General features: G+C 42.7%; 6 protein-coding genes and 1 long non-coding RNA gene across 17 annotated transcripts in view; 5 read left to right on the forward strand and 2 right to left on the reverse strand.

Moving 5' to 3' along the window:
• Positions 1 to 10,907, forward strand: part of st3gal5 (ST3 beta-galactoside alpha-2,3-sialyltransferase 5) — a 12,604-nt gene extending 1,697 nt beyond the window's left edge. The window contains exons 2-7 of one of the 2 annotated variants that reach the window (XM_070444704.1): positions 5,221 to 5,327; positions 5,689 to 5,812; positions 6,224 to 6,555; positions 7,166 to 7,422; positions 7,512 to 7,670; positions 8,116 to 10,907. In XM_070444704.1, the coding sequence (XP_070300805.1) occupies positions 5,296 to 5,327; positions 5,689 to 5,812; positions 6,224 to 6,555; positions 7,166 to 7,422; positions 7,512 to 7,670; positions 8,116 to 8,168 (957 nt within the window). In that variant the 5' untranslated portion in view covers positions 5,221 to 5,295 and the 3' untranslated portion in view covers positions 8,169 to 10,907. The remainder of the gene's footprint in view (positions 1 to 5,220; positions 5,328 to 5,688; positions 5,813 to 6,223; positions 6,556 to 7,165; positions 7,423 to 7,511; positions 7,671 to 8,115) is intronic. The other variant, XM_023992234.2, reaches the window with a different exon arrangement.
• A 2,883-nt stretch (positions 10,908 to 13,790) lies between these two features.
• atoh8 (atonal bHLH transcription factor 8) lies at positions 13,791 to 20,495 on the reverse strand. Of its 3 annotated transcripts, XM_023992238.2 has the most exons (4): positions 20,295 to 20,428; positions 19,456 to 20,138; positions 18,308 to 18,499; positions 13,791 to 13,878 (listed from the first exon to the last, which is right to left on the reverse strand). In XM_023992238.2, the coding sequence occupies exons 2-4, from the start codon at positions 20,134 to 20,136 to the stop codon at positions 13,873 to 13,875; spliced, it is 879 nt and encodes a 292-aa protein (XP_023848006.1). In that variant the 5' UTR covers positions 20,137 to 20,138; positions 20,295 to 20,428; the 3' UTR covers positions 13,791 to 13,872. The 3 variants fall into 3 exon arrangements, with proteins under 3 accessions (XP_023848006.1, XP_023848005.1, XP_070300806.1); XM_023992237.2 differs by having other exon boundaries at positions 19,456 to 20,495; XM_070444705.1 differs by lacking the exon at positions 13,791 to 13,878 and adding an exon at positions 14,629 to 14,901 and having other exon boundaries at positions 19,456 to 20,495.
• A 10,831-nt stretch (positions 20,496 to 31,326) lies between these two features.
• tmem129 (transmembrane protein 129, E3 ubiquitin protein ligase) lies at positions 31,327 to 35,169 on the forward strand. Of its 3 annotated transcripts, none has more exons than XM_023992240.2 (5): positions 31,327 to 31,422; positions 32,260 to 32,349; positions 32,604 to 33,078; positions 33,300 to 33,459; positions 34,017 to 35,169. In XM_023992240.2, the coding sequence occupies exons 3-5, from the start codon at positions 32,612 to 32,614 to the stop codon at positions 34,263 to 34,265; spliced, it is 876 nt and encodes a 291-aa protein (XP_023848008.1). In that variant the 5' UTR covers positions 31,327 to 31,422; positions 32,260 to 32,349; positions 32,604 to 32,611; the 3' UTR covers positions 34,266 to 35,169. The 3 variants fall into 3 exon arrangements, with proteins under 3 accessions (XP_023848008.1, XP_023848009.1, XP_023848007.1); XM_023992241.1 differs by lacking the exon at positions 31,327 to 31,422 and adding an exon at positions 31,460 to 31,478; XM_023992239.2 differs by lacking the exon at positions 31,327 to 31,422 and having other exon boundaries at positions 31,989 to 32,349.
• An 837-nt stretch (positions 35,170 to 36,006) lies between these two features.
• On the forward strand, positions 36,007 to 38,115 carry LOC139028123 (uncharacterized). Of its 2 annotated transcripts, none has more exons than XR_011480288.1 (9): positions 36,007 to 36,021; positions 36,109 to 36,282; positions 36,372 to 36,433; positions 36,515 to 36,601; positions 36,689 to 36,730; positions 36,800 to 36,974; positions 37,056 to 37,092; positions 37,190 to 37,739; positions 37,808 to 38,013. It is a non-coding gene; the product is annotated as an uncharacterized lncRNA (long non-coding RNA). The 2 variants fall into 2 exon arrangements; XR_011480289.1 differs by lacking the exon at positions 36,007 to 36,021 and adding an exon at positions 38,020 to 38,115 and having other exon boundaries at positions 36,188 to 36,282; positions 37,808 to 37,923.
• Positions 38,116 to 41,255: 3,140 nt separating this feature from the next.
• Positions 41,256 to 44,847, forward strand: slbp (stem-loop histone mRNA binding protein). 2 transcript variants are annotated; one of them, XM_023992248.2, is made up of 8 exons: positions 41,256 to 41,543; positions 42,374 to 42,502; positions 42,919 to 43,023; positions 43,113 to 43,169; positions 43,372 to 43,506; positions 43,596 to 43,745; positions 44,042 to 44,153; positions 44,317 to 44,847. In XM_023992248.2, exons 1-8 carry the CDS (start codon positions 41,485 to 41,487, stop codon positions 44,383 to 44,385), a joined length of 816 nt encoding a protein of 271 aa, XP_023848016.1. In that variant the 5' UTR covers positions 41,256 to 41,484; the 3' UTR covers positions 44,386 to 44,847. The 2 variants fall into 2 exon arrangements, with proteins under 2 accessions (XP_023848016.1, XP_023848015.1); XM_023992247.2 differs by having other exon boundaries at positions 41,257 to 41,543; positions 43,107 to 43,169.
• Positions 44,848 to 44,943: 96 nt separating this feature from the next.
• Positions 44,944 to 51,384, forward strand: ccdc142 (coiled-coil domain containing 142). Of its 2 annotated transcripts, none has more exons than XM_023992242.2 (13): positions 44,944 to 45,541; positions 46,023 to 46,160; positions 46,297 to 46,349; positions 46,453 to 46,507; positions 46,661 to 48,259; positions 48,326 to 48,427; positions 48,579 to 48,743; positions 48,916 to 49,079; positions 49,328 to 49,444; positions 49,573 to 49,687; positions 49,834 to 50,011; positions 50,282 to 50,493; positions 50,671 to 51,384. In XM_023992242.2, exons 2-13 carry the CDS (start codon positions 46,073 to 46,075, stop codon positions 50,919 to 50,921), a joined length of 3,099 nt encoding a protein of 1,032 aa, XP_023848010.1. In that variant the 5' UTR covers positions 44,944 to 45,541; positions 46,023 to 46,072; the 3' UTR covers positions 50,922 to 51,384. The 2 variants fall into 2 exon arrangements, with proteins under 2 accessions (XP_023848010.1, XP_023848011.1); XM_023992243.2 differs by having other exon boundaries at positions 48,341 to 48,427.
• Positions 51,194 to 58,260, reverse strand: LOC111967313 (aldehyde dehydrogenase, dimeric NADP-preferring-like). Of its 3 annotated transcripts, none has more exons than XM_023992244.2 (11): positions 58,098 to 58,260; positions 57,385 to 57,465; positions 56,959 to 57,150; positions 54,254 to 54,485; positions 53,825 to 53,910; positions 53,516 to 53,724; positions 53,292 to 53,409; positions 52,580 to 52,721; positions 52,203 to 52,369; positions 52,007 to 52,106; positions 51,194 to 51,883 (listed from the first exon to the last, which is right to left on the reverse strand). In XM_023992244.2, exons 3-11 carry the CDS (start codon positions 57,112 to 57,114, stop codon positions 51,609 to 51,611), a joined length of 1,485 nt encoding a protein of 494 aa, XP_023848012.1. In that variant the 5' UTR covers positions 57,115 to 57,150; positions 57,385 to 57,465; positions 58,098 to 58,260; the 3' UTR covers positions 51,194 to 51,608. The 3 variants fall into 3 exon arrangements, with proteins under 3 accessions (XP_023848012.1, XP_023848013.1, XP_023848014.1); XM_023992245.2 differs by lacking the exon at positions 58,098 to 58,260 and adding an exon at positions 57,978 to 58,069; XM_023992246.2 differs by lacking the exon at positions 58,098 to 58,260 and adding an exon at positions 57,674 to 57,958.
• Between the last annotated feature and the right edge of the window lie 9,895 nt (positions 58,261 to 68,155).

A 68,155-nucleotide genomic window follows, 5' to 3' on the forward strand; every position in this document is an offset into this window, starting at 1 on the left:
AGAGCAACACCTGAGGGAATGGCATCTAAAACAATTGCAAAATCCTTAGGTGTTACAGGGACCTTGTAAAGTGATAAGAATTCCTTATAACTGAGTAAAAGACCCTCTGCATTTACCAGTTGGCTCACCAATAAGATATTATTTCAGAACCAATATTCTAAAAACAAAGAAGTGTTTTTATACAATATATCCCTATTATTCCATATATAATATCTGTTTGGAGAAAAATTGTGTTTATAAATTAAGGACCATGACAAGAAAACCTGCCGATGAAAAGCAGAAAGTTTCACTGGAACTTTGTCAATATTATAATTGCAAAACAACATGAAGGTAAGGCCACCAAAAGTAGAGAAGACATGATGAGGAATAAAATTCCAGATAGAAATGAGTCTTCTTAGGAATTGTTTTATCCAATTGATCTTAAAAATATTATTTAAGTTAGTAAAGTCCAGTCCAAATTCATCCCACCATTCTCATAAGTGTTCATTACAACAGTTTTCCTAATGTAATGGATACGGTTTCTCCACAGAAAGTTGAAAAGCATCTGGTCTATCTCCTTGCTTATTTTACTGTCAAGATATAAAGATAGAGCGCCATATGTTAGCCTAGAGATACCTTCAGCCTTGGTTATGCGGACTCTACCTTTTAAAGATAAGTCCCTCTGTAGCCATTGATTTAGCTTCTTCTGTTTTTTTTTAATAAGAGGGTTAAAATGTAGTAAGCTTCTAGACTTCTGATCCTTTGTAATGGTTATGCCTAAATATGTAAATTCTTATTTTACTGGAATACCATAATATGAAGGTGTCACACAATCTTTGACAGCCATGAGTTCACATTTATTAATGTTAAGATATAGACCAGACGCTTTGGAAAAGGATTGTATCACATTGATCGATATGGGAATTTGGTTAGCGTCTTTCAGAAAAAGTGTAGTATCGTCAGCCAGCTGGCTTATAATAATTTCTTTACCAGCTATGTTCTTTCTAGATCTCCAATTGTCGGACCTGACTGTCACTGACGTCATGTTTTTTTTCTTCTTCCAAGTTCACAATTATTGAAAGCACTTGACCCTACTTTACATCGCTACAGTCCAAACGCGAAGAGCCCTCGGCCCTGAACCCTCATCCCCTGAATGACGTTTTATATCGTCACATCCGAGTGTACCTCAAATGTCGCTTACCCAAGCGAGGGAGAGTGATGATCGGAGAGGCAACGTCCTTGGTGGAAGTCTTGAAGTTGAGTTTAAAAATATACCTAGCAGCCTAACGTAGCTTGCACTCCTGTCAGGTAGCTAGCTACAGTTACCCATAGCTGGCTAGCTAGTTTTATAGCTTGGTCATTTATTCCAATACATTTCAGAATTCCCCCCCACATATGTTTATGAAGCTAGCAACGTTTTTATAGGCTCCTCACTACGAGACTACGCCAATTTCGCATTTACCAACGCTAAAATCAATGTAATCTATATTGACCCTTTTCCAGTACACGACACACTGACGTCATGCACAGATGTGCGCGACTCTTGGTGGCAGTAAGAAGGCCATCGCCATCTGCGCCCATTCAACATAACTTTAATCTAGACTTGTGTTACTTTTAAACACAACTTTTTTTCCTTAAGCTTACAATGATGTTGTTTTTCTTTCTTGAACAGTTGCTAAGGAATTTGGTTGTGCTCTTTGCAAAATAACTTTTGGATGCAGAAGTTGTTAGCCAGATGCTAACACTCATTGATATAGGCTGTAGCAAAAGCTATACCAAGAGCCATTTTGCTGGTTGATGTTGAAGTGTTTTTAAAAGTATAATGCAGTTGATTTGCGATGATGACACAAACATTATATTAAATAGGACATTCATACGAGCCTTAAAATGCAATTATAATCCAAAAGTGGTGTGAAATGCACGCATAAGCAACATGTAAATAGAGGCTTTTTTTTGCTGATGTTCTATAAGAACTCTTGTTCTGCCATCAACTTGCGCGCATCGCCCTCGTGCTGCAATGTTTGTAAACACAGAAATGGGTTTATATATATGTTTTAGCAAGCTTGAGTCATTTTGTTCTCACATGCCGAAAATGCAGCTATGTTGATTTAAATTGGACATGTTTGCATTGAATTTTGGGTCATATCAACCCCACAATTGATCAAAGTTCTTCACTCGCTTCCTCAAACTAAATCGAGGGCAGAGGGGGTAACGTTTGTGAATTGGGCCTCCACTTAAGATGGCAATCCAACAGCATCCATTTTCGATGGGGATTCCCCTGAGGAAAAGTGTGTAAAGGAAGTAAAATTAACGTGTTTGGACTGCATCTGAGGTTTTTTGTGTCGTTCCCACCATCAGTTGAGACAACATGCTATTGAATACAGGAGAACGAAGGTTACGTATGTGAGCTATTGGATCACTCCAATATGTAGATCAAGATCACTAAGGTAACCTGCCTAAATGACTACAGACCTGTAGCAGTCACGTCCGTAGCCATGAAGTGCTTTGAAAGGCTGGTAATGGCTCACAGTAACACCATTGTCCCATAAACCCTAGACCCACTCCAATTTGCATACCGCTCCAACAGATCCACAGATGATGCAATCTCTATTGCACTCCACACTGCCCTTTCCCACCTGGACAAAAGGAACACCTACGTGAGAATGCTATTCATTGACTATAGCTCAGCGTTCAACATCATAGTGCCCTCAAAGTTCATCACTAAGCTAAGGATCCTGGGACTAAACACCTCCCTCTGCAACTGGATCCTGGACTTCCTGACGGGCCGCCCCCAGGTGGTGAGGGTAGGTAGCAACACATCTGCCACGCTGATCCTCAACACTGGAGCCCCTCAGGGGTGCGTGCTCAGTCACCTCCTGTACTCCCTGTTCACCCACGACTGCATGGCCAAGCACAACTCCAACACCATCATTAAGTTTGCAGAGGAAACAACAGTGGTAGGCCTGAGACAGCCTATAGGGAGGTCAGAGACCTGGCCGGGTGGTGCCAGAATAACAACCTATCCCTCAACGTGATCAAGACAAAGGAGATTGTGGACTACAGGAAAAGGAGGACCGAGCACGCCCCCATTCTCATCGACGGGGCTGTAGTGGAGCAGGTTGAGAGCTTCAAGTTCCTTGGCGTCCACATCACCAACAAACTAACATGGTCCAAGCACACCAAGACAGTCGTGAAGAGGGCATGACAAAACCTATTCCCCCTCAGGAGACTGAAAAGATTTGGCATGGGTCCTCAGATTCTCAAATGTTTCTACAGCTGCAACATCGAGAGCACCCTGACTGGTTGCATTACTGCCTCCGACCGTGAGGCACTACAGGGGTGTGCGTGCCACCCAGAACCTCTACACCAGGTGGTGTCAGAGGAAGGCCCTAAAAATTGTCAAAGACCCCAGTCATAGACTGTTCTCTCTGCTACCGCATGGCAAGCGGTACCGGAGAGCCAAGTCTAGGACCAAAATGCTACTCAACAGAAGCCTTTTGGTCCCCAAGCCATAAGACTCATGAACAGGTAATCAAATGGCTACCCAGACTATTTGCATTGTGTCCCACCACCCAATTCGGCGCACGTGACAAATAAACTTTGATTTGATGAAAGCCTGCTCCAGAGAGCTCAGGACTTCAGACTGGGGCAAAGGTTTACCTTCTAACAGGACAACGACCCTAAGCACACAGCCAAGACAAAGTAGGAGTGGCTTAGGGACAAGTCTCTGAATGTCCTGAGTGCCCCAGCCAGAGCCCGGACTTGAACCCGATCGAACATCTCTGGAGAGACCTGACAATAGCTGTGCAGCGACGCTCCCCATCCAACCTGACAGAGCTTAGAGGATCTGCAGAGAAGAATGGGAGAAACTCCCCAAATACAGGTGTTCCAATTTTGTAGTGTCATACCCAAGAAGACTCGAGGTTCTAATCACTGCTTAAGGTGCTTCAACAAAGTACTGAGTAAAGGGTCAGAATAGTTATGTAAATATGATATTTCCGTTTTTTTTATACATTTGCAAAATTGTCTAAAAACCTGTTTTTGCTTTTACATTATCCGGTATTGTGTGTAGATAGATTGAAGAGGGGGAAAAAACAATTTAATCAATTTTAGAATCAGGCTGTAACATAACAAAATGTAGAAAAGGTCAAGGGGTCTGAATACTTTCCGAATGCACTGTACACTCTAACATAGAGCTCTTACCAAGTGAATCCTCTCTGTAATGAGCCGTGAAGAGGAAGAGGTGGAAGGAGTGTGGCGGCACTGAGCCGCAGCACTACCCGCTGCACAGGACTAATCTGACATTCTTACTCGGAATGTATCCTGCCGAATAGAAGGATACCATGTTGGAGTGATCCAATATAGTGTCATTTCAATCATATAAATGTAATTAATAGAATGGACTTATCCCTTCAGACCACTGCAATTTAGCTGGTACACCATTGAAATTGAATGGACCGTTTTACGTGTAATCTCTAGCATAAAGATGGCCGCTGGTCCACCCACTGTCGAATGTAAACTTAAATGGTCTATTCTATTATCTATATTTCAATATTTTTCCTATGGAGTATTGACAGTATAATTTAAACAGATGTTCCCATTCAAGTCAACATTCTGTTATGTGTGGACCTCCAACCATCTTTGTGGTACAATTTGAAAGTATAATTTTTTTTTCAATTGTATTCCCATTTTAGTACATTTTATCAGCCAAAACATGACACCCACCCTGTATTCAAGAGGATGTTGTCTCAACCGACGGCAGGCACAACACAAAAACCTCAGCTGATTTTTAAATTGGGTTTAAGCTACAGCATATGCGAATATGGAAAAGAAATCTACGTTTATGCATTTTTTGATATTAAAAAAACATTTTTATAAAAAAATATATATTTTAAAATATAATAAAATAGTTGGATAACGTTGTTTGTAAACTTTTAAATGATATAAATCTGAACCGTTTATTTTTTCCAGTGATGAAGACATGGATGTCAGATGGTATGGTGGGGTATGCAAAATAGGTCAACTTTGAGCACCTTTATCTCTTGAATGTTTTTGCATTGAGGTCCAAAGAGTCACTTTCTGAGCACTTCTACAATGGGCAAATGTGTATGGAAGCTTTCATTCAAATTCAAAGGGATGCTTTCAAAAAGTGATTGAATTCAAATGGATTTACCCCATACACATACTGTACTGTTTTGGCTTGGCTGTGCTGAATTACCTTTGACCTGCCACTGGGTGTAGGAACTGTCACATGAGGAACAGGCTAATCAGCGCTAAGGACAGAGGGAGGCACATTAACTTCCTGACAACAACAAGATGAGGATTTCAAAGCGCTGTGGCTCCAACAGGTACATATTATTAGTTAGTTCACCCTATTTATTAATAATCAGTAGCTAAATGAAGACACTATTGAAACCCTGTTTTACAGAGTTCCAACTGCCTGCTTGATGACTCATTCAGTTGTTACTCAGTTATTATTAGGCTACTCCAGGTGCTTGCATGTCCCTGTGTCAGGAATGAGCTCATGGGCATTTCACCATGCGGCCACAAATTTGTTTAGAAATACTAGCTTAATTTCCTTACCTGGCTCAGAAGCACACTGTACATAACTTGTCCTGGAGGCATTACGTCATGATCATGTATGATATTATATATAAAGAAGCATTGTTCTTGATGGATAGTGTAACAGTGAACATATTATTCTTGCAGACGTTTGTTGTTGCCCTTGATGGTCCTTGGGTTGATGATCTTACTGGCAGTTGTAACCCTTAATTGGTTTGATACTGAATCACAGATGCCTTTGGCATGGCACGTGGATCCCAACCACCGAAAGGTAAGGCTCTTCATCTATGTTTGTAAACGTTCAGCGATGACTTTCGTTTTTTTTTTTTTTTTTTTAACTAGGCAAGTCAGTTAAGAACAAATTCTTATTTACAATGACGCCAAACCCGGACGACGCTGGGCCAATTGTGTGCCGCCCTATGGGACTCCCAAGGGCGGCACACAATTACATTGTTTTATTACTTCATTGTTTATAAACAAAGCTTATATTTTGAGTTCTGATGGGGTGTATAGTACAGTTGAGCTAAGCTCATGAGGCATTTATAAGTTATATTCTTCAAGAATCAATGCGTCGTTATCATGAATTGGAAAGTCCAAAAAATGTATTTATCAATTGTAGATAGCTCCTTTTAATGTGTTTATTTATAGTGGTGAATTTGATACAATTATATGATCTTTCCAGCTTGTGCACTCTTTTGTACGGGGTGTTCTTTCGAACCAGTGCAGACCAGCCTTTGCCAGAAAGGGAGTAGAAGCAAGGCTCCAGATTTCTAGTCATGTGACTGATCCTTTCCTGTGGCGGGACACACTGCTGACTCCAGAGATGTTCAAGTACCCCCCACCATTCGGGTTCCGTGACATGCATGGCAAACTGAAGGATGTTCTCAACCTCCTCCCTGCTCAACCAGAGCAGCTGAAGAAAGAGTGCAGACGCTGTGTGGTCATGGGAAATGGAGGAATCCTCCGTGGCCTTGAGCTGGGCACCCTGCTTGACCAGTTTGATGTTGTCATTAGGTGAGACTACACCTGCTTTGTGTACCTGGATTTTCAAATGGCTCATCTCTAGACCAGGCAGTGAATTCACCTTTGACCAGCAATTTATTGTCACACATTAAGATTAAGGTCACTTTATTGGCATGCAAGGTCCAACCGAAATGACTTCTGCTTTTAACCCAACCCCTCCGTAAGACACACATACACGTACATATACAGGCTTTGGAGGTGTGGAGGGCTGCCACACTAGGCACCCGGGGAGCAGTTGTTGTGGGGGGTTAAGTGCTTTACTCAAGGGTACAATGGTAGGCAATGGCATCTAGCATTTGATACCAGTAACCCTCAGGTTGCCAGCTCACTTCCCGGTAGATTTTCCGCTTTGGACCCAGAATTCGAACTAGCAACCCTCTGGTTGCTGGCTCGCCTCTCTAACCGTCAGGTTACCTGCCGCCCCCTGCCGCTTATCAACAGGATGAGACTTTCTGTGGAACAGAGGTCATCACTATAATGATAACATTTCTAAGTAAGAAGGGTAGAACTGTTATAGTATATCATTGTTGATTCATCCAAAGAGCGAATGGTTACATGAGTGGACCTGTGTCACGTTGACATTCTGTTCACTGCGCCACAGGCTAAATAGTGGTCCTTTGAGGAACTACAGTAAAGACGTGGGGAACCGGACCTCCATCCGGATGAGCTACCCAGAGGGAAGCCCCAAGGTCTGGGAAGATGTGGACCCTGAGCTGCAGTTTGTGGCGGTGGTCTACAAGGCTGTAGACTTCAATTGGATCAGAGCAATGATCAACAGACAGAGAGTTGTGAGTTGTAAAGCCCACCACCAGAAACATGAACAAAATATTAATTTAAAGAAAAAGGGAATGAAATCAGGTAATGTACAGACATGGCTGAGCGATTTGAAATGCAAATTCAGACACTGCCTACTACTTTACCTAACATTAGATTTGTTTTTGTTTCAGTCCCTTTGGGACTGGCTGTTTTTCTGGCAGAAAGTGCCAGAGAAGATTCCAGTAGACCTATCAAAGTTCCGTTTGTTGAATCTGGAGATCATCAGGCAGATGGCGATGGACCTGTTAGCCTACCCCTCCCCACAGCAACGCCTCTGGGGCTGGGACCAGGTCAGACAACCTTTCACCAGTTAAACAGCGCACATTACACCATTACACTGAAGACTTGCAAAACATTTTCATACCCTAACTAAACTGAAATTAAAGGAACAATAATAAAAAAAGCTTTGATGTATAGACATAATGGGCCGTTTTGGAAGAGTTCTCTACTAGTCGGATATTCTATGCACATAATCATCCCAGTTGGTAGAATGTTTATCTTTGCCATCCCCTGGCAAGATAAAGGAGACTCAATATTGACTGTTCAAATTGTGGGTGTAAAAAATGTGTCAATGCCTTTTCTGTAAACTGATTGTTCTGCTAGCAACCAGCAGCAATCTTTACCTGGAGCACATGTTTCTTTGGCCCAGGAGAGGGCCGTGCCTGTTTTCAAATACATTTTGTATTCACTGTCCTCTATACCTTGCTGACATTGTTTGCTCTCCTCTTTGTGCAGAACGTGCCCACCATGGGCATCTCAGCCCTCAACCTGGCCACCTACCTGTGTGACGAGGTCAGCCTAGCAGGCTTTGGTTACAACCTCAGCCAGAAGGAGATGCCCCTGCATTACTATGACAATATACCCATGACGGCTATGCTGGAGCAGAACATGCACAACGTGGACCGTGAGAGGGCTCTCCTCCAGAGCCTGGTGAGGGAAGGGACTGTATCAGACCTCACAGGGGGCCTGCACTGCACCTTCTGCCCCAGCTGAAAGAGACTGATCTAGGCCTGCAGCGCAGCTAGCGACACACCAACGATCTACCTTCCACTGACTTATCATTCCAAAACGTTTCACCCTGAGAACAGCATTCCAATTTAATTCCATGGAATTCAAAAAGTTGATTGAGACTATGGATCTGGGGACTTGACTGAAAACTCTTCTATGTTCTAGTGCATGCCAGCATATTGATTCTGCATGGACTAGATGTGCCGACATGATGGGGAACAGTGAAGCTGTACACTTCTCCCCTGCGCAGTTGAAAACGACAAGCCTAAAGATGTACTAGTACAGCTTTTACAAATCCCTCTATAAGGGAAGTATTATCACTGCTAAACTTAAATGTTTTTTGTATTTTAAGAGCTAATGGATAATTACTTAATTAAATCTTAGCATAAAGTTGATGCTAAAAAGTGTACAAACATTACCATAATTATTGTGAAGAATGAACAGATTGACTAACAACAGATAATTAACATTAGCTTTTTTATGCTTTTGATTTTAAGTTGAATGTCCAGTTTGTTCACGAGATGTCTGAATTTGGTTGTGTTTTTACATTTTTCTAATGTAATTATTAGATTATTTTTATTATAATAATGTATGTTCTCAGTGCTTGACTTGGATACAGGAGCTCTACAATACTTTTCAAGATAATATTCTATAAGAGGAACAGGAGCTCAAGCAGTAATTTGAGGTGCTGGCACTTGGCTCCGGTGAGCTTGTGCCCAAATAATTTTATAAAAAATTATTGAATGTTTTGTTTTTTAATGTCGCCATAATTGGCCTGGTTGTCAGTAAAGAAAAAAGATTTGAACTTACAGTATGAATTACTGACATTTTATTTTTGTGTCAAATTGCCAGTTGGCAACCTATCCCTTACAGGATTAATTGAGACACAAACAAACATTACGATAATTCAGTAATAATTATTCTGGTGTTCTGTGCAGTGCGCACTGCATAAAGACTGAAAAATAAATCGATAGTAAATAAGATTTGCCAAGGAATAAACAAACAGGGCTCCCAGGTGGCGCAACGGTCTAAGGCACTGCATCTCAGTGCTAGAGGCGTCACTACAGACCCTGGTTCGATTCCAGGCTGTATCACAACCGGCTGTGATTGGGAGTCCCATAGGGTGGCACACAATTGGCCAAGTATCGTTAGGGTTTGGCAGGGGTAGGGTGCCATCGTAAATAAGAATTTGTTCTTAACTGACTTGCCTAGTTAAATAAAACATAATTATATCACTAAAGCAGGGAAAATAATACAAATACTGATAAATCCAGAAGAATTTAAAGAAAGGCCTTTGAACCCAGTCTGGCACAAAGAGAAGATTCAAATGGGAGGCAGGCCAGCACACAACCTATATATGCATGTGCCATTTGGAAAATATTTTTATAATTTAATTATCGGTCACTGTTTTTCTTTTATTCCAGGCTTTATCAAAAGATTCCACAAACGGAAATACACAATGGACAGTTTCTCCTCATGGCTCAGCCACATACTGCCAGGGTATATCTGGTGGGCTTTCTCCTCATGGCTGAGCCACATAATGCCAGGGTATATTTGGTGGGCTTTCTGGAATAAGGACACGTGCATATCGTGGTAGAAAGGGCCATAGAGGATCAAATTAATATAATTCTCTATTTCATTGAGGTCACAATGGTTACATAGTGTTTCCACTTCCATTTCACCACAATACTGACCTGTTTCAATACGCAGAGACAATATCCCTGATCTTAGCTGTTTCAATACGCAGAGACAATATCCCTGATTTTAGCTGTTTCAATACGCAGAGACAATATCCCTGATTTTAGCTGTTTCAATACGCAGAGACAATATCCCTGATCTTAGCTGTTTCAATACGCAGAGGCAATATCCCTGATCTTACATAGCGATCTCTTGCTTTTCAGAGGTTGTACATTATATTTCTCACACACAAATTCCCCCTTAATGAAAAGGTTTATGATTAATCTCCACTTATTTATTTTCATATTGCATCATCAGTTGTTTTTTAATAGCATCTATGTCTCACTTCATTTGGTTTTCGTACAACTGTTCACAGTCAGACTGTTGGAAAATGTCAGACATTTCAGCTGCCAAGGCTCCCCCTATGGAGAGATCTCATTGAAAAACGCTGCTGGCTATTCTGGCAATTGGCATGTCCAATAGTCTATTCCAATGTCTCACCATACAAGCCTTCCATCTCACCTCACAGGATTCCCAGCTCATGTCCCAGTTATTTCCAGTATAGGTGCAAACTTGTGGATACCTAAAAAAAATAACGTACTGCTCTGTTATGGACGTGTTAATTTTTGAGATACCTCTTAGCACCCTACACTCCTGCTGAATAGTCCAGAACAGGACACACGCATGTCTGATACAGTTTGGAATATGTAGTGTAACCAATATCTTTGAGTGTTTTTGTTTTGCCTATAACTCCAAGAGCTCTACTTGCTGAGTCGGCCAGGGCAGATGTGCCATATAGAAAGGTCATATGTTCATCAAAATAAAGACCCAAATATTTATAATTGCTAGTAACCTTGCATTTCTTCACCAAAACACACCTGAAAAACACTTCTCTTGGTACCCGGTTTTCTAAAATGCAATATCTGTTTGTTTTTCTGATTCTCATGCGTCTCCATCTTTTGCACCAATTGACTGTACATAATACCATTTTCTGCAGGTCTTGTTCAGTTTCTGCCATTAAAATAATATCATCAGCATATAAGAGGATACTTAAAATGTCATCATATTTTACTATTTAATTTATTTTGCCAAATCATTCATGAACATAGCAAACAGAGTCTGTGATAAGGCATCTCCTTGTTTTACACCCAAGGATGTGGGAAACCAATCTGTACCATGTTGATTAACACGCAGGCAGTTAGTGCTTTGTAGAGAGACTGGATTGCGTGATAAAATTTCCATCAACCCTGTCTTTATCAAACTATAGGCTTAAATAATGTATATTTGTCATGGAACATATCAGAACCCTTTTCGTTTGCCTTTGTAGTAGACCAAAGTGGTTCAATTCCCCCTGCAGTAATTCTATTCTTCCATTAGATGGAGTGGAAAGTACTGTAGTCTGCTACATGTATCATATATGGGCTCCCGAGTGGCTCAGCGGTCTAAGACACTGCATCTCAGTGCTAGAGGCGTCACTACAGACACCCTGGTTCTGTGGTGGTGTTTGTGGCTCAGCGGTCTAAGACACTGCATCTCAGTGCTAGAGGCGTCACTACAGACACCCTGATTTGATTCCAGGCTGTATCACAACTGGCCATGATTGGAAGTCCCATAGGGCGGCGCACAATTGGCCCAGCGTCGTCCGGGTTTGGCCGGTGAAGGCCGTCATTGTAGATGAGAATAAGTTCTTAACTGGTTAGTTAAATAAAGGTTCAATATATATTTTTTAAATATATTAGGGCTTCAAAAACTTGTTTTCATCATCCCAAGCTCCTGTTCCAGCACAGGATTAGTTCTATAGTCGATAATGATTAACATTAGACTTGATGTGTGTGTTTAGGATGTTCGCTCAGGTCAAGTTTTCCCTAGGGTCCCAAACTAGTAAACATGTCCCCTTTTATTTCATACATAATGTTCTCTTCATCACGATGGGAATATTCAGTGTAATTTATTTTTTAAGAGAGCACATTGTTAAACTATCTTTAAATTGGAACATTAATAAGTTAAATCTACACATTCAACAATGTGTTGGTTGTGTATATTTTCACTGTTTTCAGATGAGATTGATTCCTGGCCGCCACAGCTTGCTTTCCATTTGCTCTGCCTCTTTTTCCAGACAGACAGAAGTTGTATATACAGGATACTGGTGTTTCCTCTCCGGCTCCAGACCCAATTTTAAGGACTGTAAAAGCCTGAACGGTTTCCAGCTTCCAAAGCTTAGCAACGCTAGAAGAAAACAGATTGCTTTCACTGACAATGTGCTCGGGTAAATACCTTGAAAACCAGGTTTTCCTGTTTCTAATGTTGTTAGATATACTATTCAGTTATATAAAATATCTACTATTAATTAAAATTCTCCTCTGTATGAGAAGTGAAAGTAAAGTACTTATTTTCTTGATAATACAACACATGGGCCCTTTATTACAGGATAATTAAATTAATCTATTAGAATATATTTGCAATTACATCATGACTTTTGTTCCCTTTTAGAAAAGTAAGTTATTTTAATATTTGTAACTTGTTAATGTAAAGAAAGTTCTTTGTTGAAAAGGCACAAGGTAATGTAATGCAGAACAACATCATTCAATCCTCTCTGTTGACCTTTGGATCCAGTATCCTATGCAAATAGACTATACAAATTACCATTACACATTTTTGAGCTGTTGCCAAATTCTATTAAATGGACCGGAAAATACTAATCGATTATCTTGTAGGGCACCAACAGTGGTGATCTTGACAAGTCCTCTCTATGACGTGCCTCAAAAAGACGTATTGTAGTCTAGGATTAAGAGAACACAACACATGAACACATCAAGATTTAGACACACATACACGAGGTAGATTCAGATAGAAAATGAAATGACTTTCTTTCATGATCATCGTCATAATTACAACTTTGTTTTGAGGGAAGCTTGACAGCTGCTATAAGCTGTTTAAAGGTGTAGTGTGTGATTGTTGTGTGAGATTTAGGTTGGCAGTACTTGAGATAATGATTTAAAGATGTTAGAGGTGTTTAATGATCATGCATATCCATTCAAATAAATTAACAACAGTTCCTTTATTTTTGGTTAAAAAGTGCTTGATTAGCACACAACAGTCAGAGATTTGTCATTAGAAAAGGCCAGCTGAAAGGCAGGTCACTTTTAAATGTGTCAATCTGGGATATTTTAAAATACTGAGCTCAGGTAGCAGACAATAACCCATGTAACTTAATTCATATTTCAAAACATAAAAACAGTTGCTGAATAAAATACCATTACTATGTCATTTTAAGTTATCTTGTAATCAAATATATGTTACTAGCGCTTTCACTAGTTAGCTTCCATCAAGCAGAAATTACCAATCATACTATAAAGAAAAACAACAATCTGTATGTCATTGAAAAGGCATCGGGGTTCATAGTTGAATAAAACTGTCATAATCACTGTTATGAACGGTTATAATCACTGCTGTCTCTGCCTCCAATTGTCATATGATTGAACAATCTGATTTCATCCACCAGGCGTGTTTGCTTAAAGAACATCAATGCTGTCTCACACTTTTAACTCTTCAAACATCAACCGAATGAGATTCATTCCAACTCACGCCGGGCAGAAACATATCCATAACTGGAGATTCTTGATATTTCTGCTAGCTCAACAGGTAGGCCTATGAAATTAGGTCCATCATACTGTATGTCCAAGTGACTGGTTGTAGTCTCCTCCAGGAGTGACCTTGAATAACCTCAATAACAGAGCTGGAAAGAGTTTCTTTTGTTCAAGGGCCTTGTTATAAAGTCTGGCTCACGCCACCGATGCTGTGAGAATTTTACTCCTATAAAAGACATAAAAGAATGTATCAGGCATTGAAAACACAATCTCCTGTGGGTGCATATCAAGAGGTGGTGAGATGAATACAAATAGAACTGTAAAAATAAAGCATGCATATCCCATGACTTCATAGGTGCAGAGTTGTCTATGTAAATACAAGGGGTAGAAGAATATAACCCATACCAGTAAAGGAACTGCTTGGTCAGATCAGATGCAGCGTACAACTGAGTGGGACACAACAACATTCTTTCTCCCTCTCTTTAGCGTTGGATGCAAACCAACCAAAACATTTTCCTTAATGTGTCTACAAAAGAGACAGATCCTTCTTCCCCATCTTTAACACATGGTAGGGAATTGTAACATTTGTTTATGACTTGATGCTGTCAGTTTGTTTGTTGAAGACTTGACTTTTAAAACTCTCTGATTCCATTTCAATTCATTTGTTTTCCAAATACTTCTGAAAATAGGTCTTCCAGTTTGCATGTGATAAAATTTGAAATATAAAGTATTAAGTGCTAGATTTGAAATGTTATTGAAAAGAGTTCCAACAAGTAGACAATAAGTGCATTCAGAGCAGAGTGCAGGGCTTTAAGCAAGCGCAGGAATAACTTCTAAATGTCTTTAATAAGTATGCATTGGGAAAAAGTTTTTTTATCCCCTCGAAAGTTTCCCCTTAGACTCACTGGCTCTCTCTGACAAAGGGATTTCTTTCTTTCACAGAGCCCACCCCTCTCTCCCCCTCCCTCTCTCTCCCTCCCTCTTTTCCCCCGGCCTCTGTAACAGCTGCTGCTCAGTGCTGTATCCTGAGAGAGTGATGATCAGTGTATTTTTTTTTTCAAAGTGTTTTTTTGGAACAGATGGCCAGGGGAGAACTGGGGAATGTGCCAGTACCGCACTGGGGAATGTGCCAATTCCTGTAGCGAGTGAGTTCTCTGGGCCCCAGCTCGCGTGCCTTCACCCTGCCCTCTGCCCTGAGTGGCGCCAGCAGGACTTCCCAACTAGCGTTACGAACATCTGGTGTCTGGGACTGCCAGGAAAACAACCGCTCAGCTATTGAATGTGCTTTATGCTAGGGAAACACATTAGCTCCCAGTGAGGGAGAGAGACCTAGAGGGAGCAGAGAACTGGGAGTGCAGGGAAAAGTTGTATGTGTGTAATTATGTTGGATATGTAATCTATGAACAAACACCTAATTCATCATTATGTTATTTTAGACAAGTTTTTTTATCTTTAAGAAAAGTGTTTAAATGTTTGCATCAACTTTGATGTAATTTGCAATTTACAAAATGTATAGATTACAATAGTTATTTTAAGGGAAATACAACTTGTTTACAGTTTTTACGTTCAGGGTAATCAACCTATTGTGTGATGTTACTATGTTATGTTATGAGTTTTGGCAATAGGTGAAGAGTTGCTAAATGACATTTAAAACATTAAATTACAGATATGACTAAATGTGTGTTTAAAATGTAGATTAAATTATTTAATTTAACCTTTATATAACTACACAATTATAGATTCAATTATATTCATTTATAATGTTGTTTCACCATGAAAGATGGGAGGAAAAGGGGGATGGATGAGAGGGTGACAGAGGAGAGGACTGACAGGGGACAGATGAAGAACTGGGAGGAGGAGAGGACTGATGGGACAGTTTGAAGAACTGGGGGAGGAGAGGACTGACGAGACAGATGAAGAACTGGAAGGACAGTAATTGATAGATCAGTGTGAAGAAGTTAATGTGTAAATGAACGTTCTCCATACTTGGGTCTCATCCATGCATTAAAAACCTTGTTGATTTATAGAGAGGCCATGGAGATGTGTGGATCCAGAAGAGAGCTGGAGGAAGTTCAGCCTCAGTTTACATGACTCCCAGTGTCATAAAACACAAAGGCATCAATCACCCCTTTTATTCATCAGGGGCACTTTTTATTCTGTTCTGGACAAAAAACTGGCAAAACACCCAGTTCCCTTTCAAAAACGAGTTGATGATGATTTAATTTAATGGGATCCTTAGTAGGCAAAGGAATGCCCGTCTTAATTGGAGAGAGTGTATTCTTCCCTCTTTTGTTGTCGTTTTTGTTAGAAATACCATCCCTCTGTCTGTCACACTGCCCCATGTTTTTCTATTTGCAGCTTCCTGATCAGTCAAAGGGAAGTTTTCGCTGTATATCATTAGTAGATAGGGCAGATCTGCCGGTTTTGACTAGCAGGTTAGGGGAACTTACGCAGCAGGTTATCTTTCGGATACAAATACCCAACTGACTGGAATAATTGACCTATAGAAATCAGGGCATTAAAATCAAACTGTTTGTGTTTTAACTAATAGAAACATCACCATGTGAAGATATTTGTAAATATGAATGCATATATTATAGTTACTTAGTTTTATTAGTTGTATTAGTAGTTGCAGCAGTAGTTTTATTCGTTCTAATAGTAGTTTTATTAGTTGTATTAGTAGTTGTATTCCGTAGTTTTAATTAGTCGTATTTGTAGTTGTATTAGTGTTTTATTAGTTGTATTAGTAGTTGTAGCAGCAGTTTTATTAGTTGTATTAGTAGTTGTAGCAGTAGTTTTATTAGTATTTGAAGCAGTAGGTTTTATTAGTTGTATAGTAGTTTTATTAGTTGTATTAGTAGTTGTAGCAGTAGTTTTAATTAGTTGTATTAGTAGTTGTAGCAGTAGTTTTATTAGTTGTATTAGTAGTTTTATTAGTTGTAGTAGTAGTTTTAGTAGTTGTATTAGTAGTTGTGCAGTAGTTTTATTAGTTGTATTAGTAGTTGTAGCAGTAGTTTTATTAGTTGTATTTGTAGTTTTAGTAGTTGTATTAGTAGTTGTGCAGTAGTTTTATTCGTTGTATTAGTAGTTTTATTAGTTGTATTAGTTTTTGTATTAGTAGTTTTATTAGTTGTATTAGTAGTTTTATTAGTTGTATTATAGTTGTAGCAGTAGTTTATTAGTTGTATTAGTAGTTGTAGCAGTAGTTTTATTAGTTGTATTAGTAGTTTTATTAGTTGTATTGTAGTTGTAGCAGTAGTTTTATTAGTTGTATTAGTAGTTGTAGCAGTAGTTTTATTAGTTGCATTAGTGTTGTAGCAGTAGTTTTATTAGTTGTATTAGTAGTTTTAGTAGTTGTAGTTGTAGCAGTAGTTTTATTTGTTTTATTAGTATTGTAGCAGTAGTTTTATTAGTTGTATTTGTAGTTGTTGTAGTTGTAGCAGTAGTTTTATTAGTTGTAGTAGCAATAGTTTTATTAGTTGTATTTGTAGTTTTAGTAGTTGTATTAGTAGTTGTAGCAGTAGTTTTATTAGTTGTAATTTGTAGTTTTAGTAGTTGTAGCAGTAGTTTTATTAGTTGTAGCAGTAGTTTGGTAGCAGTAGTTTTATTAGTTTGTATTAGTAGTTTGTAGCAGTAGTTTTTATCGTTTTATTAGTAGTTGTAGCAGTAGTTTTATTTGTTGTATTTGTAGTTGTATTAGTTGTATTAGTAGTTGTAGCAGTAGTTTTATTAGTTGTAGTAGCAGTTGTAGCAGTAGTTTTATTAGTTCTATAAGTAGGTGTAGCAGTATATTGTATTAGTTGTAGGCCTATTAGTATTTGTACAACAACCTTTTTATACTGTTAATGTTAGTTGTTTTATTTTAATTCTTATTATTTAATTGTTATTATTATTAGACAGTAGTTGCCATATTATTCTTGTGACTAAGTGTTGTTAGTTTGTTTAGTTATTTTTTGATTTGGACACTTGAAAACGAGAATGCATGTCAAGAGATTTCATCCTGCAAAATGTCAAATAAAATAAATCAATAATGCCATTCTGCTAAGTTTTCAATGCTATGATGTTATCAATTTACCAGTCCTTCTAAAATGTCTGATAGATTTGTTAGTATGTGACATGACAGCGTAGGAGGAAGGATGTTAAACGAGCAGAAAGAAAAGCTCCATTAATTTAGCTTTATTTTAAAGTCAAATATCCGTGACCAATTATTTAATTGGCTTTGTATGGTCACCTGTTGCTCTTTATCAACGGCCTTGTTTATAAGCATAGTTGAATCAACTGAAATATGTTTCATGTTATTGATATGCTATATTGCAATAAACACGTTTGAAGGAGAAGCTGGCTTTGACTTGGCTTTCCATTCCCTCTCTGTAACTACTGATGCCTCAGAGGCCATGCTCTTCTTTTGATAGCCTTTAACTTTAAAGCAAACGTATTGCAATGCTTTAGCAATGTCTCCAAACGTGTGCTTGAATACTTTTCACTTGCAGGAGTCCATTTCCATGTCAATGTCTCACCCCACCTAGTCATTGCAACATGAGGCCTTCAGCCAAAGACATGCACAGGATAAAATCTCAGGCCAGACCGTCGTCGGACAGTAGCCTAAATACTGCACCCCCCCCCCCCCCCCTCCCCCTTCCATAGATCCAATTTACCTTTCTCTTCTTGGAGCGTCCCTCGGCCTGCAGGGTGCGGGTGCACTGCTCCACGCACTCTCTGAAGCTCATGTTGCCGTGATCTGGGGTGTAGTCCAGGTCTGCCAGCTGAGCTAGCGACAGGATGTAGTTACAGGCGATTCTTAATATAGCCAGCTTTGACAACTTCTGTCCATAGGAGTAGCAGGGCACCTGTATAGGGTTAAAGTTTGGTTAGGTTAAGGAGGCCCATCATACTGATATGAGAGGATGGTAGAACCAAGTTGAGGAAGTTTTCAGTTAAGCTACGGTATACATGCTCTTTAGATACTATTGCTGGTGTCAGTTGGTGTCATGTGACAGTTTTCCACCATATCTTTCTAAGTGCCAAAACAGCTGGTGATGACATGACCCAGTAAAATTGGTTCACAACAACTTCCCTGATTTGTTTTCAAAGGATAGATATTCCATGTTGGTTTTGGTCAACTAAGAGTTAGTTGTAGTTGACATTGATATTTCATAGTACACCTACTAGTTTCAGACCTACTGGAGTACCTGGAGTGTGAAGAGCTTTGTCATTAAGAAGCCTGTTCCCTGTTTCATATGCATTTGACATATTTTTCTGTCATTGTGAGAGGTGTCATGTGGATATGATTTGCACTGATATTTTGATTGCATATAAATGACATGAATAGACTATTACATAGGGCTACAGAAGGGGAACATGTTTTTGGGGGGGCCAGACAAATAATTGTGTATGTAGAACAGAATAAGAATCAGAGTGACAATTTAACTGTTTGGACTGACCTGTCTTACAGACTGTTCTTTCTCATATCTTTAATGTAGCAAACTGAGCACATATTTTGAACATAATGTCAATAATACCAAATTGTAAATTGTTGACAGTAAAATTAATTTAATAAATTATCTATAGAAGGGGCCTTACAATTTATACTCAAGTGGGATATATTAGCCTACATTCATACTCAAGTAGGATATATTATGATGACATTCACAGTTATTTTCATAATTTCCATATCTCCATACAGTGGCATACTGAAATGGGCACTTAAGTGCAACAAGTTACACTGAGTTCAGCATGAACATCACATTTTGAACAAGAGGCGACATTGTACGGATTGTTTGTTTAGTGAATTCAGTGTTAATACCTGCTTTCTCAGCGCCTCAAAGGCTGCACTGATGGTATGCACCCGGGTCCTCTCTCTGGCATTCGCCAGTAGCCTCCGTGTCTGCTGAACGGCTTTGATCTCAGTGACGACGCCAGACGTTTCTCCTAGCCGTTTCTTTGGCGATTCAACCGGGTCGTTGCTATTGATGTAGGCTGTCTGAGAGGCTGAGGAGAGGGACTTCTCGGAGCGCTGGCACAGGACGATCCGGGACTGTAATGTGTGATCAGTCCCAAATGACTGTTGATGGCCATAACTTGTAACATGCGGGAATGTGCTGAGAAAAGAGTCTCTGCTTGTCGCTGTTGACTCGGATAAAGGCTGTGACTGTGATGATGGGAGCTTCCCAGTAACTGTTGATGGTGAAGCATTTATCCTCATGTCAAGAGCAGTATTCGGGTTTCCAGATGAAATAATGGATTCCTCCACAGATAGAACTGAACCAGGGTCCTGTAGTCTTTTTTGGACAATGTTTCTACATGTCTCTTCCATCAGTTCCCCCATAGAATCGTCGTCCATTATTGAATCATATTGGAAATGTTTGACTTCGTCACTGGTGACACGTTTGGGGTCCCGACCTTTCCGTTTAAACTTTTTATTCCCAGTTGAATCCTTTGAATTGATTGTCTTCCAGCCATCGCTGAGTAGATGTGGATTCCTCATTTCTACACAAAAAAGGCACTATTGAAAACCGACAGCACTGCCTTAAACAATATCGTGCAAAAGTATAATAATATTATATTGTAACTTAATCAATAAAATATAGCCGGACAAATCACTATGCAATGCAGCACTCTGATTACAAGCATCGACAAGCTTACTTTAAATAACACAAATAAAGAATAGACCGCATGTGCAGGCGCGTGTTTCTCCCGTGGATTCCGCGTCTTCTGGAGCCATCAAAATTGGCAGCATTTTTTGTGAATGTGCTCTGAGTTTCATCTGTTTTAGTTTTGCCTCAGTTTACATAGAAGCCCTTGTCGGTGAGATAAGTCGCCACGCCGCCTACAGCGAGAGACCGCCCAAAATATCTCTCGCCGTGCGTAATAACATATTAGACCACTGATTACGCGCATGGCTACTTGGTGACTTTTATGGACAGGCCAACAGAAGGACAATTATAATTGCATTTCAATATTTATCGTCATAAATTCAGTATAATAACACGTTTTTTGATTATTATTATATCACAATCTGTATGCCTTACAACTTAGGTCTAGGCTATAGGCCTCCTAGAGCTGGGGAGCATACCCATCATATTATTTTTGGTCTTCATTTAGCAAGCAAAATTTGTAGTTAAGTGCACTATGGTGCACATGGTAACCGCTAACAGTGTAACCTAGACCTTTTGATGTGTCTAGATAGCAAAGATAGTTTTTGGAACAGGGCAGACAACGGGGGACAGTCCAGGAAAAATCCACCCAAAACCACTCATACCTATAATTTACAGTGTTACATAACACTAACGTGAACACATTTTTCATTTTGTCGTTATAATAAGTTTAGTAGCAAAAAATGGTTGTGGAGATCTGTTGTAGCAAAATCGACTACAAAACCCACAATGCAATGCTCTCTCTATGGGCTGGCAAGCTGGCTAGCAAACGTAGCTACAAAATAATACCAAAGTCAATATCAGTAGCTAGTTAGCTCTAAAATCGCCTAAACAAACTGCACTGTCAATTTAGTGGACTACAATCTCACCATGTTCAACCTGCAGATATATGTTCCTCGTCGAATGTAGTCTGACATTCGCAAAGGTAATGCAATGCACCCTGGACTGATGAGGCACACAGAGGGGATAAATGTGTTAGATCCTCTGTTAAATTACAAATTCGTCGTGGTAGGAATATCGCAAAAAATATGGCCAATGGCTCATTCGAGAGAAGTCAACCTCCCGCGTTATGACATCGGCCAGTATTGACACCTGACATGTATGATAGAGGTTTTCGCGATCTGAAAGTCGTATTCTTATTAACCTCAAGTGTAGTGAGAGTGGCTTTATCGCAATCATAAACTATCAAACACATGGTTTGATGACATTCCGTTCGCTGCGTTCAAGACATTTTTATGAGCAGCCTCCATTGTAACACTATATATACAAAAGTATGTGGACACCCCTTCAAATGAGTGGATTTAGCTATTTCAGCCACACCCGTTGCTGACAGGTGTATAAAATCGAGGACAGAGCCAAACAATGCTTTTCTTTCTAACAAGTCAGTTCCTCAAATGTTTGCCCTGCTAGAGCTGTCCTGGTCAACTGTGAGTGCTGTTATTGTGAAGTGGAAACATATAGGAGCAACAACGGCTCAGCCGCAAAGTGGTAGGCCATACAAGCTCACAGAACGGGACCACCGAGTGCTGATGCTTGTAGTGCGTAAAAATCACCTGTCCTCGGTTACAACACTTACAACCAAGGTCCAAACTACCTCTGGAAGCAACGTCGGGAGCTTTGTCGGGAGCTTCATGAAATGGGTTTCCATGGCCAAACAGCCACACACAAGCCTAAGATCACCATGCACAATGCCAAGTGTCGGCTGGAGTGGTGCCAAGCATTGGACTCTGGAGCAGTGGAAATGCGTTCTCTGGAGTGATGAATCATGCTTCACCATCTGGCAGTCTGACGGACAAATCTGGGTTTGGCAGATGCCATGAGAACGCTACCTGTCCAAATGCATAGTACCAACTGTAAAGTTTGGTGGAGGAGGAATAATGGTCTGGGGCTGTTTTTCATGGTTCGGGCCAGGCCCTTTAGTTCCAGTGAAGGGAAATCTCAGCGCTACAGCATAATGATATTCTAGACGATTCTGTGCTTCCAACTTTGTGGCAACAGTTTGGGGAAGGCCCTTTCCTGTTTCAGCATGACAATGACCCTGTGCACAAAGCGAGGTCCATACAAAAATGATTTGTCTAGATCGGTGTGGACGAACTTGACTGGCCTGCACAGAGCCCTGACCTCAACCCCATCGAACACCTTTGGAATGAATTGGAACATCGACTAATCACCCAACATCAGTACACAACTTCACTAATGCTCTTGTGGCTGAATGGAATCAAGTCCCTGCAGCAATGTTCCAACATCTAGTGGAAAGCCTTCCTAGAAGAGTGGAGGTTGTTATAGCAGCAAAGGAGAGACCAACTCATGGGTCTTCCAAGATGGCGTAGCAGTCGGACGTGTGTCTTTGTCTTGTCCCGTCCTTTACCTTTACACCGGATCATCGCAGCTAGCTAGCTGCTATCCGAGTGGCTACTCCTGGCTAACGTCTCTCTGTCCCGAAGCAAGCACCAGTTAGCCTGGAGCTAGCCTCGTGCTAGGCCCATCTCCCGGCTAGCCAAAGAGGTCAACCAGCCAATTCTTGGGCTACAATACCTCTTTTGCCAATTGACCTGAACCCTTTACTGCCGACACAGAGCCCCGCCAATCCATCACGACTGGTCTGCCGATGTAACCGGCCAAGGTGGTCTCAATAGGCTCTTCCGTTGCGACATCGCCGGATGCCCATCTGCTATCCCCGGCCCGCTAGCTGTCTGAATCTCTGTGTCTCCAGCTCGCCTAGCGTAGCAGCGACTACAGAATTGGCTCCCTGACTCATCTAGTGCTACTCATTGGACCCTATGATCACTCGGCTACACATGCCTCTCCCTAATGTCAATATGCCTTCTCTATTGCTGTTTTGGTTAGTGATTATTGTCTTATTTCACTGTAGAGCCCCTAGCCCTGCCCAATATGCCTTAGATAGCCCTTTTGTTCCACCACCCACACATGCGGTGATCTCACCTGGCTTAACTGGTGCCTCTAGAGACAAAACCTCTCTCATCGTCACTCAATGCCTAGGTTTACCTCCACTGTACTCACATCCTACCATACCCTTGTCTGTACATTATGCCTTGAATCTAACGCACTAGACGACCAGTTCTTATAGCCTTTAGCCGTACCCTTATCCTACTCCTCCTCTGTTCCTCTGGTGATGTAGAGGTTAACCCAGGCCCTGCAGCCCCCAGCACCACTCCCGTTCCCCAGGCACTCATTTGTTGACTTCTGTAACCGTAAAAGCCTTGGTTTCATGCATGTTAACATTCGAAGCCTCCTCCCTAAGTTTGTTTTATTCACTGCTTTAGCACACTCCGTCAACCCAGATGTACTAGCCGTGTCTGAATCATGGCTTAGGAAGGCCACCAAAAATCCTGAAATGTCCATCCCTAACTATAACATCTTCCCGCAAGATAGAACTGCCAAAGGGGGCGGAGTTGCAATCTACTGTAGAGATAGCCTGCAGAGTTTTGTCATACTATCCAGGTCTGTGCCTAAACAATTCAAGCTTCTACTTTTAAGAATCCACCTTTCCAGAAACAAGTCTCTCACAGTTGCTGCTTGTTATAGACCCCCTTTAGCCCCCAGCTGTGCCCTGGATACCATATGTGAATTTATTGCCCCGCATCTATCTTCAGAGTTCGTACTGTTAGGTGACCTAAACTGGGATATGCTTAACACCCCGGCCATCCTACAATCTAAGCTAGATGCCCTCAATCTTACACAAATTATTAAGGAACCTACCAGGTACAACCCTATATATGTAACCATGGGCACCCTCTTAGATATCATCCTGACCAACTTGCCCTCTAAATACACCTCTGTTTTCTTCAACCAGGATCTCAGCGATCACTGCCTCATTGCCTGCGTGCGTGATGGGTCCGCGGTCAAACCACCCCTCATCACTGTCAAACGCACCCTAAAACACTTCAGCAAGCAGGCCTTTCTAATCGACCTGGCCTGGGTATCCTGGAAGGATATTGACCTCATCCCGTCAGTAGAGGATGCCTGGTTGCTCTTTAAAAATGCTTTCCTCGCCATCTTAAATAAGCATGCCCCGTTCAAAAAATTTAGAACTAACAACAGATATAGCCCTTGGTTCACTCCAGACTTGACTGCCCTTGACCAGCACAAAAACATCCTGTGGCGTTCTGCATTAGCATTGAATAGCCCCCGCGATATGCAACTTTTCAGGGAAGTCAGGAACCAATATACTCAGTCAGTTAGGAAAGCTAAGGCTAGCTTTTTCAAACAGAAATTTGCATCCTGTAGCACTAATTCCAAAAAGTTTTGGGACACTGTAAAGTCCATGGAGAATAAGAGCACCTCCTCCCAGCTGCCCACTGCACTGAAACACTTTCACCACCGATAAATCTACAATAATCAATCATTTCAATAAGCATTTTTCTACAGCTGGCCATGCTTTCCACCTGGCTACCCCTACCCCGGCCAACAGCTCAGCACCCCCTGCAGCAGCTTGCCCAAACCCCTCCCGTTTCTCCTTCACCCAAATCCAGACAGCTGATGTTCTGAAAGAGCTGCAAAATCTGGATCCCTACAAATCAGCCGGGCTAGACAATCTGGACCCTCTCTTTCTTAAATTATCCACCAAAATTGTTGCAACCCCTATTACTAGCCTGTTCAATCTCTCTTTCGTATCGTCTGAGATCCCCAAAGATTGGAAAGCTGCCGCGGTCATCCCCCTCTTCGAAGGGGGAGACACTCCAGACCCAAACTGTTATAGACCTATAGCCATCCTGCCCTACCTTTCTAAAATCTTCGAAAGCCAAGTTAACAAACAGATCACCGACCATTTCGAATCCCACCGTACCTTCTCCACTATGCAATCTGGTTTCCGAGCTGGTCATGGGTGCACCTCAGCCACGCTCAAGGTCCTAAACGATATCATAACCGCCATCATTAAAAGATAGTACTGTGCAGCCGTCTTCATCGACCTGGCCAAGGCTTTCGACTCTGTCAATCACCGCATTCTTATCGGCAGACTCAATAGCCTTGGTTTCTCAAATGACTGCCTCGCCTGGTTCACCAACTACTTCTCAGATAGAGTTCAGTGTGTCAAATCGGAGGGCCTGTTGTCCGGACCTCTGGCAGTCTCTATGGGGGTGCCACAGGGTTCAATTCTTGGGCCGACTCTTTTCTCTGTATATATCAATGATGTCGCTCTTGCTGCTGGTGATTCTCTGATCCACCTATACGCAGACGACACCATTCTGTATACATCTGGCCCTTCTTTGGACACTGTGTTAACAAACCTCTAAACAAGATTCAATGCTATACAACACTCCTTCCGTGGCCTCCAACTGGTTTTAAATGCTAGTAAAACTAAATGCATGCTCTTCAACCGATTGTTTCCCGCACCCGCCCGCCCGACTAGCATCACTACTCTGGACGGTTCTGACTTAGAATATGTGGACAACTACAAATACCTAGGTGTCTGGTTAGACTGTGAACTCTCCTTCCAGACTCACATTAAGCATCTCCAGTCCAAAATTAAATCTAGAATCGGCTTCCTATTTCGGAAACAAAGCCGCCCTTCCCTCATGCTGCCAAACATACCCTCGTAAACCTGACTATCCTACCGATCCTTGACTTCGGTGATGTCATTTACAAAATAGCCTCCAACACTACTCTGCAAACTGGATGTAGTCTATCACAGTGCCATCTGTTTTGTCACCAAAGCCCCCTATACTACCCACCCCTTCGACCTGTATGCTCTCGTTGGCTGGCCCTCACTACATATTCGTCGCTAAACCCACTGGCTCCAGGTCATCTATAAGTCTTTGCTAGGTAAATCCCTGCCTTATCTCAGCGCACTGGTCACCATAGCAACACTCACCTGTAGCACGCGCTCCAGCAGGTATATTTCACTGGTCATCCCCAAAGCCAACACTTCCTTTGGCCGCCTTTCCTTCCAGTTCTCTGCCAGTGACTGGAATGAATTGCAAAAATCACTGAAGTTGGAGTCTTATATCTCCCTCTCTAACTTTAAGCATCAGCTGTCAGAGCAGCTTACCGATCACTGTACCTGTACACAGCCGATCTGTAAATAGCACACCCAACTACCTCATCCCCATATTGTTATTTATCCTCTTGCTCTGTTGCACCCCAGTATCTCAACTTGCACATCATCATCTGCACATCTATCACTCCAGTGTTAATACCAAATTGTAATTATTTCACCTCTATGGCCTATTTATTGCCTTACCTCCCTACTCTTCTACATTTGCACACACTGTACATATAATTTTCTATTGTGTTATTGACTGTACGTTTGTTTGTAACTGTGTTGTTGTTTTTGTCGCACTGCTTTGCTTTATCTTGGCCAGGTCGCAGTTGTAAATGAGAACTTGTTCTCAACTGGCCCACCTGGTTAAATAATGGTGAAATAAATAAATAAAATAAAAACTCCATATTAATAATGCCCATGATTTGTAATGAGATGTTCGATGAACATGTGTCCACATACTTTTGGTAATGTAGTGTATGTTATACCCACCTAATTTTTGCCTGCTTGAACGGCAATAGCTCAGATACACATGAAAACATGAAATGACCCAGGGAATAGGTAGAACATCGCTCAGAGATGCACAAAAACAATGGAACATTCAAAATGGGTGAACCTTTACTTTAAGTACTATGGAAGAAGTTAGTACAATGCTGCCACCTACTGCAGAAGAACACAAACAAATCAAATTTTATTGGTCACATACACATGTTTAGCAGATGTTATTGCGGGTGTAGCGAAATGCTTGTGTTTCTAGCTATAACAGTGCGGTAATATCTAACAATTCACAACAATACACACAATACACACAAACCTAAAAGTAAAATAATGGAATTAAGGAATATATAAATATTAGGATGAGTGGCATAAACTAAAATACAGTAGAATAGAATACAGTATAAACATATGAGATGAGTAAGGTAAAAATATGTAAACATTATTAAAGTGACTAGTGTTCCATTATTAAAGTGGCCAGTGATTTCAAGTCTATGTATATAGGGCAGCAGCCTCTAAGGTGCAGGGTTACGTAACTGAGTGGAAGCCACCTATTGATGGCTATTTAACATGGCCTTGAGATAGAAGCTGTTTTTCAGTCTTTCGGTTCCAGCTTTGATGCACCTGTACTGATCTCGCCTTCTGGATGAAAGCGGGGTGACCAGGCAGTGGCTCGGGTGGTTGTTGTCCGTGATTATCTTTTTGGCCTTCCTGTGACATCGGGTGCTGTAGGTGTCCTGGGGGTCAGGTAGTTGGGCAGACCGCATCACCCTCTGGAGAGCGTGCAGTTGGCGTACCAGGCGGTGATACAGCCCGACAGGATGCTCTCAATTATGCATCTGTAAAAGTTTGTCAGGGTTTAAGGTGCCAAGCCAAATTTCTTGAGCCTCCTGATATTGAAGAGGCGCTCTTGTGCCTTCTTCACCACACTGTCTGTGTGGGTGGACCATTTCAGATCGTCAGTGATGTGTACGCCGAGAAACTTGAAGATTTCCACCTGCTCCACTGCGGTTCCATCGATGTGGATAGGGGCGTGCTCCCTCTGCTGTTTCCTGAAGTCCAAGATCAGCTCCTTTGTTTTGTCGACATTGAGTGAGAGGTTATTTTCCTGACACCACACTCCCAGGGCCCTCACCTCCTCCCTGTAGGCTGTCTCGTCATTGTTGGTAATCAGGTCTACTACTGTCATGGGTGAATAGGGAGTACAGGAAGGGGCTGAGCACGCACCCTTGTGGGGCCCCTGTGTTGAGGATCAGCGAAGTGGGGGTGTTGTTTCCTACCTTCCCCACCTGGGGGAGGCCCTTCAAGAAGTCCAGGACCCAGTTGCACAGGGCAGGGTTCAGACCCAGGGCCCCGAGCTTATTGATGAGTTGTATGGTACTATGGTGTTGAATACTGAGCTATAGTCAATGAACAGCATTCTTACATAGGTATTCCTCTTGTTCAGCTGGGATAGGGCAGTGTGCAGTGCGATGGTGATTGCATCGTCTGTGGATCTATTGAGGCGGTAAGCAAATTGAAGTGGGTCTAGGGTGTCAGGTAAGGTAGAGGTGATATGATCCTTAACTAGCCTCTCAAAGCATTTCATGATGACAGAAGTGAGTGCTAGGGGGCGCTAGTCATTTAGTTCAGTTACCTTTGTTTCTTGGGTACAGGAACAATGGTGGACATCTTGAAGCAAGTGGGGACAGCAGACTGGGATAGGGTGAGATTGAATATGTCCGTAAACACTTCAGCCAGCTGGTCAGTGCATGCTTTGAGTATGTGGCTAGGGATGCCATCTGGGCTGGCAGCCTTGCGACAGTTAACACGCTTAAATGTCTTACATCGGCCACAGAGAAGGAGAGTCCACAGTCCTTGGTAGCGGGCTGCGTCGGTGTCTCTGTGTTATCCTCAAAGCGGGCGAAGAAGGTGTTTATCTTGTCCGGAAGTCACTCTCATGTAGGCCCTTTCTGCCATATTTGAAGGTATTACGAAATAGATCAGTTGGTTGGTACACACACAGAAGTCCAAAAAAGATTTTGAACAAATACAGCCTTTCATGTAATCCAAGATAACTATTTAATACATAAAAAATGTAGGCAGTGACCTTATATATAGACAGGCTTTAATGTTATAAACATTTTCGGGAGTAAAGAGATCCAAACAGGCTTGGGCTCTTCTTTATTTTCTTTTTAACCCAAAGGCCTCCAGTTGTTCCTGGGCAGAGTGCCAGCTGCTGAGCGACCTGCTGCTGCTTCCTCCTGATATTAAATTCCTCTGGCATGTACTCTGCCCTGGCTGACGCCAGGCCGCCACCAGGTCTCAAGAGTAAATATTTCCAGCTGACACTGTTGCTGTGCTGCTCTGGTGAGGTAATTCATCGTTTTTTTGTAAGGATCCTACAGTTAAAATATAGTTTTCATCATACTCATTTGGAGGCACATCTGTGTTGTTAATTTGTTTTCCTCTTTCCAACAAATACTATATTAACTGTTACTTTGTCACATTACACTGGATTATCTTTTATTGGACTATTGATGAACAGGAGTGGATCTTGAACCAGCATTACAAAGTGTCATAAAGGTCAAGACCACTTGGCAGACAGAGGTTGTAATAAACTTAAAGTAGGCTATTCTGTCTCACTTTTTTGACCATGAGATTACCTTTTTAAAAATACATTATTTTTCATTTTACATACTGAAAGAATATATTGTGGCGTTTACGGGGTTTTACTAGCTTAAATAACAAACGAATGGAGAGAGAATCATAGTTAATGCCAACAACAGCCGTTTTAATGTTACACTGCACAAGGTAATGGGGAGCTGCACAAAACAACCTAACTAGCCATACCGTAACTCACAGTCCAGCGGGAAGAATCTCCCCAGAGAGATAATCACGAGATAGCCAAATGGGGCTCTCCCCACTGGTTATATCCACACTAATTCGGGGATATTAACCACTCAAAGTTGGCCTTAGTAGGAGTGACCTACTCAGGCCCGTGGTCTGCCCACCCTACCCCAGAAGGGTCACTACAATATTTATTCACCATAACGTTTATGAACGCAGATTGGTTCTTGGTTTGGTTTTGCTAATTTATAATGCTACTGCTGCAGTGATAGGTTGACTATACTCAACAAAATAACCTGATAAGGCTCACGTGGTTGGGAAATTTACTTGAGAATGAACTACTCAAAAAGCAGCTGATTGGATTACCAATTTTAAAGAATCCATTTGATATATCCAAACTGGTGGAGAGAGTGCTGGGTAAAGTGAAGGCTGTGAGGATCACGAGAGGCGGGTTTGTTTAGATTTTTTGTTCTGAGGCTCAGAGGGAGCGTGTTGCCTCTCACCCGATTTGAGAAGTTTGATGTGTCATGTGTGCCTCTTCGGAACAGGGCATTCCTCAAGGGGGTAATATCTTGCAGTCATGAAAAATATTCCTGGAGTGAATGATGCTCGTTGGATGAATCGTGTGGTGAATGAAGAAAAAGTGTAGACTATCTGTTCTTGTGTTTTTTAATATGGAGTCTCTCCCTACTCAAGTGCATTTGGGATATATAAACTACCAAGCCAGAACATGTGTTCCAAGACCATCATTGTAAAGCTTTTGGACATGTTTCAAGTGTTTGCAGAATGGAGAAGCCGAGATGTTCAAGTTGTGGAAAAGATCATATCATGTGTTTTAAAAGTGATGAAAATGTGACATGTTGCAATTGTGGTGAGAACCATGAAGCTATGTCTTTGGAATGCCCAACAAGGGTGAAAGAGAATGAGGTGTCCAAAGTCAGGGCTGTTCAGAGCATTTCATATGCAGCGCCTGTTAAAAGGGTTGAGGGTTCAAATGGTTCTCCTGAAGAGTCCATGGTGGTGGATAGGCCTTCACTGAAGGCTGCAGGGGTTGCCCTTCAACAGCAGGACCCAGATATGTTCAAGGTTAAGCAGGTAGACTTTGTGGTATTTATAGCTATGGTGATTAATGGCACTGCCAAGGTGGAGAGAAAGTCCAGGAAAATAGATATTGTGGATGCGGCGGAACGGTTCCTGGCTCTGAAAGACTTCTCGGCAGAGGAGTTGCATGGAGTACTGTCACAAGCCGTACCACCCTCTCAAGTCATAGAGCCTGAGAAGGAAGATATGGAGATTTGAAGGAAGAAGGAGGAGTTTTTGTTTTGTCAATGTGTTTTTTTTGTTTTTTTGGGGGTTGATTAAGTTAGTTTTCCCTATCACATATGGGTTTTATTTTACCTTGGTTTTTTCAACCCAGTACACCTTTTTGGTTTGTAGTGTGCCATAAAATGCACAGAAGTTTGTTGCGACACACAAGCTGCCGTTCAAACTCATGGTTGTCAGCGCTAAACCCTCAGCCCTAGAATAACGTTTTACATCGTCACGTCCGATTTGTCCCTCGCCCAAGCAATTATTAAAAAATTAAGCTTTATTTAACTAGGCATTAAGAACAAATTCTTATTTACAACGACAGTCTACCCCGGCCAACGCTGGGCCAATTGTGCGCCGCCCTATGGGACTCCCAATCACAGCCGGATGTGATGCAGCCTGGATTCAAACCAGGGACTGCAGCGACGCCTCTTGCACTGGGATGCAGTGCCGTAGATCACTGCACCACTAGGGAGCCCTTAAAGTAAGGGAGAGTGATGATCAGATGCAAAGTCCTTGGTGGAAATCTTGGAAGTTGAGGTTAAAAACAACCAACTTAAAGCTATGAATGTACCTAGCAAGCTAACGTAGCTAGCTAGCACTCGTGTCAGGCAGCTAGCTACAGTTACCCATAGCTGGCTAGCTAGTTTTTTAGTTTGGTCACTTATTCCAATGCATTTTAGTATTCCTAAAAGCTAGCTACGTTGATTAAATGTTTTTTATTTTTTATTAACAACAAATCAATACAGAAAGTACATAAGGGAACACAAGTATATATAGATTATATATAATGGACTACGTTTATTAAATGTGACACTTCGCGGTCACCGGAGTATGACGCTTAACTACAGTTTGCATTGAATTGTGGGTCATATCAAACACAACTGGTCTAAATTCGTCACTCGTTCCCTTGAGCTAAATCGAGGACCGAGGGGGCAAAGTTAGTGAATTGGACCTTTACTTAAGATGGAAATCAAACTGCATCCGGTTTCAACGGGGATTCCCCTAAATGAAAGGGTAGTAGAAATAACTTGTTTGGACTGCAGCACCTGACTTTTATTTTGAAAATTCAGGGGATAGCGAAAGTCGTGGCACAGGATGTTGTCATTTTTTGTTCTGGTTTCTTCCTATTCAGTTCTAGCTAGCTAATGTGTTAATAAAATTAGCTAGACTGTTAACTTCACTAGATATAAATACATTGGTAACATGGATCGGCCAGAAGTAACGTTTTCTTTAGCCTACATAGTATTAGCGTTTTGCTTTGTATTCACTCCAAATGAATTTCGATCAGCTGGTTTCACCGTGCAAAATCTGTTTTCAGGATGGCTTGGAAGTGAAGATATTGGTTTCATTCAATATCATGTGAGGAGAACGAGCGTCACTTTACTAGTTCATTCAACTTTGCCACTTGGTAAGTCACTTAGCTAGCAGATAACTAGCTGCCAGGGGCCTAGTGAAAAATAGCTAATGACATGCAATACCCACATTGATCACTGTCCTGTCAAGTGATCATTCATACTAACTGATTGAATAGTTTTATTTTTTTACTATAGTATAGCTAGTCTCTTTTATCTGTGATAATTCTGCCTAGCTAGTAGCTAGCCACATCATTCAAACGTCAAGTCTATTGACATTTAGGCAAACTTTCTGTTCCGTATCCAACAGGGTACTACATGGGAATGTGCATAGCTGCTCCAGAAAAGTATCTGGCCTATGTTCACTTAATAAGTGATGGCTGGAGGGCTTTCTTCACATTGTCACTGGCTCTTCAGCTCTTTAGCTGGGTGCTCGTCATCTACTGGTCTCGGCACAAATGGGGAAATCATCCAATATCACAGAACCTTAAAGCCCATGCATTGCCCCAGTCCGGCTGGGGGGCAGTTGCCTCCTCTGTCAACACAGAATTTCGCCGCATTGACAAGTTTGCAACGGGTGCTCCTGGTGCAAGGGTTCTCATCACTGACACCTGGATCATGAAGGTCACTACCTATTATGTACATATTGCACTGCAGCAAGACACTCACTTGACAGTCACAGACTCAAGGCAACACCAGCTCTCCCCTGACTCAGCCACTCCTGTTCAGATCCTGACACTCCGGGTCGCTAGCATCAACCCCAGCGTCAAGCCCTTTGACATAAGGTACAGTAGCTAACACGAGCTATAGGCTAAGCTTGCTGTTGTCTTGTCAGCTCATTTGAGAAGTAAACCGTAAACGCCAACCCCTTTCAAAACCTTAAATAGAACTACCATATTTCTTTCCCATCGTAACACCTGTTTAATGCAAATATTGTTTTTCTGATGCATAATGCTGTTGTACTATGTATGTGAAATACTCAGTTCTGAATTATGCACCTGCGTAGGCTCAATTCAACAGAATATGCAGAACTGCGAGAGAAGCTGCATGCACCAATCAGGAACGCTGCCAACGTGGTCATTCACCAGACTATGAGTGACCTCTTCTTGGAAACATTCAAATCCCAGGTGGAAATGAACCAAGTCTACCAGCTGACAAGCGGACAGGTGCATCCATGTTATATTGTCTATGGGTGAACAATTTAATGTATTCAACATTAAAGGTAGACTCAGCGATATGATGCAGAAAGTAAATGACACAGCGTGAAGTGAACCTGTGCACATACTGTGTGTGGTAGCCTAGTGGTTAGAGCGTTGGGCCAATTCCCGAAAGGTTGCTAGATCGTATCCCCGAGCTGACAAGGTAAACATCTGTTCTGCCCCTGAGCAAGGCAGTTAACCCACTGTTCCTTGGGCGGCGAAGACGTGGATGTCGATTAAGGCAGCCACCCGCACCTCTCTGATTCAGAGGGGTTGGGTTAAATGCGGAAGACACATTTCAGTTGAAGGCATTGTTGTACAACTGACTTGGTATCCCCCTTTGACTATGTGAGAGCAAAGCGCTCACCTCAATATCCGGTGTTGCTCGTGACATCATTTTGCTGAGTCTACCTTTAAATGAATTCTCCCAACATGCTTGATAATGGTACTGAAAAAATGTGTTCTGCTCAGTGTAGTAGAAACTAGAAATATCATGCCCAATATTTCTCTGCCTCTGTTCTTAGGAGCTGGAGTCCTGCATTGGTTGCATGCAGGTGCCCGCCAACACCAAACTGTTACGGCTATGCCAGGAGGAAGGTGAAGGAGAGTGCCAGCAGTGCTACTGTAGACCCATGTGGTGTCTCACTTGTATGGGCAAATGGTTTGCCAGCCGCCAGGACCAGCAGAAACCTGAGACCTGGTTGGGCAACAGAGTGCCTTGCCCCACCTGTAGGGCCAAGTTCTGCATCCTGGATGTCTGCATTGTCCCCTGATCACTCAATACTGTTTTCTTCTCAGTCAATTCTAAAGATATGCATAGGAATCTGCTGGTGGCTTGGTGCGATGTGCATCAGATTACCCTTGTGATTACTTTTCTAATTGTGCCTTGTCTCTATTGCATCATTAGTGCCATTACTCTGCTATGGGAAACCTTGGCATATTGTAGTTTTGTTCCAACTTTGCTCTTCATGATTTTGATTTGATCAAATATTTTCCCCTGCACAATATGGCTACAACATGAACTTTGAGCTTTGAAGCTGAGTAGATTGCTAAGTAGAGGTTAAATTTAGTCTCAGCAAAATGACGTTGCCATGAGCATCACCAAAGATATTGCGATGAGCGAGATGCAAGACTCGCACAGTATCTGTGCATGTGTTCGTGTCACACTGTTAGAGTGGTAGGTACGGACCAAAACAGCTGTGAAGTTTAGCCTCGCGAGTCAATGCTCGTAGTTGTTGTGGAAATCAACCCACTATGCTGTGTACTTTGTGCACCTACGTCATATCGCTGAGTCACTTATGCCTAAATGTTTGTCTGCCCCTTGAGTTATTACCTTGTGTGGTTTTCAACATCTTCCAGTTGATCGTTCTGATGAGACTCAAATGGGGCAAAATGTAGTAGGATCTGGACAGTACGGCACAACATATCTTTACTCTGTTTTACTGTCTCTTTTTCAAGGGTGCTGTAATGGAAACATTTTGTTTACCTTTGTGTTATCAGTCTTTCATTGGTCTGTTATGCAATTACGGAATTTTGTCAATTAGGGCTATGAAAATATATTAAATTAAGTAGTCAGTTGATGAAATGGGGAAATCTGATGTGGTACATGGTATATAAAATTGCCATTTACCTAATTTCACAATTATGTTACCTTTATTAAAATAATACTACCCTCTATTTGTTTTGTTTGTTGCTGAATGTCCACTGCGTGATACCACATTTCAATGAGGATTTGTCAACAGACAATTAACTAACCTGACCTGGGGCCTGTTGCACAAAAGTAGAATTAAGACATCCGGGATAAATGACTCAGCTGAGCTCAATGAAGCCAAAACATGTGCGTTCCAGGCTTTTTAAATTTGGTTTTGGGCCCCCCCCACAAAGGGGAAAAAAACCAAGCCAGGATGAGCAGACACGGATTCATTAAGCCAGGTGAAACCAATCCTGGATAGGTGCGCGCTCACGGCTCACTCAAATAGACCCCGCCACAGATCACAGATTAACTGATTTACCATGGCAACTAGAGCCGCGTACTTTTCCCCGTCGGAAGCACAAATCCTCATGGAGGCATACGAGGAGGTAAAAGATATAATTAAGAAGAAAGGCAACACCGCCACAGTGATAAAGCAAAGAGAAAAACGTGGCAAAGTATTGCAGACCGCCTGAATGCGTAAGTAGTGCAAAATTACACACTCACCGCTCCGCTGAAACATCACAATTACAATTCAAATATTTAATTCACATCTCAAAAATGCAGTTGTACTGTAATTATGAAACGGTTAAATTTTTAATTGAAATGCACTGCAGATATAGAGTGAAATTGTGTAAAGTAACTCCATCACACTGTATAAAGCTATGATCAATTTTTGATATTTTTACTGAAAACAAGACAAAAATACCAAGTAATTTTTTGCAGTGTGACTCCATTAAATGTGTGTGTGTGTGTGTGTGTGTGTAGATTAAACATGAACGGGCCAAAACGGACATGGCAGCAGGTCAAAATCAATACACAGAACATTCTGCAGAATGGTATGGTCCCTGACTAATATTTAACAAAGCACAAGCATATATTGTACCCAGAAGGTGCCTGCTCACACATTGTCTGTACTGTTTTAGCAGTGAAAAAGAATACCCACAGACAAGGCACGGGTGGTGGGTCACAAAGGCTGACCTTGCCCCAGCAGAGGACATGGCCTTGGAGCTAAATAAAGGCAGGCCCGTCTTAGAGGGGATCCCTGGGGGAAGAGACGAGCATAGGTTCCTCCCAAGATGCCACCCGCTTCATTCAAGGTATGTCCTTCCATCTCTACATGGGATACAACCACATTCATATTGAATCAATTTGGACTGTTGACTTTGGTTTACCTATTGCCTTGCAGTGTCTGGCAGCACTGTGTTCCTGTTAGAGCCACCAGCACAAGCACCAGACGATGCTGATCCAGTGAGTACTCCATCAAAGGTATACTGTAGGCCTGGCATGTCTTGTCTACTAGCTTCAATATGAATCCGATTAAAGTGATAGGGTGAAGGCCCCAGTGCAGCAGCAACAGCACATGATGGAGACGATGATGAGGAGGAGACCATCTCTCTGGATTCCAGAAGGCATGAGGTATCATGTTAAGACTGTGAAAGTACTATTTACTCTACAATGGTGAGGAGTCCTCATCTAAATCAAAAAATCTAATTTCTTTTACAGGACCCAGATGCTATACAGTGGGAAAACCAGCCTGGCAACATAGTGCGTATTAATATAAAGGACACCACATCCTGCCAAATTCCAGCTGCGCTAATTGTATTGTGTTCACAGAGCTCACAAGCTATCAGAAAGTTGTATGGCAACCACCTCCGGCGCCAAATAGAACTGGCAGACATAGACACTTCAGTACAAGAAGAAAAAGATGGAAAATCTTGCACTGGAGTCCGAAATAAAAAAGAGGACAATTAGGAAACTGGACCTTGAAATAAAAAAACTTGAGAGGGAGGTGAGATATGCCTTCAATGTACACTGTATGCTAACTGTAACACAAATGTATTAATCATTATTTTTTCTTTCCTCCCCCCAGCTCCAAGAAGATGACACAGCTCAAAAATAAAAATTAGGTAATTCTCGTAAAGTCAAGTGAGCCATGACATATGAGCTCTTATTGTGAGCACACAGGACGGTGGCATCTTTCTAAGTTTTTATTTATTTTCCCAGCAATCAGTACAACCAAGTCATCGTTATAAGGCATCGCCCTCTTTTGCCCACCCCCCCAGCACCAGGTGGCCACTAGCCTATATGAAGGCCCAAAATTGTGTGTTCCTTTCTGCTCTGACAATGGCATGCCCATTCGTGCGAGATGTGGTGGATGAAGAAGCACTTGTGCTGAGGAGAGCCTTCAGGCGAGAAAGGGTCTTCAGGGACGGTTGGACCCACTGGCCTTCCCTGATGACCATCTATATGAAAGATACAGGTTTTCTGCAGATGGCATCAGGTATCTATGCAGACTACTGGGTCCCAGGATTAAGCACCGCACTGCACGGAGCCATGCACTGAGTGTGGAGCAAATGGTTTGTGTGGCCTTGCGCTTTTTGCTAGTGGAGCCTTCCTGTACTCAGTGGGGATGCAGAACAGCTGAACAAGGCCACAATTTGCCGCACAATAAGGAGTGTGTGTCTGGCTATCAAAGCATTAGCAGATGTCTTCATCTCCTTCCCTGGCCACAGAAGACTCTGTGACATCAAAGAGGAGTTCTATAGGATTGCAGGTAAGAGGATCTACAAATTCAGGACAACTGTTAACACATAGTAGGATACTCATTACTTTGTGTGACAGGTTTCCCCAATGTCATTGGTGCAGTGGACTGCACACACATAAGGATAAAAGCCCCCTCAGGTGCCCATGAGGCCGATTTTGTGAATAGGAAATCCTTTCACAGCATTAATGTTCAGGTGAACATAACTTTTTGATATTGTCCATTGACGAACACTCTGCATTGCCAGTGATGTGCATTGATTGGTGTAATATTCCTCATCTTATGATTTCAGATGGTCTGCAATGCTGACTGTGTGATCAGCAATGTTGTGGAAAATGGCCTGGCTCAGTCCATGACTCCAGAATCTTTCGGGCCTCTGAAATCTATCAGTGCCTATACACAAGGTAAGCCACACAACCCCTATTTATAACCATCATGGCTGTGTCAAGAATATCACTGTGTTTATGAGGTAGTAATGATGAGATTTGTGTTGACGGTGAATTCTCTTGGTGTGTTGCTGGGAGACAGGGGGTATGGCTGCCAGCCTTTTCTCCTGACACCTTTCACAGACCCCCAGGAAGCACAGCAGGCCTACAACCATGCCCATGCCAGGACCAGGGCCAGAGTTGAAATGACCTTTGGCCTCCTGAAGGCACGCTTTCACTGCCTTCACAAATTAAGGGTCAGCCCTGTTAGGGCATGTGATATTACTGTGGCTTGTGCTGTCCTCCACAATGTGGCCTGCCTGAGGAAGGAGAGGGCCCCCAGAGTGCCACCAGCCATGGACTGGGACAATCCGGCAATCTTCCCTGATGACGACAGTGGTCGCTGCTGAGGGACCAATATGTGTTGAATTATTTTAGTTAGTATGTGTGCTTTCAATTTTGGTTAAATATGTCCTGCGGTGGCAGAGGAATTTGGGTTTTTTGGGGTTCGTTTTTGACGAATTTTGCCTCTTATGATGTTTGTGCGGTATACTGTGTGTAATACAAGGCTGCAGGGAGGCTACTGCATCCATTCATTTGTCTGTTCAGTTGATGTGTATGGATTTGTCCTGCATTTATTTTAGTGTGCAGACATGCAGGTGTGTTATATACAGACCTTTGAATGTGTATGTATCATTTTGTATAATATGCTTGGATTCTGTGCTTTCCATCTTGTAGAGTCACTGTGACTTCAGTTTCGAAAGGAGCTGATGGTTTACCTGCTTTGTTTTGTCCTTATTCAATAAAGGAACATAATGTTACACATTGTGTTTTTATATTCATATGGAATGTGTATTTGTTTATATGACAGAGTACTAGGGCCACACTGAAGAAAAAGGATAAAGTCATAATTTATGAGGCTGGTTCTTTCTGCAGAATAGCTACATATTGTTTTACAGTTTTGATACTTATGACAATGTGATTATTAATATTCTGGCACATCAGCATGTCTTTGTTTATGAAACCATACTGAAGTACAATTTACGAAATGCCCCACATCTGTCATTTTAACAACTGTCCTCTTTAAACAACTGGTTACAATATTATGACTTGTGTTTTTTTCCCTCTGTGGCCCTAATATTCTATCATTTTATATATAGCCTTATAGTCTATGGGAAACTGTAAATTATCTAATGATAGCAACATCATCTAAAAATCATTTTTTATCCAAAATCATTGAAATTAATGATCACAAACGTTTAAATAATAACAGTGGGTCTAGTTATATGTGATAACAATGTATAGTGAGCAGTGAAATAACTATTGGTTTCCATTTGTGGTGACTGCTGACTGACATTAGGGATGAGATTAAATAGATCCTGGAATTTAGCCTGGTCTGGAGCAGGCTAGCTCCACAGAATAAATCTCCATGGTAATTTATACCATAACATATCCTCCTGCCCCCTATCCATCTTTAGTGCAACCGGATTACGGATCAATTGAGCCAGGATCACCAAGATATCCTGGCTTAATCCCTTATCCTAGTTTTGTGCAACAGGCCCCTGGGAACAAAAAGGTTAAGAATTGTTGTGTGAGAATTGCCACAAAACATGTTTTTAACAATACCAAGAATGGATGAGGAAATTACTTAACTACATTGATCAGTAGGCCTAGTGATCCACCATGACGGTCTTGGGCGCCTCTTTGTGGCAATCAACAGTAATGGCGCATTCAATGGGAACTTAGGGACAAATCATGACGTCAGTGATATTCAAGTCAGAAAGTCGGAGTACTAGAAAGATGCCGGAGATTCCGACTTGGATGAACATTCAAAATGATTTTCTCAGTTGTTGCTCGTTTTTTTTCGAGTTTCTAGTTGTCTTGAACGCACTGAAGTTGGAAGTCACAGATTTCCGAGATCCCAGTTGTTTTGAACGCGGCACCATTAGGTTTTTATCAACGAAATGTATAAGCAGAACATGTGTTAGCGCCGCGTTTAAAATAATTTTGAACTCGGAAATGTCCGACTTCAGTGCGTTCGAGACAACTGGGAGCTCGATTTTTTTTTAAACAAGCTCAGACTGCGAAAATTATTTTTAACCATAGAGAATGATAGAGCCCTCTAGCGGACGAAATGCTGTCATCAGCATGGGCAGCGCTATTGGGGCTTCCACCATTTTAATGTAGTCAACAGGGCGAGACGTCCAACTTCATTGACTGATCTCTCCTGGTGACCCTGCTGGAGTCATGTCCAATCGGGTCATCAGGAGGGATCAGTTTGAATTGTACAGCAGGGCTCCTGCTGGAGCCAATCGTACAGAATACATGTTACTACTCATTGGCGCTGCCCATGCTGTCACAGATGCAAAGATGATTCTGCATTCACGTGGTAGTCGGATCTAGAAAACTGAAATGTATGCATAAGTATCTAATTACCAATTAAGTGGGAGTTTCATGTCGAAAACTCTGGCATTTCTGTAGATCGCTAACTTTCTGACCAGAAGGTCACTGATATGATTTGACCCCATTTTTTCACGGGTCCCAGTTGTCATGAATGCACCAATAGACAGTTGGGCCAATGCGGTTTCTGCATTATGATGTATTAAGGACACTTCAACATTCTAGCCATGTTATGCCGCGACATTTCCGACTTGCTGATTTGTTGAACGCAGCACGTGTATAACTACTACCAGTTAAAAAGTTGGAAATTTCGGAGTTTCCTAGTATAGCACATTGACGTGGCGTTAGCTGCACATTAACAGTACATGGGGAATATACAAAAAAAAATGCTATAAAACTGAATGTCTAGAATGAGCATTATGACGCATTTACATGACACTACAACATTCTATGGCAGCCATGTTAGCTCTCCATTACCATTACATGGGGAATATTTAGACAATGCTATGTAACAGAATGTATAAATTAGAACAATATTAAAAATTCTAAAAGTTTGCCTAGCTCCCTAAATATATGGCTCTATTTATAACTAAACCACTCACTGTTCTGTCTCCTAGCTTTGTTCTATCTGTGGTTTCGTAAACAAGCGCGTCAAATCCCTCCCCTTCTGTCACGTGACAACAACGGGCATGTTCGTTTGTACATGGCACGGTGCCCCGGAACGGCAGAGCTTGCGAAATTAGACAATTCCAGTGGGTCTTTAAGCGATATCTCTACACTCATTGGGCACCGGGCCATGCGAAATGAATTCTCCAATTGTTGACTGACGTCAGTGAAGCCCCATTCCTTAGCTTTGGCGCGTTTACGTCAAAATCAAAAGATCTCTGGGAAGTAGCTACAAGCCCTTCGTTCCTCTGTAAGTTTAGAAAAAAATGTCTTTTCGCCACAAATCCAGACGCACCGATGCTGAATATAACGGAGATGAAAATAGGTGAGTTGTCATGAGTTTGTAAGTGTAATTTAGCAACAAAAATCTATTTAAAAATCTATTTTGCTAGTTCGCTTTCTCGCGCCAGTCTTCTCCCGCGAAATCAGGAATTGTTGCTGGTCTGGTTAGCTAGCTGGCTAACTGTTTCTAGATACACTTTTCCAGCTAATGTGTGTTTCCTATCATGTTATAAGTATATGAGCATTTATTGCATTGCTGGCTTATGCATGCTTGACTAGTTTTGCTACGTACAGTAACGTAGCGTTTGCTAGACATCTAACCTTTATTTTGATCAGGTGTTAGCTAGCTAAGTTTACTGCTGGATAGCTAATCAGCTAACTTTAGCTTGCTAACTTGCCTTAACTAGTTACTGTAGCTAAATAGAAAGTGCAAATAATTTGTTTATCCAACTAACGTTAGCTAGCCAGCCAACTTTATAACAACTAATTTCCCTCAAAATGTAGATAACTAATGTAACTGGTTTGAATGCAACAGCTAACTAGCTACTAACGTTAGCTTGCTTGCTAGCTATATTAACGTTGGTTGACTAGCATAACATTTCGCGCTCATGCGTCGTATGGCGCCGAAGCAGCTATTGTACCGTGTTTGAAATATCTCAGAAATAGTCAACTAGTGTACCTACTAGTGTCTCCACTGAGTCTGTAGTGATTGACAAGAATCAACTAAAACAAAGGGAACAATGAATTGTTAGTACTGTTTTAGGGAACAAGGCATTTTTAGTACTGTTTTAATGTTAAGTTCTTCGGGAAAATGATGTTCTTGACAATGGCATGATCTTTCAGTCTTGTTGATCCAAATATCATTGTTTCTAGGAATAGGGGCCCTTCAAGGTGGTCCAACTGCCGGAAACGGGGAGCTGATGGCAGTATGAGATCAAATGAGGACTTGGACTCGACTGGTACCAGTGATCTGAAGATTAACGCTAACCACAGACCTGTTAGGTAATATTCAGACCGCTCACTTGGGAGTTATCAAACCAATATTTTAGGTTGATTTTCTGTTGAGCCCTTGTGTCCCAAATGGCACCCAATTCCCGACATTAAAATAGGTGGTGTTGTTTAATGTCTTTTTCACACCATCAGCCATTTCCAATTTAAGGTGTTTTGAGACATCTTCTGGAGAGGAGGCTCATAATAACAGGGTAGCCAAGTGGTTAGAGCGTTGGACTAGTAACCGAAAGGTTGCAAGTTCAAATCTCCGAGCTGACAAGGTACAAATCTGTCGTTCTGCCCCTGAACAGGCAGTTAACCCACTGTTCCTAGGCCGTCATTGAAAATAAGAATTTGTTCTTAACTGACTTGTCTAGTTAAATAAAGATAAAATATAGAAATAACTGTACATTTCATTCCTCTTTCAGTTTTACCACTCCTGAAAGTGAAGGTCCAGTTCCTAGATGCGCGGATTGGGGGAGTGAAGTGGAGACTGACGAAAGGCGCTCAAGTGTCCGTCGTGATATGCAACGGTCAGCAGTCACTGCGTAGTTTCCCCTTTTAGTTAAATGTGCTTGTAAAAGCTTTCAATTGCTTATGGTATTGTTTCTTTTAGTTACAGGCGGAGGATACTAACATCAGATTTTGGTCCAAGGGAACGAAAGAACTCTTCTGGAAGGTATATTTGAAAATGTATGTCTCATACTGTGTTTTGCATGAGAGCCTGGTACCAGATTTTTGTGCTCTTGCCAACTCCATTGCTCGCTCATTGTCAAGCCAAACAAACAATGTGCGTGACAAGGAGTTGGCATGATAGCACAAACAGACTGGCACTCAGACTACATCCATTCATTGCATTAATTTGTTTCCTGTCTCTTCAGCTCAGAGTCCAGAGACTCTCCTGTCCCTGGTGAGGTCATGGAGGAGGACGAGGAAGTCCTGATGAGGAGGCAGAAACAGATCACCTACGGGAAGAACACACTCGCCTACGACAGATACATCAAAGAAGTACCCAAGTGAGTAAAATGGTGTTGGTTTTCATTCAGCTACCACCCTAATAGATCAAAGTTAATATTAACCTGTTTGTTTTCCATTGTTTTGCCAGGCACTTGAGGCAGCCGGGAGTTCATCCTAAGACTCCCAACAAGTTTAAGAAGTACAGCCGGCGCTCATGGGACCAGCAGATTAAGCTGTGGAAGGTGAAGATTCACGCGTGGGATCCCCCAGCCCTGGAAGGCAGTGAGCTGCAGGCCATGTAAGCCCCTCAAATATCCTGGCATTTAAAACGATCAAGCAAAAATATATATATATATATATATATAATGTCTTTATGCCATTGAACTTTATACTCCCTTTGATATAGTCCTTCAATTGTAAGCACAAGTTGTTCTCCTGAAATTGGATTTGGGAAATATGTTAAAGCCATCCTGTCGAAAAAATGTATCTAGCTAGTCTCAGGGTATATCCTTCATGAGAGAACACCTTTGTGCCAGATGGCTTACTCAAACCAAGTTTATAATACAGTTGTTCTTTGTTTCATGTATCATTTAGAGAGGAGGTTGACTTGGACGATGTCATGGATATTGAGCTGGACTTCCCTGAGCTGGATTCAGACTCGAGCGCACAGCCTCTTAAAGTCAGCAAGGCCTCTTCGTCTCAACCAGTATGTTCTTTAACCAGTCTTGGCATGTTTGAAGATAACTATTGGTCCATGTTCAAAAGCAATTTTGTGAAGCACTGTTGGACTCTTACCAAACACAATTGGAGTGACTTTGTGCCGCATTTTGTCAGTATAAAACTAATCTTGATTTTTCTTGGTGTTCTAGGACTCTTGCCAAGGAACTCCCAGCAAGATGATGAAAATAGATGCATCAGTTGATCTTGACATGGCCTAACTGTTGTGCATTGAAAGACAATCCATGGCTATTACCCTAGCAGGAAAAAAAATATTGAATGCTTAATTAAAATTCCAGGATAAATTCATGATAGATTTAATTCAAGTCAGTGACCTGAATTGTATATAGTTACAATTTTCTTACGTTGTGCTGTGGATGCTTGCATTTTATAATTGTTAATGCCTTTATATGTTAAGAAAATACATTTATTGTGAGTAGTTGGGAGTGGAAATTTGACTGCGTTTAGACAGGCAGTCCAAATCAGATCTTTTTTATCAGATCAGCTCTGAAAAAGATCTGTGGTTGGTAAAATGACCAATTGGGAAAAAATATCAGAATTGGCTGCCTGTGTAAAATGTTTTGAAATACAATGTTGTACTGTATTTTGAAGGGTTATGTTGACATTGGGATTTTTATAGGCAGTTTTTAAATAAATAAATGAGAAGTTATGCGTCAAGGTTATTATCAGTTTTCTGCATATGCATTTTCAGCGTTCTGCCTGTCTGTAGCTGCGAAGTGTATAATATGTTCTTAGCTAGTTTTTCATAGTACATTAATGCTTATTACTTAATAAGAGAACATTTCGTTTATACTCGGTAGCTGTGATTGATAAATTGTGTAGGTCGGAAGCATGGAGGAGCACTAGATCTATGTGGACGAGCACCATAGCTCCGCCCTGTATTAACCATAACAACAAGGGACGCTCTCTTTTCATTGGCTGTTTGTATCTCATGATAGTTAGCTAGCTTTGAGCTAGCAATGCTATTCGTGGACCAAGCCCGCTACTTTCGTGACCACTAGGATTAAAACTCAAAATAGGATTGGCTAAATTACTAACAGTTGACTGCTGTAATCCTCACAGCAAGTGTTGATGTGAAACACGGAAGTATTCAAGTACCAATGTGATGTTTGTTTTATTATCTTTAACGGTAGCTAGCAACAATGGATGCTAATTTCTTCAATTTGGCCATCGCTTGCTAACTAGAAAATATTCGCTAGCTTGCTAGCGCGAGTCGTGGCAAACAACTTGGAGTAAAAAGCAATGTTGACAAATTAACTTGCCAACGCTAGGTGTCAAGAAGAGGAAGCATAGACTTACGAGCCAGCTAAATGGGGTTCTCTTACTGGGCCTTTACGTCGGATACTGATTTCACAGGTATTGTGTTATTGCCGTTTTATTATGGCAGTAAATAGCCTATACTTTTCAGATGGCCAACGCGTCAGTTACCATGTTAGGGTGTGTGTCACTGTGTGATAGAGTTGCTATGAATCTCACTAGAGTTTGGCAATGACAATCAAGTGTGAAATCGTTTTAAAAATAGACACCTGTACTAGTTATGTGAACGGTGGCTATTGTTGCCTTGCTATACGATAGTCCACTATCAGAGACCGCACAGATGGAGTATTTGGTGTATATTTGGTGGCGACAGCTTGTCAAGGAATACTATCAGAAAACATCAGCAGGCGAGCATGACCTCATTCCTAAAGTTTAAGAGCTAGACGTGACCTGAAGACGAAATGTAAAGAGGGTGATCATGTTACCTTGACTAACGTTAAAGCTCAGTGCTGTTTCCTGGAAATGTGTTCTATTTATTCTGACTATGAGGGCATTTAATTAATAACTTTGTTTCCAACAGCAATGTGAGCCATTTTGGGAAAGACCCCTGAATGCTCCATCCTGTTTGATATGGCTCAGATTTTATGCACCCACCAGGAAACCCAGAATGGGACCGCTTTGGAAATAGAGGGGCAGGGAGGTTTGGACAAGGCAGGAGGTAACCTTCTCTGTTTCCTAAAGTCTACACTGACATTGTGAATACGTAGTTTATTGTTACTTCGTGTTCTGTTTCAGAAGAGGAACACTGTTGCGTGGTATTGATACTACTCTTTGTCTCCATCCAAATAAAACAGAGACATCCCTTGTGAATGAGAACCCAGAACCCTTTTCTTCTGAAGATGAACAGGTAAGTGACTAACATTCTCAATTAAATATTTTGTGGTATGCTTAAGTCAATGTAAAAAACATTAAGTTATGGTTTTATTATTGACCATTCTCTCTTATTTCAGAAGAGACTAATTGCTTTGTCAGATGATGACTTTCTTTCAAAGGACAAGCTTGATGGTATGGGCAACGCCTTCTTTGTTACTGTTTTGATAGTTGACACCTGAGCTTTGATAGTTACAACACCTGAGCTATGTAAATAGAAACAAATTGATAAGAGGACCATGCTGTTTGTGTGGCATTACAGTAGCACTATACTCCTGTCATCTTCAGCTTCTTGGTCCCAGAGTTGCCCCTTCACCAAGTCTCTGCAGAAGGCGGAGGCCCTGCTGAGGACTCGCTTCAACCCCAGCCTGAGGTGGCTACTGAGGCAGAAAAGTGATGATATGTGGGAATTTGAGAACCGGGATACCTTTGTAGCGTGCCAGAACCTCACTTCTCAGTCGTCTAGCAGGCTGCAGCGGCTAGACCAGGGCATGCTGGGTCTCAGTCCACAGTGCCAAGTGTTGCGGGGGCCACGGACAGGCCAGCTGCAGAGTTGCGTCAGGGGCCTCACTACAGAGGGAAGTTTCTACCACCACCCTCCAGCCGCTACCCTCAGCCAGCACTATGGGCAGCTGCAGTACCTACTGGAACAGCGGGCTCAGCTCCTTTTCCTCCATGAGTATGCCCGGCGCACCAGAGTCACCACTGTGTATGTTGACAAACTGACTAGCCTGCTGGAGCGGGAGCTAGGTTTGTTGATGGACAGGAGTCGAGTCCTGGAGCGACCAAACTCTGCCTGGAGCTTTGGGATGGGAGGCCTGTGCCAGGAACTACGTATCCACGTGAGCCATTGGGATGCTCTATGTGCCAAAGCCCAGTCTGACGTCTGGCTGAGAACTGTTCTGTTCCAGAGGACAGAGACCCTTGCTGTCATGCGGCGGACACTGAGAGTGCTGGGACTTCAGGCCCTGGTTCTGATGGAACGTTGTATCTATACAGCCCTCTCCGCTCTGGCCTCAGCTCAGCTGGCCAGGGTGCCTAGAGATGCCTTAGAGGACCTGCTGGCTGGGGCAGAGGTCTTTAACCAGGTACTGGAGGAGCAGAGATTCCAGCATAGAGGCTCGCGGTGGAGAACTCAGACCCTGCAGCTGTCTGACTGGCCTGGGCTGTCTAGTAGGCAGCCCACCCGGAGGGGTAGCCTTCCTGCACCGTTCCCAGTGGTTGAACTGATGAGGATATTGGCAGAGCACAGGGGGCAGATCGCGGCAGAGCAGCTGTACCAATGGGCTTCCCAACAGAGCTTCCTCCACTCCCAGGCCCTGCACACTGGAGCCCCAGCCCCTACGTGGGAGAAATTAAAACTGTTATTCCCGCTGCTTTCCGCTCTACACCCCTCAGAGCCCAGTCCTGATGGGCTCACACTGGAGAACCTCCCTGGGCCCTCTTCAGATGAATCCAGGTTGGGAAAGCCCTGTCCCTGCTCCTTTGATCTCCCCTTTACAGCCTTCATCCGTCAGGACCGAAAGTCTCTAGAAATTCTCTTCCAGGCCCTGGTGTCCTCCACAGACCTGCTGGCTCCACACATCCCCAACAGACCCAGGCCGGAGTGGACCAACACCCCAGAACATTCTCCCAGGTGCTGTGAGGGAGAGTCCTCACCCACAGATGAGGCCAGGCAGGAGATAAAGAGACCCAAGTCAGTCCAGTCTGGGGCCTGTGTGGAGCTCTTTGGTCATTACAGGACAATGCTGTGGAGGGAGTTTGGCAAAGCCGTCATCCAGCGCTTCCACCAGCCACCAAAGAGAGACCCTTTGGGCAGTGTTAACCAGTGGAACGACCAGATGGTTTTCCAGCTTGTGATGTGGCTCAACCATGGCTGTAGAGGAGGTAACAAATGCTGCCTGTTTTTAATCAGTTGATGTGTGACTGTGACACACTTTCAATAAATAATAGTTGAATGCCTTGCAGAGCTCATCCCTGAGGAGTGTAGAGGAGTGGTTGATGACTTCAGCTTACAGCTCCTGTCCAACACTGCTTTTAGGCACTGGGACGAGGGTCAGTTTCTGTGTTTAAAACATCCTTAATACAGTGTAATTTGACATCCATCTGCATCATGTAGTTACAGTAATATAACAACACAATGTTTTTGGTTTCTGTTAAGCTATTGCCTCTCATCTTTGTGCGTGTGTTTCTTTCTCTCTTGCAGTGATGTGTGCATCACTGGGCTCAGGACTGAAAGATAAATGTCTTCCAGGAGTTGAGCGTGAGAACTGCATGGTGATGACATGTACCATGGAAAGACTCCTGCAGCTGTCCCCTCCACTCCTCACAGTGCTGCAGTGTCTTCAAACTTCAGCCCACCTGGTCCAAGGTAACCCCTATATCAGCCCACCTGGTCCAAGGTAACCCCTATATCCATATGATTTAAACTGCTTATTAATCTGGAAATCAACTCCAAATATCCCTAGATCATTCTTCTTCTCTACCTCTTAAACATTCTACAAGACCACATGGTAGTCATCTTGCTTTTCATCCTTCATCAGGTGACAGTAATGCTCGGACTATGAGGTCCCTTCACATAGGAACGCTGAGCAGAGCGGTGGCATCCGTCCGATCCTCTACCTTCTGGGTCATGAGAAAGGCCTACCAGTTCCTTTCCTCCTGGTCCCTCAACAAGTTCCTGCTCGTCACCCTAGGAGACCTCAAGGTGAGGATTCAATCTGATATGCTTCCCAAATGGCTTCCTATATAGTGCACTACTTTGAACTAGAGCTCTGGTCTAAAGCAGTGCACTATATAGGGAATATGGTGACATTTGGGACATATCTTCTATTTCCCTATTGAATGTATGTTGGCCTTGCTTCAGGTGGTCTCCATCTTTCTTCTTGTCTTTAGTGAGAAATCCTATCTTGACATTGAGGGATGCACCTACATAAGTGTGTTCTGTGCTTTAAGGTGCTGAGAGCATCAGTGGTGAGGCTACTGCAGCATGTGGAGGCCCTGAGTGTGAAGGAAAATCATAATCTCAAGCTGCTGGCTGCACAGCTTACTCAGGGTGTCACAGATCTACAGGTGAGGGACAATATAATGGTTGATCTGTCAATTTCTAGACCAATGTTCCACCTGTCATCTCTTATAACCGATTTGAGTTTATTACTCAAATAAACTCAGTTAGTTCTATTATGTCTGCATTGTTGAAGGTATTCTCTGAACTGGTGCTCAGAATCTTCTCCATGGACTGTAAGAGGATGTCTGAGGAGATCTTTTTGCAGACCATGCCCTCAGCAAAGCACTGGAGAGTGAACTATAAAACAGGTAAATTACAGACTGTTGGAACTGAAATATCCTATATTCTAAACATAAGAAACATGTCCACTATTTGAGTTTTTTTCTGTTGTACTTTGTGTATGGAGCCAATGTAATTGATGCTTGTTTTTTCCTTCATCTTATTGTATCTGTAGAGTTCCCCAGCAGCCCTAGTGATTACGCTGCTACTGCAGCTCAGAGTGTAATAGGACAGGTACTGGAGGGGGTGCAGGCCCTGCCTGAGGAGGCTCGGATCCCCGCCCTGACAGAGGCCATGACAGCCTTTATGGAGGCCTGGATGGAGCACATCCTCAAGCAGAAGATCAAGTTCAGGTATGTGTACAGTATTCCCTGATTTTAGATTAGCAAATACAACCGTGCTGAATACCATAGAAATACAATTACTAGAATGGGCATAGAATCTCTGACTTGGGAGCGCATACTAGTGATTCTATTTCTGTGATTATACTGATTATCATTACTGTTATCTCCTAACATGGCACTAGTAAGGGGAGTGATAGACTAACCCACTCACCAACTGTTCTGTTCCTCTCTCTCTCTCTCTCTCTCTCTCTCTCTCTCTCTGTCTCTCTGTCTCTGTAGTATCCAGGGGGCTCTACAGCTGAAGCAAGACTTTGACCTGATCCGGAACCTGATACGCTCGGAGGAATACAGCCTGTCAGAGGAGATCCACCAGAGGCTGCTCTCCCTCCGGGTCTTCCACCAGGTGGACAACGCCATCGTGTGCCTGCTGCAGCAGCCCATGGCCAAGCCCTACATGCCTTCGCGGGGCTGGGAGCCCTTCAGACGCTGCTGTAAGTGTCCACCGGGGGGGGTGCCTTCATCATTGATAACATGATTTTTAGTTGAATCCCACTAAAGTGGAATTATAAAAGTAATCCACACAGGCAAGTCAGACGTACCGCAACACTTTATAGCAATGTATTTGGCCTGTTTCTCCTGTTGACAATCTTGTGATTTCTACCCGTCAGGTCCAAGTAGTGCCAATATGGTGGACCAATCGTCTAGCAGTCTGAATAACTTTGAGAGCATGGACCTCCAGTCTGCATGTCAACAGGCCCTGGCCCAGGCAGAGGGCTCTATGAGCCCTGAGCTGCTGGCCTCCACCCCGCAGGAGTCCTACCTGGCCGTGGCACAGCAAGAGTGGCTGGACCTGCGCATACACAATGGAAACCGCAGGAAGCTCCCTGGGCTGCAGTGCCTGACAAGGTCAGAGCCCTAACCCTCAGGTATTCTATCTAGAAACTCATTCCTCCTCCAGACCAGACACTGGAAATGAACAGCCTTTTGGCCTAAAGGCTGTCCTACAAGGCTGCTCATCTGGAAGACATTTTGCTCTTTGAATTAATAAATGTGTCAATGCGCTAGGGCCAGACAGCAAAATGATGGATGGTTAGAGTTTAGTTTACTAGGTTAGGAAGTTACTAGGAACATTTGGATGTTACATTTCCTAGGACTTCATCTGAACAAATCAAAGTCATGTCAATAGACTAGTATTGATGAAGTTATTTATGTTATCATTAGCTACAAAAGGTACAAAGCAATAACATTACTGAAAAGTTATTTTGTTTCTTTTCAAAACAAAATTTCAAATATTGTGTGTATCCATGACATGTGCATATACTTTAACATATTTTTCTAAATCCGTGCTAATGAAGTAATGGAAAGTAAAGATTTGTTTTTCATCTCTGGCTCCTGAGGGGTTTGTTTTGTCTACTTTTTAATCGCAATCAGGTCATAAAATAGATGATCATGGTTGATCTATAGATAGTAAAACGTCTCATAGTAAGATTACAGAATTATCGACATAATACATTGATGATGATACATTACAATATAGCAACTTCAAGAAGTGCATTTGATGCAAAAAACATTTACAGTTGATGAGTTGAAGTAGTGAGAACCTGGACTACCTGGCACCCATGACTAGAATTACAATCAGGGCGACAAGGAGACCACAGGCTAAGATGGTGGCCAAGACTGCCCACACAAAGCTGGATTTGGATTGGTCACACAGGGAGCTCCTCATGGCCTGTCTGGCCCTGCGTGCCCGTGAGCGGTCCTGGGGTGGGTACCTGGCCATGTTAATGCATTCCATGCCCAAGGACTTGATCAGGCACGCCCGGTGGTGGCTGAGCTGGTCGAAGGTGTGTTTCCCGTGGTACCTGCCCATTCCACTTTGACCTGTAGGGGGTCAGAGTTCAGGGAGCAGCAAGTGAGGTCATTATAAGATAGGATATTAGACTAGGAAAATTCACCAATGTGCTGGCCAAAACGATTAAAATACTTGTTGGTTATCGGTCTTACCTACGCCGCCAAAAGGAAGGGAGTTGAGCACGTAGTGCATTATGACATCATTGACTACCACCCCGCCGCTGCTGGTTTCAGCAATCATTCGCTTTATCACCTCATTGGCAAAAAGAGAAACAAGAATAGTATAGTCTGCGTGATCCTCCACACTCTCCTAATATGGAGTCCTATTGTTTCAACGGTAGTAGCTTACCTTCTTGTCAGAGGAAAAAACATACAGCGCTAAGGGCTTCTCTTTCCCATTGATGAAGCGAATTGCATCACCCACATCAGCAACAGTCACTATGGGCAACAGAGGTCCGAAGATCTCCTCCTGCATAAGTCTGGTGTGAGGAGATACGTCCGTTACCACTGTGGGAGCTGGAGGAGCAGATGGGGGGAAAGGTCATTGTTATTGACAGACACACAGGAAGGTCACAGGGACGGTACAGTCAGTTACATCGGCACATCACAGCACTGACAAAAGTTCATCCCAGAATTGATTCAATATGGATTTGTATACCCATTGCATAAATAAAGAAGCTTGGCAAGAGTCCAGCCAATCATCTCCCCCATAAGGCTCCTCCCTACCAATATAACACTGTGATGGGTCGCTCTCTCCACCTAGTGTCACACTGCACCCCTCCAGCAGACCCATCAGTCGGCTAAAGTGGCGCAGGTTGATGATGCGACCGTAGTCTGGGGAAGATTTGGGGTCCGGGCCGTAGAACTCCTGGAATTAACAAAAGACAAGGATTAGATGCTCTCTAAAACGAGGATTAGATGCTGTCTAAAACGAGGATGCTGTCTTAAACGAGGATTAAATGCTGTCTAAAACATGGATTAGATGCTGTCTAAACGAGGAATTCAATGCTGTCTAAAACGAGGATGCTGTCTTAAACGAGGATTAAATGCTGTCTAAAACATGGATTAGATGCTGTCTAAAACGAGGATTAGATGCGGTCTAAAACGAGGATGCTGTCTAAAATGAGGATTAAATGCTGTCTAAAAGATGGATTAGATGCTGTCTAAAACGAGGATTAGATGCTGTCTAAAACAAGGATTAGATGTTGTCTAAAACGAGGATGCTGTCTAAAATGAGGATTAAATGCTGTCTAAAAGATGGATTAGATGCTGTCTAAAACAAGGATTAGATGCTGTCTAAAAATGAGGATTAGATGCTGTCTAAAACGAAGATGCTGTCTAAAACCATACGCACAGTGTAATAGACAGATATAGAACCCTGATATATTGTCCATGGTAATAGACTACTCTGCTGGGTGAAGACAGATCTGGAACAGACCTGTAGTGTATTCCGGATGCCCTCCACCACTTTGTTCTGAATGCTGGGCTCACACAGGATGTAGTCAGGGGCGATGCACGTCTGCCCAACGTTGAAAAACTTTCCCCATGTGATTCGGCTATAAAAACAAACACATGACGTATCAAGACATGTCTATATGAGCCATGTGACTATGGATAAAATGGGTTGCTGAGCAGCGGTGCAAACTAGCAAATGGCTGTTACCGGCAGGCCACGATGAGGTCACAGTCCTTGTCGATGTAACAGGGGCTCTTGCCCCCCAGCTCCAGGGTGACAGGGGTCAGGTGTTTGGCCGCGGCCTCCATCACCACTTTCCCCACTGTGCTGTTCCCAGTGTAGAAGATGTGGTCGAAACGCTGCCTCAGTAACTCCTGGGTCTCTGGAACTCCACCTGTCACCACAGGATATAACTCCTGACAGGGAAAATAACCCAACATTAAAGTGATAGTTTACCCCAAAACCACAAATTTAGAATTTTTTTATTACTGATACAAGGTTAGCAAAATGTAAGACCTTGTCCAGATATTGAGGGAGCAGTGCTTTGAGGAGACTGGCTGAGTGCTCACTCAACTCAGAGGGTTTCACCACTGCTGCATTCCCTGTAGAGGAAGAATGAACAGTGTGTGAGAGGGTTGCTGAGAGAAAGTTAGAAAACTAAATATGCATCCATTACAGGATCAATGAGTTGGCCAGGTAACTTGACTAAATATTGGTATATAACCTTTTATTTTTGAAGATAAGCTTGAAATGGACATGGTCTAGTTGACTCAACAACCAAAAACACATCTCTAAGTTTGAGCCATCAAATAAGTGGTTATATCTGGTTGTTTATCAACGTTAGGTGGCTAACTCATTGATCCTGCTTTGTAGTATACCCCTCTGCTCCCCTTGTAGTGGGAACATTTGAAGGAATTTAATTCAACTAGGGCCTGGGGTATATACCAGCTGCGATGGCCCCGATCAGGGGCTGCAGAGTGAGGGCCCAGGGGTAGTTCCATGCCCCGATGATGAGCACCACTCCCAGGGGTTCAGGCAGGATGTACACCTGGTCTGTTAAGGTCATGATGTTCTTCTCCACATGGCGAGGGGCAGCCCACTGAGACAGCTTCCCCACCGCCAGGCTGATCTCATTCTCCAGGCCAATCAGCTCAGAGAGGGCTGTGTCATACTGGCTCTGTAAAACGACAGGGCAGTGATGTCTGTCTGTATCGAGGCTATATGGATCGTTATTATTCACTTATCAACACACTCTGTGCCTAAACATGCTGGATTAGTCATTAAAATGAAGTAGGTGGTTGGACTTTACTAATATGGTAAGGGGTATCTCCCTCTTTTCTCCCTCAAAGTTATGAAAACTCAGACATTCACTTTGTTACTTTTATGATTTGTGAATCATCTATTTAGGTCGTATAAATGCATTACGATTTACGAAGGCTTTATTACGTCTAAAAAGCTTGGTGTATATGTACAGTATATCACAAAAGTGAGTACACCCCTCACATTTTTGTATATATTTGAGTATATCTTTTCATGTGACAACACTGAAGAAATGACACTTTGCTACAATGTAAAGTAGTGAGTGTACAGCTTGTTGAACAGTGTAAATTTGCTGTCCCCTCAAAATAACTCAACACACAGCCATTAATGTCTAAACCGCTGGCAACAAAAGTGAGTACACCCCTAAGTGAAAATGTCCAAATTGGGCCCAATTAGTCATTTTCCCTCCCCGGTGTCATGTGACTCGTTAGTGTTACAAGGTCTCAGGTGTGAATGGGGAGCAGGTGTGTTAAATTTGGTGTCATCGCTCTCACACTCCCTCATACTGACTGGTCACTGGAAGTTCAACATGGCACCTCATGGCAAAGAACTCTCTGAGGATCTGAAAAAAAGAATTGTTGCTCTACATAAAGATGGCCTGGGCTATAAGAAGATTGCCAAGATCCTGAAACTGAGCTGCAGCACGGTGGCCAAGACCATACAGCGGWTTAACTGGACAAGTTCCACTCAGAACAGGCCTCGCCATGGTCGACCAAAGAAGTTGAGTGTACGTGCTCAGCGTCATATCCAGAGGTTGTCTTTGGGAAATAGACGTATGAGTGCTGCCAGCATTGCTGCAGAGGTTGAAGGGGTGGGGGGTCAGCCTGTCAGTGCTCAGACCATACATCAAATTGGTCTGCATGGCTGTCGTCCCAGAAGGAAGCCTCTTCTAAAGATGATGCACAAGAAAGCCCGCAAACAGTTTGCTGAAGAGAAGCAGACTAAGGACATGGATTACTGGAACCATGTCCTGTGGTCTGATGAGACCAATATAAACTTATTTGGTTCAGATGGTGTCAAGCGTGTGTGGCAGCAACCAGGTGAGGAGTACAAAGACAAGTGTGTCTTGCCTACAGTCAAGCATGGTGGTGGGAGTGTCATGGTCTGGGGCTGCATGAGTGCTGCCGGCACTGGGGAGCTACAGTTCATTGAGGGAACCATGAATGCCAACATGTTATACATGACATACTGAAGCAGAGCATGATCCCCTCCCTTCGCAGACTGGGCCGCAGGGCAGTATTCCAACATGATAACGACCCCAAACACACCTCCAAGACGACCACTGCCTTGCTAAAGAAGCTGAGGGTAAAGGTGATGGACAGGCCAAGCATGTCTCCAGACATAAACCCTATTGAGCATCTGTGGGGCATCCTCAAACGGAAGGTGGAGGAGTGCAAGGTCTCTAACATCCACCAGCTCCGTGATGTCGTCATGGAGGAGTGGAAGAGGACTCCAGTGGCAACCTGTGAAGCTCTGGTGAACTCCATGCCCAAGAGGGTTAAGGCAGTGCTGGAAAATGATGGTGGCCACACAAAATATTGACACTTTGGGCCCAATTTGGACATTTTCACTTAGGGGTGTACGCACCTTTGTTGCCAGCGGTTTAGACATTAATGGCTGTGTGTTGAGTTATTTTGAGGGGACAGCAAATTTACACTGTTATACAAGCTGTACACAAACTACTTTACATTGTAGCAAAGTGTCATTTCTTCAGTGTTGTCACATGAAAAGATATACTCAAATATTTACAAAAATGTGAGGGGTGTACTCACTTTTGTGATATACTGTATATGCTCTTTGTTGATACATTTGAGTGTACAAAACATTAAGAATACCTGCTCTTTCCATGACATAGACTGACCAGGTGAATCCAGGTGAAAGCTATGATCCCTTATTGATGTCACTTGTTAAATTCACTTCAATCAGTGTATAGGAAATGGAGACAGGTTAAATAAGGATTTTTAAGCCTTGAGACAATTGAGACATGGGTTGTATATGTTTGCCATTCCGAGGGTGAATGTGCAAAACAAAATGATTAAGTGCCATTGAACGTATGGTAGTAGGTGCCAGGCGCACCGTTTTGATTCAAGAACTGTTTTTTTCACACTCAACAGTTTCCCGTGTGTATCAAGAATGGTCCACCACCCAAAGGACATTGAGTCAATTTGGCACAACTGTAGGAAGCATTGGAGTCAACATGGGCCAGCATCCATGTGGAATGCTTTCGACACCTTGCAACTCAATGTTAGGAAGGTGTTTTTAATGTTTTGTACACTCAGTGTATGTCTATTTATCAACAAAGAATGATTCAATGACTTCCAAACTCTCACCCTGTTGAGGTCCTGCTTGAGCGCTATGGCAATCTCTCCTTGTCTTTCTGTGATCAGCCTCTGAAGGGACTTTAACTGTTGAACTCTGAACTTCAGGGGTTGGGACCTCCCTGTGAGAAAAGCGTCCCTGGCAACGTCCACAGTCTGCTTCTCCATGTGTACGTCTATCTATCACAAACAGACACCTGTAGCCTGCAACCATAATCACAATGAGACAGACGCTAAAATATGCACACCTACAGCAGTAGACCTAATCCTTTTGGTTTGAAAATGTACTAAAATATACTACATTTACTGTGATATGCCTGACCAACTAATAAAATCCAACTTTATTAAAAGTGCATTTCAACATCATAATAATGCTATTTGTCTGATAGGCAGAGGATTGAAAATTGAGAATAACATAGGGTAAAGTGCAATACTTACATGTGAATGAAAGCAGTAGCCTACACAAATCTTAATGTTGCCTGTTGTGTTGTCATCAACACCCATAAATATAGAGATGGTCTGTAAAAAAAGATTAAATCCCAAATCTATTCACTGTTCGATGAGTACTACAAGGGTTGCTGCATATCTATTGAGAGGAAGTTGTTATATAGGCTACCCAGGGTCATATAAAATCATGACCTAGTTGTAGTGAATATTAAATCTAATTTTATTAGTCACATGCGCCGAATACAACAGGTGTAGATCTTACAGTAAAATGTTTACTTACGAGCCCCTAACCAACAATGCCGTTGAAAAAAAATAGGGATAAGAAATAAAAGTAACAAGTAATTAAAGAGCAGCAGTAAAATAACAATAGCGAGACTATATACAGGTGGGTACCTTTACAGAGTCAATGTGCGGGGGCACCGGTTAGTTGAGGTAATATGTGAGTCACAAAAGAGCAGGCCTCTACTAAAGCCTCGGGCTCACCGGACACTGACTCTGATCCACCCGACCTAGCCATGGTAATGGCGGCGATCATTAAGTCTGAACAGACTTTGCTGGCTAAGGTGGAGTCACTATCCACTGACCTATCCGCACAAATAGCCATTCTCACCACCGAGGTCAACACAAAGATCGAGTCCGTTAAAGACGACTTGGCAAAACATGACACCCGTCTAAATAGCTTGGAAGGCGGTGCAAATACTTACTTCGACAAAGTGGTGACACAGGTAGAGCAAATCACCCGGACTGGCTGCCTTAAGCAATCTTTGGGAGGTCCAACTGATTCCGTTGCATATTTGCTGACAGTACATTTCGTACTGATTCATTTACAGAAAATGTTATATAGTCCATCCCTGCTTCCGTGAAGTCTTATCCCTTCTGCAGATTCTTATTAACCAGGGGAGGGGGAAGGAACACATAATTTCACTTTTCAACAGTGATTTGTTCATATACAAGACTTGTGTGAAGATAATTTTTATTTAAATGTTAATAATTCATTAACTTTTATTTTATTTTACTCTTGAAAACCTTAATTGCACAATATCAAAACACCCTGTACTGTATGAGGTTTGTGATTGGACAGATATGGAAAAGTTATAAAAAGAATGACCAAGTTCTAGTGTATAATAACCTGACACTTCTACGGAAGCTTCTTCCTGATACCTACCTCACTGACGTAACTTTGGGTGTCACCATGGACAATTGCCAGTTCTTTTTATCTCTTGAGATATCAGAGGCAGCCTGTTAGTTTAATCATTACCTTAGCTCTCTAATAATTAGCACGTGCCATTGGGGGCATCAGTACCACTATAAGAATCTGGCCTTGCTGGACAATCCCAACATCATCCCAGGAACCAGTGCTGGTCCACGGACCTGAGGTTGAGAAACTCTGAGCTAGACTGTCTGTAGTCTCTTCAAAGCAGCTGTGAAGAGACTAGACTGGCTCCCTTAAACAATCTTTGGGAGGTCCAACTCATTCCGTTGCATATTTGCCGACAGTACATTTCGTTCTGATTTATTGACAGAAAATTCTGTATCGTCCATCCCTGCTTCCATCAAATCAAATGTATTTATAAAGCCCTTCTTACATCAGCTGATGTCACAAAGTGCTGTACAGAAACTCAGCCTAAAACTCCAAACAGAAAGAAATGCAGGTGTAGAAGCATAAACATTGCTTCCATGAAGTCTTATCACTTCTGCAGACTCAGATTAACCAGGGGAGGGGGAAGGAAGTGATCTGTATTACTTGGTGTTCAAGTCCAACATACCACAGTAAATTTGTTTTCTGTTTGGTTATTTGTTTGATATTTGGAGTTTGCTAATCAATACCTCTTCGACAGAAGGTCCTAGGATGATTAGGGTGATATATCTAGAATCAGATGACGCTAGAGAGCACGCTACAGTCTTTTTTTTCTTCTCTGTTCCGTTTTCAAAAAGTGACTTTATATTGGTTTCAATGGGAGAATATTATGCATGGACGGCAAAGGGACTGTCTTAAAAGTGCAATCAGCCAAACCTGGTGTTTACAGAAAAACTTTTTTTGTCTCAATTAAATGATCTAGAGATCTTAAACCAACTTTGTTTTTCCCCACAACAATTACATTTAAAAATGTTAACCTGTTTATATTTCATGGATTTTATATGAAAATATCAACTCAAAAAGCATAAATGGGAAGCGGCGCTGGTGAGCAGCAACATGGGAAGATGCGTTTTCTTGGTGCTCCTGTCCAGGGCGAACAATTTACTATTAATACTTGACCAACATCTCCCCTACCGTGTTCATTTTGTAATATTTAATTTGGAATCAAATCCAATTTCCTAATTTGGCAWTTTTTTCWGAAATTTTTGGCCTTTTCATCGTGAAATGTCGAAACWACCACGGCCACGAGTCACAAAAGAGCAGGCCTCTACTGAAGCCTCGGGCTCACCGGACACTGACTGATCCCCCCCGACCTAGCCAAGGTAATGGCGGRAATCATTAAGTCTGAACAGACTGTCCTGGCTAAGGTGTCACTATCCACTGACCTATCCGTACAAATAGCCATTCTCACCACCGAGGTCAACACAAAGATCAACTTGTCGTTAAAGACGACTTGGCGAAACATGACACCCGTCTGAATAGCTTGGAAGGCGGTGCAAATACTTATTTCGACAAAGTGGTGACACAGGAAGAGCAAATCACCTAGACTGGCTGCCTTAAGCAATCTTTGGGAGTTCCAACTCATTCTGTTGCATATTTGCTAACAGTGCATTTCGTTCTGATTCATTTACAGAAAATTCTATATAGTCCATCCCTGCTTCCGTGAAGTCTTATCACTTCTGCAGATTCTTATTAACCAGGGGAGGGGGAAGGAACACCTTTTGTGCTGTGATTATAAAATTKTCTCTGAGGTCCTCTCATGCCGTTTAGAGACAGTGATGCCTAATATAATTAACTCTGACCAAAGCGGATTTATCTCAGGTAGGCAATCTTTCTAATATATGCGCCGGCTATTTAATGTTCTTTATTCTGCCCACTCAACTCAACAGCCAGAAGTTGTCATCTCTCTTGATGCTGAAAAGGTTTTCGACCGGGTTGAGTGGGGATATCTATTTACAGTACTAGAGAGATTTGGGTTTGGCCCATAATTCCTTTCCTGGATTCATATTTTGTACTCGTCCCCAGTGGCTTCTGTTCGCACCAACAATGTTACCTCCAGCTACTTCACTCTCCACAGGGGGGCCAGACAGGGTTGCTGTTTATCCCCTTTCTTATTTGATATGGCTATTGAGCCTTTTGCTATTTCCCAGCGGGCGGAGGAAAGGATTAAGGGAATACTAAGGGGCGACATAACTCACAAGGTGTCTTCATATGCAGGCAATCTTCTTTTATACATCTCTAACCCTGTGGAGTCTTTACCCGATCTCTTGGACATGCGACAAGGTTTTGGGACATTCTCTGGTTATTAGTGAAACCTAAAYAAATTGTGCTCCTCCCCATTAATCAGTTGGCAGAAGGAATTGGGTATGCCAACTTCCCATTTAAGGTGGCGTATCAGGTCTTTACTTATTTGGGGATAAAGGTCACACGCTCATTTAAGGCTCTGTTTAAACACTCCTGGAGCGTACTAAGCAGGATTTCATAAGGTGGTCGTCTCTTCCCATTTCACTAGCAGGTCGCATTAATTATGTTAAGATGATGGAACTACCTAAGTTTTTGTACTTATTCCAAATTATTCCCATTTTTCTGCCAAAGTTGATGTTCAAACAACTGGACAGCTACATTTCCAACTTCATTTGGAATAAGTCAAATCCATGAATGAGAAATGTATATCTAGAGAGATCAAAGCCTGCAGGGCCTTCCCATTTTTTTTTAKACTACTACTGGTCAGCAAATACAGTTGAAGTCGGAAGTTTACATACACCTTAGCCAAGTACTTTTAAACTCAGTTTTTCACAATTCCTGACATTTAATCCTAGTAAAAATTCCTTGTTTTAGGTCAGTTACAAGCACCACTTTATTTTGACAATGTGAAATGTCAGAATAATAGTAGAGAGAATGATTTATTTCAGCTTTTATTTCATCACATTCCCAGTGGGTCAGAAGTTTACATACACTCAATTATTATTTGGTAGCATTGCCTTTAAATTGTTTAACTTGGGTCAAACGTTTTGGGTAGCCTTCCACAAGCTTCCCACAATAAGTTGGATGAATTTTGGCCCATTCTTCCTGACAGAGCTGTTGTAACTGAGTCAGGTTTGTAGGCCTCCTTGCTCGCACACTTTTTCAGTTCTGCCCACAGATTTTCTCCAATGCCTTGACTTTGTTCTCCTTAAGCCATTTTGACGAGGAGATTTTAAACGGAGAAGGACCCTGGGCACAGGCTGGGGAATATCGCCGCCCCAAAGCAGAGCTGGAGGCAGCGAAAGCTGAGCGAAAGCTGATTTCACTTTTCAACAGTGATTTGTTCATATACAAGACTTGTGTGAAGATAATCTTTATTTAAATGTTAATAATTCATTAACTTTTATTTTATTTTACTCTTGAAAACCTTAATTGCACAATATCAAAACACCCTGTACTGTATGAGGTTTGTGATTGGACAGATATGGAAAAGTTATAAAAAGAATGACCAAGTTCTAGTGTATAATAACCTGACACTTCTACGGAAGCTTCTTCCTGATACCTACCTCACTGACGTAACTTTGGGTGTCACCATGGACAATTGCCAGTTCTTTTTATCTCTTGAGATATCAGAGGCAGCCTGTTAGTTTAATCATTACCMTAGCTCTCTAATAATTAGCACGTGCCATTGGGGGCATCAGTACCACTATAAGAATCTGGCCTTGCTGGACAATCCCAACATCATCCCAGGAACCAGTGCTGGTCCACGGACCTGAGGTTGAGAAACTCTGAGCTAGACTGTCTGTAGTCTCTTCAAAGCAGCTGTGAAGAGACTAGACTGGCTCCCTTAAACAATCTTTGGGAGGTCCAACTCATTCCGTTGCATATTTGCCGACAGTACATTTCGTTCTGATTTATTGACAGAAAATTCTGTATCGTCCATCCCTGCTTCCATCAAATCAAATGTATTTATAAAGCCCTTCTTACATCAGCTGATGTCACAAAGTGCTGTACAGAAACTCAGCCTAAAACTCCAAACAGAAAGAAATGCAGGTGTAGAAGCATAAACATTGCTTCCATGAAGTCTTATCACTTCTGCAGACTCAGATTAACCAGGGGAGGGGGAAGGAAGTGATCTGTATTACTTGGTGTTCAAGTCCAACATACCACAGTAAATTTGTTTTCTGTTTGGTTATTTGTTTGATATTTGGAGTTTGCTAATCAATACCTCTTCGACAGAAGGTCCTAGGATGATTAGGGTGATATATCTAGAATCAGATGACGCTAGAGAGCACGCTACAGTCTTTTTTTTCTTCTCTGTTCCGTTTTCAAAAAGTGACTTTATATTGGTTTCAATGGGAGAATATTATGCATGGACGGCAAAGGGACTGTCTTAAAAGTGCAATCAGCCAAACCTGGTGTTTACAGAAAAACTTTTTTTGTCTCAATTAAATGATCTAGAGATCTTAAACCAACTTTGTTTTTCCCCACAACAATTACATTTAAAAATGTTAACCTGTTTATATTTCATGGATTTTATATGAAAATATCAACTCAAAAAGCATAAATGGGAAGCGGCGCTGGTGAGCAGCAACATGGGAAGATGCGTTTTCTTGGTGCTCCTGTCCAGGGCGAACAATTTACTATTAATACTTGACCAACATCTCCCCTACCGTGTTCATTTTGTAATATTTAATTTGGAATCAAATCCAATTTCCTAATTTGGCAWTTTTTTCWGAAATTTTTGGCCTTTTCATCGTGAAATGTCGAAACWACCACGGCCACGAGTCACAAAAGAGCAGGCCTCTACTGAAGCCTCGGGCTCACCGGACACTGACTGATCCCCCCCGACCTAGCCAAGGTAATGGCGGRAATCATTAAGTCTGAACAGACTGTCCTGGCTAAGGTGTCACTATCCACTGACCTATCCGTACAAATAGCCATTCTCACCACCGAGGTCAACACAAAGATCAACTTGTCGTTAAAGACGACTTGGCGAAACATGACACCCGTCTGAATAGCTTGGAAGGCGGTGCAAATACTTATTTCGACAAAGTGGTGACACAGGAAGAGCAAATCACCTAGACTGGCTGCCTTAAGCAATCTTTGGGAGTTCCAACTCATTCTGTTGCATATTTGCTAACAGTGCATTTCGTTCTGATTCATTTACAGAAAATTCTATATAGTCCATCCCTGCTTCCGTGAAGTCTTATCACTTCTGCAGATTCTTATTAACCAGGGGAGGGGGAAGGAACACCTTTTGTGCTGTGATTATAAAATTKTCTCTGAGGTCCTCTCATGCCGTTTAGAGACAGTGATGCCTAATATAATTAACTCTGACCAAAGCGGATTTATCTCAGGTAGGCAATCTTTCTAATATATGCGCCGGCTATTTAATGTTCTTTATTCTGCCCACTCAACTCAACAGCCAGAAGTTGTCATCTCTCTTGATGCTGAAAAGGTTTTCGACCGGGTTGAGTGGGGATATCTATTTACAGTACTAGAGAGATTTGGGTTTGGCCCATAATTCCTTTCCTGGATTCATATTTTGTACTCGTCCCCAGTGGCTTCTGTTCGCACCAACAATGTTACCTCCAGCTACTTCACTCTCCACAGGGGGGCCAGACAGGGTTGCTGTTTATCCCCTTTCTTATTTGATATGGCTATTGAGCCTTTTGCTATTTCCCAGCGGGCGGAGGAAAGGATTAAGGGAATACTAAGGGGCGACATAACTCACAAGGTGTCTTCATATGCAGGCAATCTTCTTTTATACATCTCTAACCCTGTGGAGTCTTTACCCGATCTCTTGGACATGCGACAAGGTTTTGGGACATTCTCTGGTTATTAGTGAAACCTAAAYAAATTGTGCTCCTCCCCATTAATCAGTTGGCAGAAGGAATTGGGTATGCCAACTTCCCATTTAAGGTGGCGTATCAGGTCTTTACTTATTTGGGGATAAAGGTCACACGCTCATTTAAGGCTCTGTTTAAACACTCCTGGAGCGTACTAAGCAGGATTTCATAAGGTGGTCGTCTCTTCCCATTTCACTAGCAGGTCGCATTAATTATGTTAAGATGATGGAACTACCTAAGTTTTTGTACTTATTCCAAATTATTCCCATTTTTCTGCCAAAGTTGATGTTCAAACAACTGGACAGCTACATTTCCAACTTCATTTGGAATAAGTCAAATCCATGAATGAGAAATGTATATCTAGAGAGATCAAAGCCTGCAGGGCCTTCCCATTTTTTTTTAKACTACTACTGGTCAGCAAATACAGTTGAAGTCGGAAGTTTACATACACCTTAGCCAAGTACTTTTAAACTCAGTTTTTCACAATTCCTGACATTTAATCCTAGTAAAAATTCCTTGTTTTAGGTCAGTTACAAGCACCACTTTATTTTGACAATGTGAAATGTCAGAATAATAGTAGAGAGAATGATTTATTTCAGCTTTTATTTCATCACATTCCCAGTGGGTCAGAAGTTTACATACACTCAATTATTATTTGGTAGCATTGCCTTTAAATTGTTTAACTTGGGTCAAACGTTTTGGGTAGCCTTCCACAAGCTTCCCACAATAAGTTGGATGAATTTTGGCCCATTCTTCCTGACAGAGCTGTTGTAACTGAGTCAGGTTTGTAGGCCTCCTTGCTCGCACACTTTTTCAGTTCTGCCCACAGATTTTCTCCAATGCCTTGACTTTGTTCTCCTTAAGCCATTTTGCCACAACTTTGGAAGTATGCTTGGGGTCATTGTCCATTTGGAAGACCGTTTGCAACCAAGCTTTAACTTCCTGACTGATGTCTTGAGATGTTGCTTCAATAAATCCACATAATTTTCCTACTTCATGATGCCATCTATTTTGTGAAGTGCACCAGTATCTCCTGCAGCAAAGCACCCCACAACATGATGCTGCCACCCCCATGCTTCACAGTTGGGATGGTGTTCTTTGGCTTGCAAGCCTCCCCCTTTTTCCTCCAAAAATAACGATGGTCATTATGGCCAAACAGTTCTATTTTTGTTTCATCAGACCAGAGGACATTTCTCCAAAAAGTACGATCTTTGTCCCCATGTGCAGTTGCAAACTGTCGTCTGGCTTTTTTATGGCGGTTTTGGAGCAGTAGCTTCTTCCTTGCTGAGCGGCTGTTAAGGTTATGTCGATATAGAACTCGTTTTACTGTGGATATAGATACTTTTGTACCTGTTTCCTCCAGCATCTTCACAAGGTCCTTTGTTGTTGTTCTGGGATTGACTTGCACTTTTCGCACCAAAGTATGTTAATCTCTAGGAGARAGAACGCATCTCCTTCCTGAGCGGTATGACAGCTGCGTGGTCCCATGATGTTTATACTTGCATACTATTGTTTGTACAGATGAACGTGGTGCCTTCAGTCGTTTGGAAATTGCTCCCAAGGATGAACCAGACTTGTGGAGGTCTACAATTTTTTTTCTGAGATCTTGGCTGATTTCTTTCGATTTTCCCATGATGTCAAGCAAAGAGGCACAGAGTTTGAAAGTAAGCCTTAAAATACATCCACAGGTACACCTCCAAATGACTCAAATTATGTCAATTAGCCTATCAGAAGCTTCTAAAYCCATGACATCATTTTCTGGAATTTTCCAAGCTGTTTAAAGGCACAGTCAGCTTAGTGTATGTAAACTTCTGACCCACTGGAATTGTGATACAGTGAATTAAAAGTGAAATAATCTGTCTGTAAACAATTGTTGGAAAAATTACTTGTGTCATGCACAATGTAGATGTCCTAACTGACTTGCCAAATCTATAGTTTGTTAACAAGAAATTTGTGGAYTGGTTGAAAAACTAGTTTTAATGACTCCAACCTAAGTGTATGTAAACTTCCGACTTCAACTGTATGTCTAAATGTTTTTATTGGGTTTCCACATTTGAAAACAAGGATGGTCCATCTTGGGCCATTATGGAGCTACAGTCAAGCATTCCAACTTCTCCTGTCTCTGTCACACCCTGACCATAGTTTGCTTTGTATGTTTATATGTTTTGTTTGGTCAGGGTGTGATCTGAGTGGGCATTCTATGTTGTATGTCTAGTTTGTCTGTTTCTGTGTTTGGCCTGATATGGTTCTCAATCAGAGGCAGGTGTTAGTCGTTGTCTCTGATTGGGAACCATATTTAGGTAGCCTGTTTTGTCATTGTGGGTTGTGGGTGATTGTCTATGTGTTCGTTGCCTGTGTCTGCACTGTTATATATAGCGTCACGTTCGTTTTGTTGTTTTGTATTTAGTTTGGTTAGTGTTTCTTCTTAAATAAATAGAAGAATGTATTCACTTCACGCTGCGCCTTGGTCCTCCTCTCTTCCACATTACGACGGACGTGACAGAATCACCCACCAAAAAAGGARCAAGCAGCGTGGTAACGGGTAGCAGCAMCGGCCGAAATCTCAGGACTCCTGGACATGGGAGGAGATTTTAAACGGAGAAGGACCCTGGCACAGGCTGGGAATATCGCCGCCCCAAAGCAGAGCTGGAGGCAGCGAAAGCTGAGCGGCGCCGATATGAGGAGGCAGCACGGCAGCGCGACAGGTACGAGAGGCACACGGGGAGTGTGGCTAAGCCAGGTAGCAGACCTGAGCTCACTCCTCGTTCTTATTATAAGCAGCTCGTTACTGGTCAGGCACCTGTTATGCGGTTAATCGCACAGTGTCGCCAGTACGTGCCCATAGCCCGGTGCGCTATAGGGCAGCCCCCGAAAGTGTCATGCGAGTGTGGGCATCCAGCCAGGGCGTATGGTGCCTGCTCAGGCTGGCTGGTCACGTATGCCGTTTCGGTCCAGGGTATCCTGCGCCGGCTCTGCGTGCTGTGTCTCCGGGGCGCTGGGAGGTGCAGTGCGTCCTATGCCTGCGTTCCGCTCGTGCCGGGCAAATGTGGGAGTGGAGCCTAAGGGAGAGGTGCGCGTAGTAGGCACTAGATCTCCAGTGCTTACCCACAGCCCGGTTCATCCTGTGCCTGCACTCTGGAGGGTCCGGGCTAGATAGTTATCCAGCCTGGGGAGTGGTGCCAAGGCTGCGCACCAGAGCTCCAGTGCTCCCCCACAGCCCGGTCCTTCAGGTGGCTCCTCCCTAACACCAAGCCTCCTGGAGGTCTCCCCAGCCTGGTGGGTCCTGTGGCAGCCCCACAGGGGCTACAGGTGCGCCCGTCTGTCCTGCGCCGCCTGAGCCGCCCGTCTGACCAGCGCCGCCTGAGCCGCCCGTCTGTCCAGCGCCGCCTGAGCCGCCCGTCTGTCCAGCGCCGCCTGAGCCGCCCGTCTGTCCAGCGCCGCCTGAGCCGCCCGTCTGTCCAGCGCCGCCTGAGCCGCCCGTCGTTCCAGCGCCGCCTGAGCCGCCCGTCTGTCCAGCGCCGCCTGAGCCGCCCGTCTGTCCACGCCGCCTGAGCCGCCCGTCTGTCCAGCGCCGCCCTGAGCCGCCCGTCTGTCCAGCGCCGCCTGAGCCGCCCGTCTGTCCAGCGCCGCCTGAGCCGCCCGTCTGTCCAGGCGCCTGAGCCGCACGTCTGTCCAGCGCCGCCGAGCCGCCCGTCTGTCCAGCGCCGCCTGAGCCGCCCGTCTGTCCAGCGCCGCCTGAGCCGCCCGTCTGTCCAGCGCCGCCTGAGCCGCCCGTCTTGTCCAGCGCCGCCTGAGCGCCCGTCTGTCC

The sequence above is a fragment of the Salvelinus sp. IW2-2015 genome, linkage group LG8 (assembly GCF_002910315.2).
Source record: "Salvelinus sp. IW2-2015 linkage group LG8, ASM291031v2, whole genome shotgun sequence".
Lineage (NCBI taxonomy): Eukaryota > Metazoa > Chordata > Actinopteri > Salmoniformes > Salmonidae > Salvelinus > Salvelinus sp. IW2-2015.

What these genes read in the sequence shown, in the direction of transcription:
- atoh8 (XM_070444705.1), bottom strand. Translation starts at nt 20,136, where the DNA reads ATGAGGAATCCACATCTACTCAGCGATGGCTGGAAGACAATCAATTCA. An exon ending in TTGAGGCGCTGAGAAAGCAG is followed by an intron (nt 18,500 to 19,455) that starts GTATTAACACTG and finishes AACCCTATACAG; the next exon opens with GTGCCCTGCTACTCCTATGG. An exon ending in GACGCTCCAAGAAGAGAAAG is followed by an intron (nt 14,902 to 18,307) that starts GTAAATTGGATC and finishes TTTTCCTGGCAG; the next exon opens with TCCCAGACACCAGATGTTCG.
- tmem129 (XM_023992239.2), top strand. Translation starts at nt 32,145, where the DNA reads ATGGATCGGCCAGAAGTAACGTTTTCTTTAGCCTACATAGTATTAGCG. An exon ending in TCATTCAACTTTGCCACTTG is followed by an intron (nt 32,350 to 32,603) that starts GTAAGTCACTTA and finishes CGTATCCAACAG; the next exon opens with GGTACTACATGGGAATGTGC. An exon ending in GTCAAGCCCTTTGACATAAG is followed by an intron (nt 33,079 to 33,299) that starts GTACAGTAGCTA and finishes GCACCTGCGTAG; the next exon opens with GCTCAATTCAACAGAATATG.
- slbp (XM_023992247.2), top strand. Translation starts at nt 41,485, where the DNA reads ATGTCTTTTCGCCACAAATCCAGACGCACCGATGCTGAATATAACGGA. An exon ending in TATAACGGAGATGAAAATAG is followed by an intron (nt 41,544 to 42,373) that starts GTGAGTTGTCAT and finishes CATTGTTTCTAG; the next exon opens with GAATAGGGGCCCTTCAAGGT. An exon ending in GGCAGTGAGCTGCAGGCCAT is followed by an intron (nt 43,746 to 44,041) that starts GTAAGCCCCTCA and finishes TGTATCATTTAG; the next exon opens with AGAGGAGGTTGACTTGGACG.
- ccdc142 (XM_023992242.2), top strand. Translation starts at nt 46,073, where the DNA reads ATGGCTCAGATTTTATGCACCCACCAGGAAACCCAGAATGGGACCGCT. An exon ending in TTTTAGGCACTGGGACGAGG is followed by an intron (nt 48,428 to 48,578) that starts GTCAGTTTCTGT and finishes TCTCTCTTGCAG; the next exon opens with TGATGTGTGCATCACTGGGC. An exon ending in GGAGCCCTTCAGACGCTGCT is followed by an intron (nt 50,494 to 50,670) that starts GTAAGTGTCCAC and finishes TCTACCCGTCAG; the next exon opens with GTCCAAGTAGTGCCAATATG.
- LOC111967313 (XM_023992244.2), bottom strand. Translation starts at nt 57,114, where the DNA reads ATGGAGAAGCAGACTGTGGACGTTGCCAGGGACGCTTTTCTCACAGGG. An exon ending in CCCATCACAGTGTTATATTG is followed by an intron (nt 52,370 to 52,579) that starts GTAGGGAGGAGC and finishes CTGCTCCTCCAG; the next exon opens with CTCCCACAGTGGTAACGGAC. An exon ending in CCTTCCTTTTGGCGGCGTAG is followed by an intron (nt 51,884 to 52,006) that starts GTAAGACCGATA and finishes GACCCCCTACAG; the next exon opens with GTCAAAGTGGAATGGGCAGG.